Below are 70353 nucleotides of genomic sequence, written 5' to 3'. Positions count from 1 at the left end.
TCTTTTTTTTTTTTTTTTTTTTTTTTTTTTAAATTTTTTTTTATTCATTATAGAGAGGAGAGAGAAGGGGAGAGAGAGAGACAGAGAGGGAGAGAGAGAGGAGAGAGAGAAGGGGGGAGGAGCTGGAAGCATCAACTCCCATATGTGCCTTGACCAGGCAAGCCCAGGGTTTCGAACCGGTGACCTCAGCATTTCCAGGTCGATGCTTTATCCACTGCGCCACCACAGGTCAGGCGAAACTTGAGTTCTGATCTCTGATCTGAACCGTTTTTGGGGCGAGAGCACAGAAGGTGTGGAGGGTAGTTTATGAATTCTGAGTAGAGCCAGACCTTCCTTTCTCTTTCCTCCCATTTTTCTCTCTCTCCCTTCCTCTCCCTCCACATTCCTCCTTCTCCAGGCACAGAGGCTCCAGCTCTGAATGAGACAGACACAGTTCCTGCCCTTGGGGAGCTCACCATCTACCCGGAAAGCCGAGGAACCAGTAAATGTACAAATCTAAGAATCGCCGACTCGTGTGAGAAGTGTATCATCGATTTGTGATGATACAGAGTAGGTGGTTAGGTTTATTCTTTCTAGACAGATGACGCAAAAACAGACCTAGAGGACAAGACACTGCTGGCCAAGCAGAGACCTAGGGAAACAGAATAGCAGGTGGACGGAACACCAAATAGAAGAAATAACTGGACGGCCCTGGCCAGTTGGCTCAGTGATAAGAGCATTGGCCTGGCGTGTGAATGTCCTTAGTTTGATTCCCGGTCAGGGCACAAGGAGAAGCGCCCATCTGCTTCTCCCCCCCTCCCCCTCCCCTTCTCTCTCTCTCTTCCTCTCTTGCAGCTCTTTAACAGGAGGGAGGGCTGCTCTTTAAAGTGGCACCTATCAAAAAGTGACATCCGACAGCAGTGTTTTAAAATGGCTCTTGGGATCGTGGCTGGGTGGCTCAGTGGTAGAGCGTCAGCCTGGTGTGTGGAGGTCCCAGGTTCGATTCCCGGCCAGGGCACACAGGAGAAGCGCTTATCTGCTTCTCCACCCTTTCCCCCTCTCCTTCCTCTCTGTCTCTCTCTTCCCCTCCCCCAGCCAAGGCTCCATTGGAGCAAAGTTGGCCCGGGCGCTGAGGACGGCTCCATGGCCTCAGCCTCAGGCGCTAGAATGGTTCTGGTTGCAACAGAGCAACACCCCAGATGGGCAGAGCATCACCCCCTGGTGGGCGTGCCGGGTGGATCCTGGTCGGGCACATGCGGGAGTCTGTCTCTCTGCTTCCCTGCTTCTCACTTCAGAAAAATACAAAACAAATAAAAATAAAAAATAAAATGGCTCTTGGGTGGGACATTTCAACTGGAGGACTTTGGGCTTCTTGACACTTGATCCACACACAATGGTCTCAAAATCCAAAGCAGTGCCTGTGCCCAGAGACTCCGGATGGTAACGAGCACTTTACCTGCTCTGCGCACCGGGTGTGTCGCCTGCATTTCTCATCCGGTCCTCACAGCACCCCAGAGGCAAACCCTTCCGATCTCCACTCCTGAGCCGCGAGAAAGGAAGCTCAGAGCCCACCCTCTTCCCTGGGAGAGCAGGCTGACGCTCAACCCACCCCCTTCCTATTGATTTTCTGTTTTCCAGTCTAATTTGGGGCATATTGTTCCTATTTAAAGTTATTTGCTGACAATAGAACTCAGCACTCAGAGAGTCTCCCTAACGAGGAACAGGGGACACTCTCTTTGGGGGAGAAGGAAGAAATAGCTCCAGGTGGACAGAGCAAGAGGAAGGGGAGGGCTGGGGCCGGGGATGAGGAAGACCCTTTGGGGTGAAGGAGGCTGCCCGTACCCCTCAGGCAGGATGGCCCTACTGCCCCGCCCCTTCTCTGCGGTGTCAGATCCCCTCCTCCCCCAAGTAAGATGAGACAGAAAGTTTGATTCCAACACAGTTCCAAGGATCCTCCCCACCAGCTTACCATACAGACCCCCGGGTCCCAGCACAGAGAAGCTGGGCACTGGGACCCGATGGACTACCACCTGCCTTTATTTTCAGGTACCCCGGGTCAGCCAGGCGTGTGCCGGCAGGTTTAAGCTGACTCCCTGGGGTTCTGAAAAGTTATCAACTTTTCATTGTATCCTCTTTTTTCCTGTTAAAAATAAATTTCATCCTCCTCTTCCCCTGCAGACCACCAACCACTTTGATTGCCGGATCACAGACAGTATTCCCTGGATTCTAAGACACCTTCCCCAGGGACTTGAACTTTTCTGAAATCGGGAGAAGTCTGACAGTTTCACGTGGGAGGATTTCCTGCCCTCCGCGGAGACCGTGCTGTTCAGCTGACAGGGTGTCTCCCAGCACATAAGCATCGCAGAATTAGAAACATGGTATAATATTCTCCCAAGCTGAGAGTTTGGGGGTGGCGAGGGGAGATCACAACGAAGACAACCGACTCGCCCGTAACTTCACCCCCGGCGGGACTATTGCCAGCATCCGGCCGCACTTCTTTACAGTGTCTTGTTTTTGTTGTTCTGTCTTTCCTTGACCACATAGGAGGAACTCTTCAGCACCTATATCCCCCTCACGTAGGGACTTAGACGTATGACAGGCCTTCTAGCCACTCTGTGCGGAGGGAAGGGACTTCCACAACGTGACCGCCGTCTGTCCCACAAGCTGGACCCGGACCAGCGCAGAGGTTGCTTTCTGCAAAACCCCCCTCAGAGACTGGTCATGATGGGTGGTCATTCTGACATCAGTCAGCACCTCTCCCCGGCCTCCTGCCAGGTGCTGCTTCCTGGAACAGGTTGTTGTCCTTTGACCTGGTCAAGCATGTGAAGTCATCTCTGTACCTGGGAGCAGTCAGGTACGAGTCCCCGGGACGGTTCCCCCGCCCTCCTGTACGCGGGAATCCATTCTGTCGTGCAGCCGTTCAAGACACGCCTCCCTCGTATGTCAGTTTTCCCCTTAACAAACTAGGTCAGACCGGACCAGAGAGGCCTGCTCCTTGCTCGGGTCTCTCTCTCTCTCTCTCTCTCTCTTTCTGTGCCCTCCACTTAGGGAGGTAGAATTTCAGCCTCGGACTTTGTCCTGGGTCTGCATGTCCTAACACTCTGGGCTGGCACTTCGATACATGAACCTCTTTTCATGAAACAGCCCCACAAGATGCGGGTTAGTATACTGCTCGTAATAATGAGGGGATATTTCAAAATGAATAGGCAGCCATAAAATATCCCCTCATTTTTGTGAGCAGTGTATTCCTACCGAACACGGGAGGAGGTGAGGGGCGTGTCCGAGGGTCATGCTTAGGGAATGGCCAAGCTGGGGTCTGAGCCCAGGCAGCGGAACGTGATGCTGTGTCTCAGGGAAATGGCCAGCCTGGCCCCAGGAGGGAGTGTCGTGGATGATGGGTCAGGACTGTAGGGGCGGAGGCTGAGTTAGCCACACACATGGTTCTGCCGCTGGGGCTCGGGTTCAAATCTAGCCCTGGCTCCTACAGATCATTGAAACACTCTGAGCCTCCATTTCCTCATCTGTAAAACAGAGATAAATGACACCTCCTTCAAAGGGGTATAGAAAAGATGAGAAATTATGTACGCCAAGTGCCCGGCTCAGAAAGAGTTTTTAATATCGAGAGAAACTAGAACTGCTGAGGTCTGGATCAAGGGCATGGGGGGGGTATTAGAAGTCTTTCTGACATGTCCATGACAGTATAAATATTCTAAGAAGGGGTGCCTATTTTAGGCAAGTTCTATTTGGGATATCATGATTAAATTCTAACCGTCATTATTTAGAATATTTTTAGAAAAATAATTAATCTAGAATTAATTAGAATTTGATTAAATTCTAAGATATATTGGGGACGTCTATTCTTAACTGGCTCTTTTTTTTTTTTTTTTGTAAAAGAACTTCAGTTTGGTTAACAATTAAGGAAGAACAAGAATAGTCTCCAAGTTTGAGGTCTAGGGGAAAAAAATAGTTTATCTCCTCTGGCATGAGACTCCAAATGTTCAGTTCAAGTCTACCTGAGGACTTCTGTCTTTCCAACGCCTGGGGTGGAGCACCAGAGTCTTTCCAGGCGTTTCCCACGAGCCAGCCAGGGTGGAGTTGGGCCCACGGGAGTCGCCCGTGCACGGACCACTGGTTCCAACATTCCCTGATGCCCACAGCCTAGTTGTGGGAATGGGTGGGTGGGGACACAGCGGAGGTGCCAATCCCTGGGGCCCAGGTTCAAGGTCACAAGAGAGGAAAAGTCCAGGTGAAGCTGTGTGTGTGTGTGGGGAGGGGGGGTGAGCACGGCTGGACCACCCGTGGTGGGCCAGCACCAGGATGCAGGATGCCTCCGGAGGGTGTCGGTGCTGGGGTTCGGGATGCCCGAGTCAGCACCCCGCTTCTCCTCCGGAGGGTGTCGGTGCTGGGGTTGGGATGCCCGAGTCAGCACCCCGCTTCTCCTCCGGAGGATGTCGGTGCTGGGGTCGGGATGCCCGAGTCAGCACCCCGCTTCTCCCCCGGAGGGTGTCGGTGCTGGGGTCGGGATGCCCGAGTCAGCACCCCGCTTCTCCCCCGGAGGGTGTTGGTGCTGGGGTCGGGATGCCCGAGTCAACACCCCGCTTCTCCCCTGGAGGGTGTCGGTGCTGGGGTCGGGATGCCCGAGTCAGCACCTCGCTTCTCCCTGGAGGGTGTCGGTGCTGGGGTCGGGATGCCCGAGTCAGCACCCCGCTTCTCCTCCGGAGGATGTCGGTGCTGGGGTCGGGATGCCCGAGTCAGCACCCCGCTTCTCCTCCGGAGGATGTCGGTGCTGGGGTCGGGATGCCCGAGTCAACACCCCGCTTCTCCCCTGGAGGATGTCGGTGCTGGGGTCGGGATGCCCGAGTCAGCACCCCGCTTCTCCTCTGGAGGATGTCGGTGCTGGGGTCGGGATGCCCGAGTCAGCACCCCGCACCCCGCTTCTCCTCTGGAGGATGTCGGTGCTGGGGTCGGGATGCCCGAGTCAGCACCCCGCTTCTCCTCCGGAGGATGTCAGTGCTGGGGTCGGGATGCCCGAGTCAGCACCCCGCTTCTCCCCCGGAGGATGTCGGTGCTGGGGTCGGGATGCCCGAGTCAGCACCCCGCTTCTCCTCCGGAGGATGTCGGTGCTGGGGTCGGGATGCCCGAGTCAGCACCCCGCTTCTCCCCCGGAGGATGTCGGTGCTGGGGTCGGGATGCCCGAGTCAGCACCCCGCTTCTCCCCCGGAGGATGTCGGTGCTGGGGTCGGGATGCCCGAGTCAGCACCCCGCTTCTCCCCCGGAGGGTGTCGGTGCTGGGGTCGGGATGCCCGAGTCAGCACCCCGCTTCTCCTCCGGAGGGTGTCGGTGCTGGGGTCGGGATGCCCGAGTCAGCACCCCGCTTCTCCTCCGGAGGATGTCGGTGCTGGGGTCGGGATGCTCGAGTCAGCACCCTGCTTCTCCGCCTCCCGGCTGCTTGCCCTCAGCGGGGGCTCCCAGGCTCTCGGCCCCTCCATTCCCCGTCTGCTCAGCAGGGTGTGGGGCAGGTTAAGTGAGGGGATGCAGGTCGGGGCCTGGCTCAGGGCCTGGCGCACGGGAAGGCTCACCGATGTCCGCTGTCGGTTAACAGCACGGTCTTCTGGACTCCTCACCACAACGCCGGCAGTTCAGGGCTATTGTTTCTGCCGGTTTACAGCCGAGAAACTGAGGCTCAGGCAGGGCACGTGGCTTGCCCAGGGTGACGCCACTGGCAAATGGCGGAGCTGGAGTTTGAACTCGGGTGGGTCTGCTCTGACATCGGTGCCCTTTCCTTTCCTGGGCTTCCAGTTCGTGAGCGATACCGCTGGACACTGCGCCGCCTGGCCCCGATGTCTGTGCCCACTGGGAGTACCAGAGAACCTCCATCCTTCCCTTAGGACCCGGGCCACACCAGCCAGCCGGGACCCCACGGGCTGTGGCGGCTCCAAGGCCGGGGGTCTGGGACAACGGGGGCTCGTGTGGAGTTAGTTACTGTTGGAAAAGGGAAGGAGGGGGCGCAGAGGAGAAACGGTCTCACTCCCCGGCATATGGGAGCCGGCTGTCAGCTAATATGGAAAATGATTAAGACAGCTTAATTTTCTTAGTTTTTATATACACTAATAATGAAGCAGGAAGAATTTGGAGGAGGAGGTCTGCGAGGAGAGGGAAAGTATTACAGATGTTGGAATCACGCACGGGGAGGGCTCTGGTCTGGAGGTGGGGGTGGGGGGCACTGCAGCCCTTGTCGCCGGGCGGGGGCGGGGGCCCGGGGCGAGGAGGAGCTGGTGGGATCTGACTGTGTGGCCCTCGGCAGCGTGGGAAATCGCCACGCTCAGTCCAGAGGCGAGTGCGCCTGGCCTGGGGCTGGGCGTGGTGGGCAGGGAAGCAGGGGTTCCCCTCTGGGCTGGTTCCGATCCCCAAGTCCTGGCACGACAGGCAGGCCCGGCAGGAGGGCTGGGGGGACAGGTGAGCGTTTTCTCAACAGGAAGGGTGGAGTGCATGAGAGGGGGACTGAGGAGGTCAGCGGAGAACTTGGCCTTGGGCGGCTGAGACCCTCAGGCCGCAGGGCCCCGTCCCTGCGCCTGGTGAGGCCCAGCAGGGCTTCCCCCAGCAGGTGGAAGTCTCCTCTGGCATGGGACAGGATGAAGAGGCCGGTAGGGGAGAGGGGGGTCAGCCTGGCCCGGGCCCTGGCTGTGTGCCGGCCCCTGGCTGTGTGCCAAGCCTGGAACTAAACATTAGAATAGAAACGCATTCATTCTAACTAATATGACTTGAGCACCTACTATGTGCGAGGCACGGTTCCAGGGTCTGGGGGTAGAGCCTGGGATAAGACGGTCATCGTCCCTGCCCTCACGGTGCTCACGTTCTGCCTGGAGGACAGGGACAAGAATCACACAGGCAGACACACGCCACGCCGGGTGAGCAGAAGCGCCTGCCTTCTCCTGAGCGCCTGCGGCAGCCCAGGGCCTGCGCTGGGCGGGGCTCTGCGGCTGCCGCTCCTGCCGCTGGGCGGGGCTCTGCGGCTGCCGCTCCTGCCGCTGGGCGGGGCTCTGCGGCTGCCGCTCCTGCCGCTGGGCGGGGCTCTGCGGCTGCCGCTCCTGCCGCTGGGCGGGGCTCTGCGGCTGCCGCTCCTGCCGTAAGCCTAGCTCAGGTTCCCGGGTCACTTCCGAGCCTGGCCCTGCTCTCAGCGTCTGAGTGGATGAAGCCATGTGATCCCGACAAAACAGTGTTAGTACTGTCAACCTCATTGTATAGATTAAAGAAAAAACAACAACAGGGTGAAAGAACTCTCCGAGGCTCGTGGGTTTGAACCCAGGCAGGCTCGAAGACCTTAACCTTGGTGAGGCTGTTGGCCAGAACGTCTACATCCGGCTTCTCCATGGGGCCTGGGCTTCCTCGCAAGATGGACCCTGGGTCCCCCCACTGTGTCCCAAGACAAAGAGCCAGGGAGAAGCTGACTTAGCTTTTTAACCCAGCCTTGGAAGCCACACAGGGCCACCTCTGCTGCACTCTACTCAGTCACACGTCCCGAGAGGTTCCAGGGGAGGTGAATAGACAACCCCGCCCCCCGCCCCGCTTGGTGGAGGCGAGTGGCAATGTCCTTGAGAAGCACGCAGGACTGGGAATACGGCCGAGGCCATTTTGGGAAGTAGTCTGCCACACTCAGCCACTTGACAGATGGGGGACATGGAGCGCCCCACCCCCTTCCCAGGAGAATGGCTTGTCTACGCTTACACATGGACGGAACCTAGTGGTCAGGCTTCCCAGCCTGGGGCCCGGACGGACGTCTCGCCCGCCTCTCCCCTCCTTCTTCCTGGGAGGCCCACGTCTGCCCTGCCAGGCCAGGGCTCTGCAAAAGGAAGCCCCTCCGGTGCCCAGCGGGTGGGGGTGTCAGCTGGTGGAGGAGGGCTGACCGCATCTGCAGCTACAAGCTTCTCCCACTTTGGGATGGGTGGGTGGGTGGCCCTCGGAGAGCTCATTCTTTCTCAGCTTCTAGGCTCATCCCCTGGGGTCTCGACGGAGAGTCCCGGGGCCTGGCCTCATGCCCACCGCAGCCACACCTCTGACAGCCAGGGGGATTTGATTGGCTGAGCCCCAATCAGGGGCCCACCTCTGGTTCAGTCACAGGGGAGGGGCCAGGTTATGACCTAAGCCTTGTCACAAGGGTGGGAGAGTCTCAGGGAAGGAAGGTTGGGACCTGAAGACACCCCCCACCCCTCCCAACGTATCTACTAGTATTAATTGGCTCTTGGCGTTAGATTTTGTTTAACGGTCTGTGGATTCTCTAGTTTCCTTGCCCTCCACAACCAACCCACCAGCAAGCCCTTTGACATGCACCCTGAATGAATTCACTTCCCTGTCTTTCTGCTGCTCCCAGCCTTGCCCAGGCCGCCACAGTCCCCCCGGCCGGGACAACGACTCCACTCTCTCTGGCCCCATGTCCACGCTCGCCTCCCTCCAGCTCATCTCTACGCCGCAGCCCGAGGGGTCATTTCAAAACGGGAGCCGAGCCTGACCTGTGGTGGCGCAGTGGATAAAGCATCAACCTGGAAACACTGAGGCTGCCGGTTCAAAACCCTGGCTTGCCTGGTCAAGGCACATATGGGAGTTGATGCTTCCTGCTCCTCCCCCTTCTCTCTCTCTCTCTCTCCCCCCCTTCTCTCTAAAATGAATAAATAAAAAATAAATATATTCTCAAAACGGGAGCCGAATGGCGTTCCTCCCTGCTCACGGCTCCCCCTAAAACCCGGGCCCCTGACTGAGCCCACTGCCTGTGTGTCTCACCTCCGGTGCCATTCATTCTGGCCACACCGGTATCTCCTTTCCGCTCCTCCCGGAGGCCAAGCTCAGCCCACCCGCACAGACTTCTGCGCTTGCCCGTTTCATCGGCCCGCCACGCCTCAGCCCAGCCTGCCCTGTGTCTCCCCGGTCTCAGTGCCGACATCATGGTGTGCCTGAGGTTAGGCCGATGTGCCGCGTAACAAAGAGGCCCTAGAACGCACGAGCACCCTCGTTTATTTCTCACCTACGTCACGGATGTGCCGGTGTAAGGGGTGTCCGTCCTCCACGCAGTGACGCGGGGACCCAGGCTCCTCCATCCTGGGGCCTTGCTGCCACCTACATTCAGCCGGGGGCGGGGGTGGTGGGGGGAGAACGTGGAGGAGGCTCACCCACTTCTGAAAGCCTAGGCTCGGAAGTGAGACCCGTCACTTCTGTTCCCATCCCCTTGACAAAAGCTGGTCACGGGGCCGCACCCGGGTGCAGAGAGGCCTGGGAAATGCTGGGTTCTGCTCGGGCAGCCCCCTTGTCAGCTCCAAACACACGCAGGTGAGGGCAGCACGGATGTGGTGGACAAGGAGACACCGTGGCCACGATCACCTTCCCAGGGAGGCCACCTTCCATCACTTCATCCAGAGGCGACTGTCCCTGCCCTCCCCGTTCATCTGGTACCCCCGGGAGATTTCCTCCATAGGACGTTGCATGTATCCACTGGCTTATTGCCTCTCTCCTCCTCTAGAAGGTAAACTCTCAGTGGTTGGGGGCTGGTACAAACCCTGGTCCTACCACCTAGATCAGTGTTTGGCCCTACTATAACAATACCTAATAAAGACATGTGAAAATCAATGAAAGGACGAATAATTCCCATTGTCACCGCGGGGACCCCGAAGAGCAGTGGTTTCACGGACAGAACACGGTTGGCTAACGGACTGGGCGCGTAGTAGGCACCCCACTCGTGCGAACTTCCTTCCTGCTCGGGTCGATCTGGAGGTTGTGGATTTCAGGGAAAGGCTAGGCCGGGAGGTCCGTGAGCCGGGAGGCCTGGGTCGGAGTCTGGCTCTGTCCTGACTCCCGTGTGACCTCTCTTCTCTCCTAAAGGGGCCTCGGTTTCCCAGGTTGCGAGATGCGGGTGGGGGGAGGAGGAGGCAGGTTAGGCCAGACAACCTTCCACTTTCCCTGTGGCCCCAGGACAGGCGACCACCCCGAGTCTCCATCTGCACCGTCTTTTTCCAACTGCTGACCTTTGGGAGAAAGTCTCCCTTCCTTTCTTTCTCCCCCTCTGTGGGCTTAATAAGGCTTAATGAGGGGCCTGCTGGGCCCAGCTCCTCAGTGGCCACCGGCTCAGACCCCCACCCAAGGGCAAGGTGGGGGAGCACAGCTAATAACAGGGTCCCGGTGGGGGCTGAGCGGACAGTCTCAGCCGGCCTCTCTGGGCCGCTATTAACAGACCACACAGGGGCTGGTCTTCCTGGGGCCGTGATTTTCAACTTTCCACTGGGAAGGGCAGCGGGGAGGGGGTGGCCGGAGGCCAGAGACCCTTGCCTGTGCTCTGTCACTCGTATTCTGCCCTTCTGTCTGTCCTCCCGTCTGCTCTCCGTCTTGCCCGTTCACTTACCCACCCAATCATTTAAGCCTCTGCCTACCCATCCCTACACCCATTCTTCTGTCTCAGTGTCTAGCCATGTACCTCTCCTGGCCAGTGATCTGACATCCACCCAACAACCTGCCGCCTGTCCATCTTTTCACCTACCCACACCTCCTCACCCTCCATCCACTGCCTTGCCCATCCACCCCTTCATCCATCCTTACACCGACCCCCCATCCATCCTTACACCGACCCCCCATCCATCCTTACACCGACCCCCCATCCATCCTTACATCCACCCCCATCCATCCTTACATCCACCCCCCATCCATCTTTACATCCACCCCCATCCATCCTTACATCCACCCCCATCCATCCTTACATCCACCCACCCCACCCGCCGCCCCAACCAGACCCTCGTCTCTCTGTCTTTCCCATACAGTGTTATTCAGGATCTAGCCGGTACCGGTTTGGTGCCTCTTAGACTAACACAGAGATGAATAAATCTCTCATTTCATGCCCTTCAGCCTTTGTTACATTACATAATGAAAAGCATTACTTGGCGGGATAGGAGACTCGGGTTTGTATTCCAGCTCTGTCTTTCTTCACTCTGCGTCCTCAGACAATTTCATGCCAATATCATAATGATCTTTGTTTTTGAGCACCCAGCTACGGGCAGGCCTTGTGCAAAATAAACACTGTTGGCTCTTCAGTGACTCTCCCGGAGGGCGGCCCTCGGGGGTGACCCTTGCGCTTCTCGGTGCGCAGACGCGGACAGCCGGCCGCGGGGCGCTCGTGGAAGCCGCGCACGGAGCAGTGCTCGGAGGCCCCCTTCACCGCGTGAGCCGGCGCCGTGCTCGGAGGCCCCCTTCGCCGCGTGAGCCGGCGCGGCAGTGACAGAATTGGAACGCAGGTCCAGCTGGCTCCAGAGTCGGCCGTATTTCTGGAACACAGCTGTCCCTTTCTGCCTTCGTTGGACTTTCCTCTTGATAACTGGAGTGTGAGCTCATGAGTTCAAGTACAGGCTGCCCCTTTCCCAAACGCTGGCCTCTGTGCCTTTGCATGGAGTAAGGGGAGAGGAGAAGAACGTGCTGGGTTCACGATGGGCTAGAAACGGAGAACTGGGGATGGGGTGACTGAGTCCTGGACAGATCTGAGGGGGGGGGAGAGGAGGGGGAGGAGGGGGAGAAAGGGGAGGAGGGGGAGGAGGAGGAGGAGGAAGAGGGAGGAGGAGGAGGAGGAGGGAGGAGGAGGAGGAGGAGGAGGGGGAGGAGGAGGAGGAGGGAGGAGGAGGAGGAGGAGGGAGAGGAAGGGGAGGAGGGGGAGGAGGAGGAGGAGGAGGAGGGAGGAGGAGGAGGAGGAGGAGGAGGAGGAAAAGGAGGAGGGTGAGCAGCAGGAGACACTCAGCCTTCCCCTGAGCTCAGGCCACGTGGTGCCCCCGACTCCACAACCCAACAACAGGGATTAACACCAGCTCCACCCCCGCCGCGCTGCTGCAAAGATGGAAGAAGTTAGGACACGCGAAGGACCTAGGACCGTGCCGCCGTGAAGAAAGCGCTCAGTGAAGGTCACTTACCAACCGTTATTCCGAATAACGCCAGGAGGCCCTGTGAGATCCCGTGGTGGCCGCCTCCCGGCTCTTCTGTCTCTCCGATAGTCCCCGAGGAGTTTGCTGGGAGTGGGGTTTTGCCTCAAGCCGGTGCTGCCAAGTGTCCGCTGCCAGGCGGTCTGAGCCGGTGTCCAGAGAGGCCCCCTGGGGACGCCGTCCTCGTCCTGATGGGGCGGCGCAGAGCCCCAGTTCTAGCAGCCGTCGGCTGGAACGCAGGACGCTGGAGCTGCCCGTCGGAGAGGGGCGCGGAGCCTGCCTTTGTCCCCGCAACGCTGCCAGCGTGACTTTGCCTTTCCGAGACTGTCTCCTCGTCCGTAAATTAGCAAAGTGAGTAACAGCTACCTAACGTGAAGTAGGCTCTTACGGGAAACGTTGGTGGCTTGCCTCCCTCCGAATCCATCGGATCCATTCCCTCTTCTTGTTTCCCTCGGTTTCGGTTTCCGTCCTCTTTGGTCGGTGCCATCAGGCCTCGGCCAATCAGGGTGCTGCCCTCCTCGGCCACAGTGATTGGTCCAGACAGGGGCTTCTGATGCGCCATCTTGCTTCCACCGAGATCACAGACGTGCAGCCGACTGTGGAGGGTGCTGCGCAGGAAAATGGAGAGAACCCCATTTCGGTGACTACACCGGAGCGCCCTTAGACCCTCATGCACCTGAAGCTCCACCCTGGGTTTTTCGGTCCAATAAATCTCCTTTCCTCACAAGCAGTTTTCCCGAAACCAAGACTCAACTGATACAAATGCAGTGCATGCTGGCGGTGAGGATGGCGCACCCCTCACCCATGGGCCGCGTGCTGAGGACAGGGCCTTTCCTTCCTCAAGTCTCACTTGTTTCAGTGCGGCACACTTGGGCAGGCCTGGTTCCCTGGGTTCAGGGCTCTGATGTGGTCTAGACTCTTCAGACTCTTTTTTTTTTTTTTGTATTTTTCCGAAGTGAGAAGTGGGGGCAGGCAAGCAGACAGACTCCTGCATGTGCCCTACCAGGATCCACCCGGCATGCCCACCAGGGGACGATGCTCTGCCTATCTGGGCATTGCTCTGTTGCAACCAGAGCCATTCTAGCGCCTGAGGTGGAGGTCATGGAGCCATCCTCAGTGTCTGGGCCAACTTTGCTCCGATGGAGCCTTGGCTACAAGAGGGGAAGAAAGAGATAGAGAGAACGGAGAGGGGGAAGGGTGGAGAAACAGATGGGCGCTTTTCCTGTGTGCCCTGGCCAGGAATCGAACCTGGGACTTCCACACACCAGGCCAACGCTCTACCACTGAGCCAACCGACCAGGGCTGGGATCCAGACTCTTTTGCTTCGGAAAGGTTTTTTGTTGTGATGGCACCTGTCATTATTGTCTTTGCAAGCCCCTCTGTGAAGACTCATGCCTTCTGTTCCATGAGAATTTAGGGACCATCCCCAGAGATGACATTCCTGTTTCCAATTATCTGACTCTAAGCCCTGATTTCCACCAGATGCTGCATTCGGAGGGCTAATGAGCGGGCGGTGTGGGGGGCGGAGCCTCCCACCTGTGCTGGGTGTGGGCTCCACGCTCATGCCGTCCTACCTCTGCCCAGGGGCCTTCAACTGGCCTGGCGCTGGAGAGCTGCAGAGCTGAGATGAGCTCTCCAAATAAGACACAAGGCAGACTGGATGGGATTAGAATCCACCCTGGCCCGACCGCTTACCTGCTGTGGCTCTTGGATAAGTTAGTCTTTGCTGAGCCTGCTTCTTGTCCGTAAAGTAGAGACGGCGACAACCCCTACCTCACTGACCACCGAGATTAAATACGAGAGAAGGCCTGGTGCGTAGCTGGGACTCAAACGCAAGGGCACGCCCCCCAGTCAACACAGCAGTCTGTTCTTTATTCACCCACACACCTTACACTGAGCACCTACTATGCGTGGGGCACTGCTCTAGGTGCAGGGGGAGCAGCAGTGAGTCACCAGGGCAGTGCCTGACCCCCATGGCTCACTCCATGCTAGAATGACACTTAACCGAATCTTAGCTGATAGCATTTGCTTGAATTTTTTTTTTATTTTTTATTTTTTGGTGTATTTTTCTGAAGCTGGAAACGGGGAGAGACAGTCAGACAGACTCCCGCATGCGCCTGATCGGGATCCACCCGGCACGCCCACCAGGGGCAACGCTCTGCCCACCAGGGGGCGATGCTCTGCCCCTCCGGGGGGGGGGGGGTCGCTCTGCCGCGACCAGAGCCACTCTAGCGCCTGGGGCAGAGGCCAAGGAGCCATCCCCAGCGCCCGGGCCATCTTTGCTCCAATGGAGCCTCGGCTGCGGGAGGGGAAGAGAGAGACAGAGAGGAAGGAGGGGGGGGTGGAGAAGCAAATGGGCGCTTCTCCTATGTGCCCTGGCCAGGAATCGAACCCGGGTTCCCCGCACGCCAGGCCGACACTCTACCGCTGAGCCAACCGGCCAGGGCCGCATTAGCTTGAATTTTAACTCACGCCTGTTCGATTCCTCGGAGTGGCCTCTCCTCTCCCTTCCCCTGCAGTATTGATTGACGTAGCTCTCTCACCTCCGACCTAACACGGCTGTTCACTTCACCTACCACGAGCTTCTTTGACTCAGGAATAGAAGCTCTCCTCAGGCCTTTCTTTTTATCTCTAAAATGGCAGAATGACCTCTAGGCTTTGAGCACATTCCTATATAAGCCAATGTCTCCAAATGAGGGGGTTGACCAGGGTTGCTACCCTGATAGAAGAACACGAAGCATGGGGCGATTTGCTCTGACTGAAGGCGAGTCCAGGCAGGGCTCTCGGAGGCAGGGCTCCTGGAGCTGAGCCCTGACAGTGAATAACACAGGACTTTCCAAAGAGGGGAAGGCACTCCAGGCAGGGGCCACTACCTTAGCCAAGGCCTCGAGGTTTGCGGTCAAGCCCCCAACTAACCCGAGTTCCAGCTGATTTCTCCGGCCGGGCCCAGCTCACTGTCCTTCCACTTGATGAATGCTGATGGGTAGGTGGCGGGAGAAGCGCTTCACACTGACTGATACATCACCACACATCATCCAGCAAATTGTGTTGTTGCCTTGGGCTTCCTGAGGAGTTCCTGAGCATCCGTGCACAGCTGGTCCAATCATTTATTCGTTTACTTATTCATTCATTCATTCATTCATAATGAATATGTTTGTGCAGCACACACTATCCAAGGGCCTCGTCCAGGCCAGGTGCCATGTCAGGTGCTGAGACCCAACATCAAGACAGGAGGCTCCCTGCCCGGGAGGAGCTCAGGGTCTCATGGGGAGAATGACCAATGAAGATGAAAGAGAAGAATCATGCGGGTTGTGAAGGGAGCCAACCAGCGGCTGGGAGCTGCTGCTGTCTGTGTCTGTGAGAGAACCCCTGCTTGCAGGGGACCAAAATCTCCTCCAGGAGCTCCCACCCGTCGGGCTTAGGTCTGCCCGCTGGGCCTCCAGCTGTCCTGCCTCTGCCTTTGAGGGGCTCAGCGCCCGAGAGGCTGAGCTCCGGAATCCACGCTTCCTTCCCCACTGCGCCGGGCTAAAGACCTCACAGCGCCCAGAGTCCCCACCCCCTCTCCCCTCTCTCTCCTCTGGACGAGCCCCACTTGATCGATGTCTCCGAAAGGTGGAGAGCCCCCAGGCAGGACCTGTATTCCCAGGTGTCCTGAGCCGCCTGGAGCCCCTGTGGGCAGAGGCGGACTTCACAGTGGGCGCACAGGGCACACAGGGCCCCTAACTTCTGAGAAGCCCCTCAAAACCCCATCTTAACACATTTTTCTAATGACACCAAGTTCGGTTTCATATGTGCAATTTTAATATGAACATTTTTATTTATTTAAAATACGGTTAACATGTATTTTTAGTTTCCCTGTCTCTCTCTTTTTTTCAAGTGGCCCGATATTTTCTTCTGCGCCCGGGGCCTCAACCGACCTTAATCAGCCTCAGCCTATGGCTTATTACCCCCAGGGGCATTCCCTCTCTGTTCCTGCCCCTGGGTCCGTCCATGGCCCCTGCCCCCGGCCACATGCCCCGCGGTCCCTGTCCTCCTCCTGCTCAGGCGGGCGATCTGAGTGTTCAGAGCCTCTGGGGCTTCCTCTGGGACCCCGTAGGGCCGGCATGCCACCAGGAAACAGCCTGCGGGCACAGAGAGGCTCTGCTGCAGTACGCTGGCTCACAGGGGTCCGAATCCTGACAATTCCTTTCGTCAGAGATATAAGCAGGACACGGAGCCCAGGGGGGGGGGGGCACGGAGGCAGCCACCTGCGGGGTCACAGCCCTGTGGCCACGGTCCCAGGCAGCATCAACACTCCCCGCTCATCACAGACAGAACCCCTGCGCGGCCAGGGCCGTGCTGTGTTCCCTAGACTCTCCCCCTCCAACACCAACGCCCAGGTCTGCCAGGCTTGGCCACCTCTCTTCCTCTCTGTGGGCCTCAGTTTCCCTGCCTGCCCCAGGGGAGGCCTGAACCTGGGTCTGCAACCCCAGGACCTTTCTGCGGGTCTCAGATCTGAGAAGCTTAAACATCTCCGGTTGGAAACCCCCAAGGGACCCGAGCCCCAGGACTGTAAAAATGCCCGGATTTGATGACCGCAGACTTTGACAAGTCAGTTTCAGTGGGTTCTAAAAGAGCCTGGTTTTCAGACGCGGTGGTTCTCAGTGGAGTCTGTCTGCCCGTGAAACTTTCTACTATCCTGAAATTCTGAGTCTCGATGATTTTCAAGTGTCTGAGGCAGCGCGGTGTGCCCTAAAGCCCGGATGGCCTGGGTTCGTCGCTGGCCCGTCCCACCCCCACTAACTGGGGGACCTTGGGCAAATGACATGACCGTCTGGGGCCTCGATTTCCACTTCTGTAAGGGAAGGAGCGTCTCAGCGACCACCTCACGGAACGGTGGTGAGGGCTATGTGGGTTCATGTTTGTAAACGGGCGCCGGGAGCAGAGTGAGCACTCCGTCCACGCTGGGTTGTTTTTTTGGGTTTTTTTTTTTTTTTTTTTTTGCTCCTGCCTGCCTTTGTTTTTGGTTGGAAAGTTTCTACAGCCTCCATGTCTGGGATGGTTGTGTCGAGGCCTCCAAGACTCTAGGGTGATAAGTTTCAAAGAACCTGTTGTACAAAGAGTCGATGGTGCACTGATGCTGGAAGCTGGCTGGGGACACTTGTGGTTTGACGTCCCTGCCCCAGGGTCAGGAGAGTTTGCTAGGGCAAGCTGAGGGGTCTGGCCTTCTCAGCCACCAGCCCGAAGAGCATGACAAGCTCGGGACTCGCCAGCTCTGAGGAGCGCCCTTCTCTGTCCTCCACACCCACAGGCACCTGAAGGTAACCCGACCTTCCGGCCAGGGGTTCACTGATGTTGACTGACTCCTGGAACCCATGGAGACACAGGAAAGACAAGTTACCCCCAAAGCCTGGAACTCCCTTTCTCAAGAACCTCCTGTGACTCCCCACTGTCCTTAAAAATGAAGTCCTCTTTCTTTCTCAGCCTGGCTTTTGGGCCCCCTGTAGGCCTTTGTCCACTTCAAGGTAAGTCGAGGTGATCCGGAATGGGGGAGGGAGAATTGGGCTGGGTCCTTTGGAAGTTACTTCTAGACCCTTAGACCTTTGTTCATTCCTGTCTTGACTCCACAGATATTTATTAAACATCTACTGTGGGTTTGGCTTGGTCCTAAGCTCTAGGGGCACAAAAAGCAAATCAGGCAGACAACGTCTCTGCTCTTGGGAGCCAGGTCCCACTCAGTCTAGAGTGGTACGCTCAAAGGACAAGAGCCCAGGCCACTTCCTGGCTGCAGGAAGTGGAGCCAGCACTCTGTGCCCCGTTGGTAAGACAGGCCAGTAGTACCACCTGCCATCCAGGGTCACTGTGAAGATTCAAAGAGAGAGTGACGGTGAGCGGCTGGCGCACTGCAAGTCTGCAATCCCTGGGAGCTGCTGCTGCTGCTGTTGTAACTTGATTTCTACCCTCCCTCCTCCCCGGCTGCCTCCAGAGCACTTAATGTGTGGGTTAAAGGCCAGACAGTCCTGGGATGTAAAATAGATATAATCACAGTGCCTGCTTCCCAGGGCTAGCTGCCTGGCATGTTGGGCATCCCCAGCTGGGGCTCAGATGGAAACGACATATTCTCACTTTCCACCGGCTGCCTCTGAGAACTCAGCCCAGCCTCACTGCCTACATCAGTTCTCAAACAGCACACAGCCCGACAACCTCCTTTCCCCTCTGGGTCCCAGTGCCCACCACATAAGGCCCAAAGAAAGCTCTAAGACATAAACTGAGACCTTCAGGCATGATACGAAAGACAATAGGGAGGTCCTGGCCAGTTGGCTCAGTGGTAGAATGTCGGCCCAGTGTGTGGAAGTCACGGGTTTGATTCCCGGTCAGGGCACATAGGAGAAGCGACCATCAGCTTCTCCACCCTTCTCCCTCCCCTCTCTCTCTCTCCCCCTCTCCTGCAGCCATGGCTCGAATGGTTCAAGCAAGTTGGCCCTGGGTGCTGAGGATGGATCCATGGCCTCACCTCAGGTGCTAAAAATAGCTCAGCTGCTGAGCAACAGAGTAGTGGCCCTAGAGGGGCAAAATATCAGCCCCAGACAGGGGTTGCTGGGTGGATCCCAGCAGGAGTCTGTCTCTCTGCTTCCCTGCCTTTCACTTAAAAAAGAAAATTAAATAAATAAAAAAAAACCAAAAAGGCAATAGGGAGCCAAGGCTGGCTCTGGAGAGAGGGACTCTCTCCGGATAAAGCACATCCTCTGTCTTCCCGTGGACCCTCTGTCCCCCTTACATCTTGTCCTCATAGCTCCTAGGGCCTCCCGCCAACTGCTGTCCACGAGTCCCTGCTGTGACTTGGGGTTAGGTTACTTTTTCATTAAGTTTGCAATTATTAAAAAAAAAAAAAAAAAAGCAAGTCACATTGTGACATGCTGAGCTGAGACGGCTGGAGGTTAAAGCTTTTTCCCTGCCTGCAGCCCGCTGGGTCCCCACCCTATTCTGAGGAAAGGGGAACGTTTTCGGGAAAGTAAACAAAGAGGTCTTGATCGTTTGGGGACTTTATGAACTTGCCCCCTCTGCGTACCCCACCCCGTTAACAGGCTTGGTAGCGCTCCCTGTTAATTAGAGGGGAGACTGGTTTCCAGGGCCTTTTCAGCTCCAGCCAGGCTGTGCCCACATCCTTCAGAGGGAGGCCATAGTGATCGGGTGGCGGGTGGCCTCAGAGGTAACAATTTGTCCCCAGATGGAATCCACTCCCCCAAATAAAGGGACTTTGTGTTCTCTTTCTTTCTCATAGCCCCCTGGCCTCCAAGGAGGTAGTTATTAGAGGAGAAACAGCTGTGGGTCCCCCAAGAGAAGGGGCTGCCGTAGTGGGTGTCCGAGACCCTCTCTGTGTCTCTTTCTGACCCTTAGCCTCTGCCCGTCTCCTCAGACTCCTATGCATTTGTGCAATCATTCATTCCTTCGCCTGTTCACGCGACACCTCTTTACTGAGCATCTGATATGCCAGGCACCGGGCTGGGCACTAGGCACTCAGAAATGAACGAGAGGCCCTCTCTCCCATCACATTCTAACGAGCAGACACTACAGACGAGTGAGTCTGTATGTGATCCGTGGCCAGGCGGTCAGGTGAGGACCCGGGAAGCAGAGGTGGCGGGTAGGGTGTGGTGGGAGGGCAGGAGGCCTCTCTGATGAGGTGGCCTCCGAGCCGAGACCTGCAGGAGAGGAGGAGTGAGCCACGGGGACAGTGGCACTGGCGCCACAGCCGGGACGGGCTGGCCTCACACCTCCTCCCCTCTTTCTGGCCTCCAGGCTTCCACCGAGGCTCCTGGGCTGCGCTCCTCTCTGCTCCGCCTGGCCAGCGAGGACTTCTCTGAATTTTCCCTAATATAGAATTTGCTCTGTTATTGACTGTGTCGAATGCATTTGTAAAAGCAGAACACAAAGCCGTCTGGGTTATAGTACCCGCTGCCCAGCGAGGCTCGGGAAGCCTACATTGCGGACACACTTCTGCTCCATATAACGGGGCTTTTACCATTTAAGACGCTAATGAAATGGTATTTTGAAGATGGCAGGGTGCACAGACATTTCTACTGCTCTTATTTAAAAAAAAAGTCTCCGTAAAACAAGAAACAGAGGCCCTGGCCAGTTGGCTCAGTGGTAGAGTGTTGGCCTGGTGTGCAAGAGTCCCAGGTTCGATTCCCAGCCAGGGCACACAGGAGAAGCGCCAATCTGCCTTTCCACCCCTCCCTCTCTCCTTCCTCTCTGTCTCTCTCTTCCCCTCCCGCAGCCAAGGCTCCATTGGAGCAAAGATGGCCCGGGCGCTGAGGATGGCTCTGTGGCCTCTGCCTCAGGCGCTAGAATGGCTCTGATTGCGGCAGAGCAACGCCCCAGATAGGCAGAGCATCATCCCCTGGTGGGCATGCTGGGTGGATCCCAGTAGGGTGCATGCGAGAGTCTGTCTGACTGTCTCCCTGTTTCCAACTTCAGAAAAATACAAAAAACAAAACAAAAACAAACAAATAAAAAAACCCCAAGAAACAGAAACACAAACTCTGACTTTGAGAAGACTTGGTAGACAGCTTGACCCTGAACCACAACCTACAAGAAAGAGAACTGGGCAAGCAGGGGCCAGCGGCTCCGCAGAGAGGGAGGAAGTCCCACTCAAGTGCCTGGAGAGGGTGGCCGCCCCGTGGGGGTGTGGCCCTCGAGAGAAACGAGCTGATCGCCCCAAAGGCTCACGGATTGGAGATGCCCAGGTAGCACAGGAGGGGCTTGGGAGGCGGGGATTGAACGTGAAGGGGTGGTCTGTAAGTCTGTACAAGGGGCACAGGGCCCCCCGGTCCCTGCCCACAGCGTTCTCAGCCAACCAACAGCCCCTCTCCCATCCAGGCCAACAAAGGCTGGTGATCACCTGCAGAAAGGGAACCAAAGATCCCTAAAAGCAGGGCCACCTGGTCCCAAGAAGACGAAGTCCTCAGTTCTATTCATCTGTCCAGTTCCAGAACGTCATTGGGTAGGCTGATGTCTTCCCCTCCCCCCTGGGCAAAAAATTATCTGGAGAACCACTTCCAAGACAAAGACCTACAGAAATGACAATTCTGGGGAGAGGGAGGATGTCCCACAGAATAAAGCTAACTAGCAGCCACTCTGATCACCCAACCTCCATGAAAGCCCACCACCAGTCCACCACCCCCAACCACGGCTGCCAATCAGACCGTTAATATGAATGGACAGCCAAGGATCGCTATAAATTTAAAGGAATTTCCCAACATGGAAGAGAGACCAAAGCAAACCATGAGGGTGGAGGAAAAAGACTGAGAAAAGGACAGATTGCAGAGAACAGGGAAAAAAAAAAACAACTAAAAATAAATCCTATAATTAATACCCTTTGAGAGATGAAGATATTGCACCCATACAGTATGAACTAGAAGCTACTAATATATACATATATATATATATAGAGAGAGAGAGAGAGAGAGAGAGAAGGAGAGAGAGAGAGAGAGAAAGTAGAATTAGAAATATATGTAGTAGATTGCACAAATGGCTCAAGTTCCTTCTATCCTCGAGTGCTTATATTTTTTTCTACAAAAGATTCATTAGGCCCAAGGGGATGTATTGTTATCACACATAATAAGAAATCTGTGGTTCCAGGGTTGGCGCAGACGGTCAATATTACCACTGAAATCTCCAGCTCCTTTGACCCTCCCCTTTATCACCCCCAGTGTGTGGTGAGGACGATCCCTCATGGTCACTATACGGCTGCCATAGCTCCAAGCATCACACCCTCACATGATACTATCTCAGAGAAGTAAGAAAGGGCGTGCGGGACATCAGGGAAGATAGATTGTTCCCAGCTTGCTTCCTCCTTTAGTCTCGCTGGCCCATGAGACTGGTGCCATGACCACCCCGTGCCCCGGGCAGGCTGGGAAAGCCTCCGCCTCTCCCGTGAAAGATGAGCTCTACTATCCCAGGGGAAGGGGAGGGAAGAGGAGGAGGATGCTCGGTTGGTGAGCAGTTATACTATCTGCCACGGAGAATCAGCAGCAGACGGGAGTCCAGGTTTCCCACTCAAAGTAGGGTGACCAGTGGCCCCGGTGCGCCCTGGAAATGGGACGTTTCTAGAGCTAACGTCAAACAAGTCCTGGGCAGACAGGGACACGTCGATCACCCGACCTCACGGGGCTTCTGCTCTGGCCTGAAGTCGGGGGTCGACAGGTCTGAAATCGGGGTCGACAGGCCCTCGTCTCAAACCTGGATGGGAGGGTCATCCAGATACGGAGCTACGAAGCGGGCGGAGCTTGTCCACTTCACATGTCCCCCGACCTTAGTCCCTAGCCCCCAGCATCCCACCGTCGTCCGCACTCGGGCCGGTCACTCTGGCTAAGAGCGTTTAGGAGTGCCTATGTTACGCCAGGCTCTGTGCTACGTGCTGTCAATTCTGAGACGGATCTGACCCGGTTCCCGCCCACAGTAACTGCTGGGCCACTGGGAGAGACGATCACCCCGAGTCATAAATTAGGGCTCTGTTGGAGGAGGCACAGGGGGAGGGCAGCGAAGTCTGGCGGACTTTCTGGGGGAGGCGCAGGAGCCCGCCAGGTGAGGGAGGCCAGGAGAGGTCAGCCCCAGCCTGAGCGCAGTCCAACCTCTGGTCCTCTCCTCATGACGCTGGGCAGTTCCTTCTTGCGAATTTTATTTTTCCCTTAATAAACATTTATTTCCCCTTAAAAAGAACGGCCGCGCCGTGTGCGCAGGGCTGCCTGCAAAGCCCTCTCACACCCACTCGTGTCTGACTTCCACACCAGCACTATGTGGGCGCAGGGCTGCACGGGTGACTGTGCTTGTTTTATGGAGGAGGAAACTGGGGCCCACCCGGAGAGGAGCAGTCACCTGCTCACGGTCCTGTGGCTACTGGGTCCCAGTGGAGCAGTCCAGCTCAGCTCCGCCTCCACCCGGAGAGGCGCAGTCACCTGCTCACGGTCCTGTGGCTACTGGGTACCGGTGGAGCAGTCCAGCTCAGCTCCGCCTCCACCCGGAGAGGCACGGTCACCTGCTCACGGTCCTGTGGCTACTGGGTACCGGTGGATCAGTCCAGCTCAGCTCCGCCTCCACCCGGAGAGGAGCGGTCACCTGCTCACGGTCCTGTGGCTACTGGGTACCGGTGGAGCAGTCCAGCTCAGCTCCGCCTCCCCCCAGGAGAGGAACGGTCACCTGCTCACGGTCCTGTGGCTACTGGGTACCAGTGGAGCAGTCCAGCTCAGCTCCGCCTCCCCCCAGGAGAGGAGCGGTCACCTGCTCACGGTCCTGTGGCTACTGGGTACCGGTGGAGCAGTCCAGCTCAGCTCCGCCTCCACCCGGAGAGGCGCAGTCACCTGCTCATGGTCCTGTGGCTACTGGGTACCTGTGGAGCAGTCCAGCTCAGCTCCGCCTCCACCCGGGAGAGGAACGGTCACCTGCTCACGGTCCTGTGGCTACTGGGTTCCGGTGGAGCAGTCCAGCTCAGCTCCACCTCCCCCCGGGAGAGGAACGGTCACCTGCTCACGGTCCTGTGGCTACTGGGTACCGGTGGAGCAGTCCAGCTCAGCTCCGCCTCCACCCGGAGAGGCGCAGTCACCTGCTCACGGTCCTGTGGCTACTGGGTACCTGTGGAGCAGTCCAGCTCAGCTCCGCCTCCACCCGGAGAGGAGCGGTCACCTGCTCACGGTCCTGTGGCTACTGGGTACCAGTGGAGCAGTCCAGCTCAGCTCCGCCCCCCCCCCCCCCCCCGCAGCTGCTCGCCTCCAGTCAGGGCCATGGTTGCCCTCGTGCCTGGGGGGAGACCGACCAGTCTCCCCAGCAGAGTGGCTAAAGCGACCCGTCACTTTGCCAGACAGCATCAACACGAACACATCCTACTCCTGTCCCCCAGGGAGAGGTGAGGTGGCTCCCACAGTCTCGTGGGAGTGACTCCCACAACTAGCAGGATCCGTGAAGTAGGGACAGAGGTCAGCCCCTTCCCCCCCATAATCCAAACCAGGCGTCTCCAAACTATGGCCCCGCTGGCTGCATGCAGCCCCCGGAGGCCATTTATTCGGCCACCCGCCGCACTTCCGGAAGGGGCACCTCTTTCACTGGTGGTCAGTGAGAGGAGCACTGTGTGTGGTGGCCCTCCTACGGTCTGAGGGACAGTGAACTGGCCCCCTGTGTAAAAAGTTTGGGGACCCCTGATCCAAAACCTAAGAGCCCTCTGCAATTACCATGCTGAGGGGTGTCATCACCCTCCAATATCACAAGGAACTCAGGCATCGATTCACCCTTTCATTCAATCATTCATTCCCTCATCCAGCCGACAGCTATTGTGGGAGCACTGCCCCTCAAAGCTGGTGAGCTTTTGCTCAAACCAGATGAGCCTGCGCTCAAGCTGGCGACCTCGGGGTCTCGAACCTGGGTCCTCTGCATCCCAGTCCCACGCTCTATCCACTGTGCCACTGCCTGGTCAGGCAAAACTTCAAATTTGTTTAAGAAGAGAAAGTCATCAAAATTGGATGACTAGGGGACAGGTGTGGTGGGGGTGTGTGTGTGGGAATTACTTTCCCCAGTACACACGATGGCACTGTGTGCGTTTGTACAATGTATGTCTATGACCTATTCCCAAAAAGACAAAAGAAAGGAGGAAAAAGAAGGAAGAGGAGAAGAAGAAAGAGGGAGGGAACGAAGGCAGGAAAGAAAGAGAAAAAGAGGGCGGTGGGTGGAAAAGAAGGAAGAAAAAAAAAATTCTTCAAAAATAAGAAAAAGAAAATTGTCAGCTTAGACCTGCCGTCCTGGCTCATAAAAAGAATCGTAGACTGACAGGTGAGAGGGGCCATTCAATCTGTCTTCCACTGAACCCCGTCGCCCCCAGAGGAGGATGCAAAGAGGCCTGAAAGGTTTGAGAGGAGCCCCCAGGCCTCCTGAGCACACCCCCCCTCCCGAGCCACACCCCCGCCACTGCCCTACTCCCCACCTCACCCCACCCCCACCCCGCCCTGTCCCGCCCACGCTGCCTGGGTGTGGATTTCTGTGCAGCCGCATGTGTCTTCGTCAACACATTTCCATCCTTTTCTTGGCTCCCCATTTTACCATCAAACTGCAAAAGACGGTTTCAGAGTCTGAAGCCGGGCAGACCTGAGTGCAGCAACCCCCACTTCACCCCCCCACCCCACCCCTGCGCCAGATCGAGTCTGCTCTCTGGGATTGCAAGAGCCTGGGCCCATGCCTGCAGACGACGCTTGGCAAGGGGGGACTCCCCCAACGGAGGCCGCGTTATCATGGAAAATGCGCACCAGCTGCCAAATCCCCAACTCCTATAAAAGACGCGGCCAAAGAGCAGAGAGAAACCCCATAAAGCAGGTGGCAGGACTCCTGCCGCCCGCGCAGGGATGCGGGGTGTGGACCCCAGCCTGCGACCTGCTGAGCAGTCCTCACTCTCGCCTCTTACCCTGTGACACCCCCTCCCCCCGGGTGTACCTGGGGAAGGCAGATGGTCGGTCCCCGCACACTGCCCGTGCTCATTTATTTTCATAAATGGTCATGGTCCGAGTCGCAGAGGTAGAATACAAGTGCTCCATCCTCTTTGAAAATAGTTGAACTGGACAGAAACGTATCTACTAAAAAATTCAAGATGACACAGAAACAGGACCTTGCACAAAAATAGCCAAACGCGCAAAATTTGTATCCATCTTGTAACCCCATCTTATATAAAGTTTGAAAACTGCCAGAACGAGCCTTAGGTTTTGAAGGTGATGGAAGGACAGGGGATAACGACCCTTGAGAGGCTCGCGAGCAGGGCCACCCGCCTGCGGACGAGCTCCTTCTTCATCTGAGGACCACCCACACCGGCCTGCGGACGAGCTCCTTCTTCATCTGAGGACCGCCCACTCGCTCGCAGGGGTGGATACACTTTGTGAACAGGTAGCAATGTTGACGCCCTCTGTGTGTGTTTTAAGTGTATACTGTTGCTTCGTGACTGGCCATTTTCTTTTATAATACCTTTTAGAGCTCGAACCACATCCCTATCTGGTCTTGTTCTTTCCAAGAGGGACACATAGTATTCCACAGCCAGTGAAAAGAAACCATGACTTCATCCGTGCAGTGCCCAGGCTCTCAGGTTATTCCGACCTTCGACCTTTGCCATTTAAACAATGCAGCAAGGAACACGCTTACCCCCGTTTCTCTGAGAATTCGTTTCTATCGAGCAGATGGCTAAAGGAGGAACTTCTGAATCAGTGGATGTGCCTTCAAAACGCTAATGGATGTTGCCAAACCGCCCACCAAAAAAAAAAGTTACACCGGTTTCCATGTTGTCCACTCACTCGTTGGTTCACTCACGCAGTTGATAAATATTTATCGAGCGCCTGCTCTGTGCTGAGGATTCCACAGTGAGCAGGAGGTAGTCCTTACTCTTGTGGAACTCACAGTCTGGCCATGAAAACAGCCCCAAACAAACAAACACCGAACATACCTTACGTCAGGTGCTAAAAGAGAATTAAGGTGTCTGAGCATGCATAGTTTCTCTGTACCTTCACCAACGCTGCTATTACCCATTCTTCTGGATGGGTTTTTTTTTGTGTGTTTTTTTTTTTTTTAATTTGATAGCTATTTCTTCTGTTGAGAATTCTAACGTGAAGTGTGTCTTTATTCCCCACTGCCCATTTTCTCACTTTGGCTTGTATGGGCTCTTGATTCATTACGGATTTTAATCCTCTGACTTTTATATGCTGCGACGAATTTCTCCTGCCCCTTAACTTGGCTGTTATCTTTGCGCACGGTGTTTCATAAAGACCTGTGATGGAGAAGTTATTTCTATCCAGGAAATTTATCTCAGACTTTTATTCCAGGAGAGGTTGGGCTTCTTCTCAAACACCGGTCTGGGGTTTTTCCACTTAGGAATCCATGTAACTGATTCTAGCGTCTTGCCAAGCCCCCAAGACGACATCCTGACAGCCTGAACGGGGAGACCCCCCTCTACAGCCCCGACAGAAAGCAAACAGGGGCCCTCTCTGGAAACCCTTCCTCTTGTGGCCAGAGTGACAGGCATCTCGATTGACAGCTCCACCCAGGCTCCTGGAATCAGGGTGAAAGTTCCCCAGAGAGAGAGGAAAGGGGATAAAGAAAGTGTGGTGGGCAAATGAACTCAGTGCTGGCCAAGGTCAGTCGCCCCAGGGAAGCAGAGATCTCCCCGATGCGGGAGGAAAGAGATGCTCAGCCCCAAGACCAGATCAGTCAGTGAGTGACTCTGGTCTTCCTTGGATGGAAACTCCAGTCTTCCCTGCCTGCTCTGGAGCTCCCAGGGCTCTGGGGGCTGATCGACCGTCATCACCTCCGATCACGGCTTCATTCAGGTCGGTCCTGACCGGAGACACGGCCGCTGTTTCCACCTCCAGAGCGTCCTCTTCTTACCCAGCACTTCTCTCTAGGGGTCCCTCCTTGAGGACTCCACCCTGGGCGACGTCTCCCTGGTCTGAACCTCCCACCCCATCCAAAGGCATTTTTACAGCAATGCCTGTGTCGTCCTCATCAGCTCCATGGAGACAGACGAAGGCATGCCAGGGTAGGAAGGTGCCTCAGGTTCAATCTGAAATTTGGCCATTTTTTTTATTTATTTATTAATGTATATGATCTAGTGTAGGATTTCCCCAGATATCTGGCAGGTTACATGTGAATTTACAGACGAGGAAACCGGTGCTCAGAGCTCAAGTACCTCACTCACCCGTGACCACGCAGCTGGTGACTGACTTGCTTAGAACTGCCCGACTGTCCTGCCCCATTCCCTAGTCGATGACCACCCCCCCGTTATTAAGTGATGACTCACACCACACACACACACACCAAAAAAAAAATTGTCCTAATTAAATCTGAAAATAAGAAAAGCATTTGGAATGGACTCTGAAGAGGCTAGCCTTAGAAGAATCACTTCCATACCAAGAATTTGCTCCCCAGCTATGAGGCAGCTGGGTCGTTTTTTCTTCGTCCCTTGATGTTCCCACTGAGTGGAACGTAAGATGCACAGATGACCCATTCCCACCCCCCACTTCCTTCCTGAGCTGCCTCAAACCCCCCTTCGTGCATTACGGACATAGCAATCAGTGGATCAATCGAGTCAGAAACCTACTGACAAATTCCTAAGTCCCCACTTTCACCAGATATGCTTGTTTGGGGCTATTTTTTGACCCAAAGTGGACATACGGCAAAGTCTTGGGTTCCATCCTCCCCAAACACAAATGGCAGTCAGTGGTGAAAGTTGGTTTGTTCGACAGCCAACGGGTTGAGCATGCACATCTGTTGTCAAGCTCCAAGTCAAGCCACTGAAACTGTGAAGGAAAAACAGGGGACTCTTTCTCTTTCTCCTGCCACGTAGAGCTGGGATAAAAATAAGCCGAGTCTGACTATCCCAGCTCGATGGCCTCTCAGCGGGACGGCTGGGAAGGGACAGAGGGAATGAGGGCTCTCGCAGAGGGTGTGGGGTCCCGGAGATGGGGGTGAGGCTGACTCAAGACCGTGAGTAGTCATCCCTGCACGTTAAGCAAAGAAGGACCGAAAATGGACGTGTGGGAAACTGGGAAGTGAGGCCAGCGGTTTCCCTTGGATGCCCCGACATCAGCTCCTACAGGCCCCTCTCCAGCTCCTCCCCCCTGCTCCCACAACCCCTCCCCCGAGCCAGGATTTTAGGACTTATCTGACTTTGTTCTCACCTCCTGCTCTCCTTCTGCCTTATGTCTTAACCCTCACCCCTTCCCGGCATGCAGCTGGTGATCGGTAACGAATAAATCAATGAATTAATCAGTTCATCAACGGCTAGTGGCTGGAACTGAGACGGGGACATAGGGCAGGAAAATTTGGGGGCCTAGGGTTCCTCACTGCACCTCATGTGAAGTACTTTTTTAAAAAAAGATTTTTATTTATTGATTTTATTAAAAGGGGGGGATGGGGACAAAAAGTATCAACTCATAGTTGCTTCACTTTAGTTGTTCGTTGCTTACTGTTGCTTGTCGTATGTGCCTTGACCGGGCAAGCCCAGGGTTTTGAGCCAGCGACCTTGGCATTCCAGGTCGACGCTCTCTCTCTCTCGCCACTACAGGCCAGATTAAAGTATTATAATTTTCTCATCCTGCAGCCTGCACATAGTAGGGATGCATGAAACATTTATTGCTCAAATGATAATAGCTAACACTTTATCAGGCGCTTACTATGTGCCGGACACAGTTCTAAGTGGTTGGCCTGTATTAAAACCCATTCCCTCCTCACAATAACTTGCTTAACACCCCCACGTTACAAATGAGGAAACTGAGGCTCAGAGGGGTTCAGCACCTTGCCTGAGGGCGCACAGGTAGTAAGTGGTAGAACCAGGGCTCGAACCCGGGCCGTCTGACTCTGGCCTCCATGCACCAGCAAGCTCTACCGCCCCTCAGCTACGACAAACATGGCTACAAGTAATAGCAGTGTTAGAAGGCCTTGTGCTGGCTGCTTTGCAAGCCCTTACCACCTGAGCGCCAGAGTCCTCCTTGGGCAGATGTTATGTCTCCATTTGACAGATGAGAAAAGTGAGGCTCAGAGTTAAAGCGACACAGCCAGTAAGAGGCTCTGGGTCTGAGCTGCTTCCTGGGTGGAAACCCTCCAAGGCCTGAACCCTGGCTTCCCCCCTCCACCCTCCTGCCCTCACCTCTGCTGCATGTCCCCACCTCCGTCCCCCACCATGGCTGGCCCCGCACCCCCACCCCCAGCCCACCGGACACCCGCTGTCCCCTCGCTATGGAAACCTCTTCTTACCCTTCTGTCCCGCCCTCAACCAACTACCGCGAGATCCGCGCGATTCTGAACATATTTTGGAAATATTTTTACTGCTGTTTTAAAAAAAAAAAAAAAAATTTTCCTTTGTTTGAAAGAGCGTTACAACTTCAACCACAGAGGGAAGAAAAACTCTACCCCAGCTGACCAGGGCAGCGAATACAGAACCAGGAACGACTCCATTAAATAATCAGAACTGAAAACCATCCAAACAATAGAATTCCTGGGAGTTCTGGCGTCAGGAGGACTTGAATCTCTGGGGCCTCCCCAGGGTGGGGTCGGGTCGGGTCGGGGGCATGCGAGCACGGGAGACGCGGTGGGGTCCTGCTCCCTGGGAGGGGCTGCACATCCTCCGCCGAGGCCTGGGTCCTTTTCAAAGGGCGCCGAGAGACGTTTTCTTCTCCGCTGTTTTCCCGGCGGCGGTAGACGGAGACCCGGGGAAGAGGGGAGACGGGTTCCCACAGCCTCTCGGGTCTGGGGCTGCAGGTGGACTTCCAGGCCAGCGGCCCCACGGCGGGCTCCATCTGCGGCCAGAGCTGAGGCTGAGTGTGGGACCAGGACGGCGAGTCAGGCTGGGCCGGGATTCTGACTCCGTCTATACTGAAAGTCAGGGCCCCGTCTGCCACGGGGTCAGGGCTCCGCCTGAGATGGGGGTCAGGACCTCAGTAGGAAACAACATTCAGGGTTCTGACCGAAACCCCAGGCGGCTAAGTCCGGGGCTCCGCCTCTCTGCTCAGGAACGGGATCAGAGCCTGGCCGGGAACCAGGATGACGACTCGGTCTAGGATCAGGGTCGAGTTTCAGCAAGCGATGAAGGAGGCAGGGCTCCGTCTACGATGGGTTTAGGGTTCAGTCTGTTACCAGTATCGGGATTCACCCCGGATCATCAAATGACCAAAAAGGACCACTTCCAGAGACCACGGGAGAGTCCGTTCACCTACCAGGCCTCAGTTTCCTCTTCCGGAAGCTGGGCATAATCGTCACCCCCCGAGTCCTGAAATCCTTCCACGATGAAATGTCGGGCCAGATGAATGAAGGAACGGATGTCCGCAGGTTCGGCGAACGGAGGGGTGTTAGACAGATGTTTATATAAACACTCCGTGAAATCCCCAAAGCAGGCTCAGTGTGGAAAAGTCCAAGTGTCACTGAGCCTCCTGCTCCATCTCCCACCCTAGTTCCTCTTCCGCTGTAAAACTAATAATAGCTAACAGTTACACGGCGTGGCCTTGGGCCAGGCCCTGTGCTAAGAGCTTCATGAACACTTCATTTAATTTCCCAAACAGCCTTATGAAGTAGGTACTGAGATCATCCCTGTTCTCAGGGGGAGGGAAACTGAGGCACAGGTTGGTTAAGTAATTTGCTTCAAGTCGTACTGGATGTGCAGGAAATCTCTGCTTCAGACCCAGGCAGTTTGGCTCCCAAGCACACGCTGAGTGTAGGAACTGGGGGTGGGGGGGGGCCAGTCTAGGGGATTCTTCATGGAGCAGACAGATGGGGCGAGAGGTGCCAGTCAACCATGGGCCCGGAGATGCCCCCGCGGCTCCCAGCAGTTCTGCATTTGCCCAGGAGGCTGAGCCTCTCTGTGGACCCCACACCCACTCAGGGCCGGACATAAAAGGCGGGGGGGGGGGGCAGGGGAGGGAGGAGTCGGCGGGTGGTATTAAGAAGGCATTTCTTTAAACTTGTTTGTTTATGGAAAGAAATTTCAGGCCAGCTGCTGAAAACCTGTATTTTTATGGGTAATTTTTCAATTTATTTCACACTGGTATTAAAAACAATAACCCGACCCACCATGGAAGCTGTGATTCCACTGCGGTTGGGAGGGGAGGGGCGGCTGGCTTGAAGCGGCTCCTTTGTTTGCCTGAGCACCCCAGGGCCCGGGCGGCTTGCTTCCCTTGGGAAAACAGCAGGCCGAGCAGAGAATAGAGACAGGGTTGCAGAGGTCGCGGCTTCCCGGGAGCTTAAGAGGAAGCCCAGCGGAGAAAGGTGGCTGGGGTTCGACTCCTTTCTTTTACAGGTGATGCAACTGTAGCCCAGATGATAAAAGTTACTCAAGAGAACGTCCTCTGGATTTAGGCATTGTTTTTTTTTTTTTTTCCCCTGCATAAACTCACAGGGGTCATGAGACCTATAAATAACATACTATCTTGGTTTGGGATTGCCAAGACTCAGCAGACCCTGAGACCAAGATTTAAGTTCGAGAAGGCTATTTGAGAATTGATCCTGGGAACATGGGGGCTGAGGTTACATGGGAGGGAACAAGATGCGCAGGCAGGTAGCCCATACAGGGCGGGTCATAGGGACAGTGACCGCTGGGGACAATGGAAGCTCAGCCCCGCTGGGGAGTTCTGGGAGACAAGAGTAGACACGCCTCAGGCTCTCCTCCTGGTTGAAAGAGAGAGTTGGTGAATTTGTCCATCATTACAGATATTTTTCCACTCATTCTCCTACTGAGTCCATCAGCAAGTTGTTTTCTTAGTTATTGTATTATTCAGTTTTATAATTCTATTTGAGGTTTTTTTTATAGCTCGTGTCTCTTTGCTGAGATTTTTCTGTATTTCCATGTGTTTCGATAGAAGTTATAATTTCCTGTCACAGCATGTTTATGATCGCTGCTCTAACAGCCTTGTCAGGTGATTTCAACATCCGAATCACCTTGATATTAGCATTGGGCTGATTGTCTTTCCTCATCAGAATTATGGTTTTCTGGTTCTTGGTATGACAGGTGATTTTCCATGAATCCTCTACGCTGGGGCTATTATATTCGGAAAGTCCAGGTCCTATTTAAATTTTCTATTGTAGCAGTTCGTCTCACTGTCTAGGTGTAGCATGTAGGTCCTCACCCACTCTGGGTGGCGGTAGTTCCAATGACAATTGTGTTTCTAGAGCCCTTGCAATGCTGTGTTTGTCTGCTTTGTTATTGTGGTGCTATTAGGGCTATTATTATCCTGATACAAAACCAGACAAAGACAATACCAAAAATGTAGAGAGACCAACATACTTCATGAAGATAGATGCAAAACCCTTAACAAAATATTAGCAAATAGAATTCACGATGTAGAAAAAGAATTATGTACCATGACCAAATGGGGTTTATTCCAGGGAGGGAATTCTGGATCAATATTTGAAAATCAATCAATGGGATGCATCATAGCAACAAGCTTAAGAAGAAAAATCACCTAATAGTATTATTAATAGATGCAAAAAAAAAAGTACATGACAAAACTTAACACTCATTCATGATAAAAAAAAAATTCAACCCTTAGAAAAATAGCAACAGAGAGAAACTTCTACTACTTGATAAGTGGAAAAACACCTACAGCTAAGATTCTACTTAATAATGAAATACAGAATGCTTTCCTTTCAAGAGCAAGGTAAGGCTACTTGCTCTCATCTCTGTTACCCAGTATAGTGCTAGAAGTTCTAAGCCAATGCAATAAAGCAAGAAAACACACATAAATCAGGAAAATAAATAAATAAAATGATCCCTATTTTCAGAGGTGACATGATTGGCTATGTTAAAAAAAAAAACCCTAGAAATCTAGAAAAATACTTGTTGAACTAAGAAGTGGCAGGATATAAGATCAACAAATAAAACTCAGTTATATTCATACAAACTAGAAATAAACACATAGGCAGCAAAATTTAAAAAGCAATACCATTTACAGTTGTTTAAGAAAAGAAAAAATACTAAAGTGTAAATCTAATAAAACATATATAAAACTTATTTGCTAAAATCGCAAAACACTGACTTAAAAAAATCAAAGAAGATCAAAATAAATGAAGTATACCATGTTCATGGATTGGAAGGCTCAATATAGTTAAGATGTAAAATTTCCCCAAATTGACATACATGTTTAATGTAATTCTGATTAAATGTCCAGCAAGATTTGTTTAGATATAGACAAAATTATTATAAAACATATCAAAAGACAAAGAAACTAGAATAAATAAAATAATTTTGGAAAAAATAAAGTGTGCAGAAATAGTCTACTCAATTTCAAGATTGCTTATAAAGCTACAGTAATCAAAATTGTGTGGTACCGGCAGACAGAACAACCTATAGTCTGGGGAGCAAAATAGATAACCCAGAAATAGACACACACAAATATGCCCAATTAATATTTGACAAAGGAGCAAAGAAATTCCACTGAAACAATTGAACATCCATAGGCAAAAACTGAACCTTGATCTAAACCTGAACCTTTATATAAAAATTAATACAAAAATGGGTTATGGACTTGAATATAAAGTTATATAACTCCTTTGGAAAAAAAAAAGAGATCTTTGAGAGTTGAGTCTAGACAAATGTTCTTAGACTTGACACCAAAAACATGATCCATAAAAGGAAATTTTTTTTTAATTTTTTTAAATTTTTTATTTATTCATTTTAGAGAGGAGAGAGAGAGAGAGAGAGAGAGAGAGGAGAGACAGAAAGAGAGAAGGGAGGGAGGAGCTGGAAGCATCAACTCCCATATGTGCCTTGACCAGGCAAGCCCAGGTTTTGAACCGGCGACCTCAGCATTTCCAGGTCGACGCTTTATCCACTGCGCCACCACAGGTCAGGCAGGAAATATTTATAACATGAACATCATCAAAATTAAAAACCTTTGCTCTATGAAAGATGCTTGTAAGAAGCTGAAAGGACAAGGTACAGACTAGGAGAAAATATGTTAAAGTCACATCTCCAATGAAAGAATTCTGCATAGAATAAAAAACTCTTAAAGTCTTAAAATGAAACAGTAAGACCAAAAAGTTCAATTAAAAATGCACAAAAGATATTTTGTTTTGCACAGACACTTTGCCAAACAGGACACAGAAATTTGAATACAAATGTCCACAGTAGCTTTATTCTTTAAAAAAATATATTTTTTAATTTATTGACTTTTGAGTGAAAGGAAGACAGAGAGAGAAAAACATCAGTTTGTTGTTCTACTTATCTATATATTCATCAGTTGATTCCTGTATGTGCCCTGACTAAGGATGGAACTCACGACCTTGGCGTCCTGGGACAATGCTCCAACCAACTGAGCTATCTGACCAGGGTCAGAGTAGCTTTATTCTTAATAGCCCCAAACTAGAAGCTATCTATCTAAATGTCTTTCGATCAATGAAGGGCTAAACAAACGGTAACACATCCCTCCCATGGAATACTACTCAGCAGCAGAAGCAACTATTAATACACGTAACAATTGGATGAATCTCAAGGGCATTGTGCTGAGTAAAGAAAGCCAATTTCAAAAGGATATATAATATAATGCATGATTCCATTATCTAATATTTGTGTAACAACAAAATTATAGAGATGAGAACAGATTAGTGTTTGGCAGGGGTTAGGGTGGAGGAAAAGGTGTGGGTGAAATCATAAAGGGGTAACATGAGGGAGTCTTGTGATGGTCCAGTTAAGTGTTCCAATGTGACGTTGGTCACACAAAGTTATACATAAATTAAAAACTGCATCCCAGGAAACTCTTCAATCCCTGGCAAACCAGGACTCGCTAGCAGGGGCCATTCTTGCAACTCTTGGACTCGGAGGAGTTTGGGCTTCATCTAGAAAAAAAAATGAGGTCCTCTGGTTGCTTAAGAAAAAAAGCTTGTAGGCATCAGAACCAACCAGGTAGGAGCTTCATGCCCGCGTCGCTCGGGCATGAAGAAGAGTGGCCCAGTGGCGGCAGACTGGCCAGATGTTCACCAAACTCTTTGCTTTTCCTCCAGAGCACATGGCTAGACTACATTCCTCAGCAACCCTTTCAGAGAGGTGTGGCCTGGTGACTGTGTTCTGACCAGTGGGATGTGGGAGAGGAGCATGCCTTGTCCCCTCTCTAGGTGGTCCTCCGTGCCCTGCCCCTTCCACAGCGAGTTTTAACCCACGTGCTGAAGAACGCAGAGGACAGGCTGCAAGGGACCTGAGTCTCCGCTCTCCTGCAGAGGAGAGGGGCTCGCTGATCAGGAGCATGCACAAGAAGTAATGGGTTTCAGCCATCATCCCCATGTTCATCGACTTATAACCGTTTCCAGGGGTTCCTTAACTGACGCCCCAGGTGTGCACACCTCCCGGGGATGGCATTAGCGCCGCTGGCCTCAGTGTCCTCGCTGGGTCCCTGTGTTGGGGGAGGGAGATCGGGAACAAATCGGGATTCCCAGACTGCCCCCTGTAAGCTCCAGAGAACCCAAGACACTGAGCATCTATCTCAAGGTGGCATGGGCCCCTGAGTCCCGGATGTGAGAAACCTAGGAGTCACAGATCCTGGAAGGTCTGGAAGGGCTCTCAGAGACCACAAGCCTCCTGATGCACCACTGAGCAAACGGGGAAACTGAGCCCACGGGAGCAGGAGGCGCTCAAGGTGCCGCCCAGAATCAAGGAATGAGTCATTCATTCGTTCTGCAAATATTTATTAAGCGCTTTCTGTGTCAGGCACAGGGATTAAGAGAAGATTTCTGCACTAGTGCAGCTCACAGATAAGCAAGTTACAGCCATGAAGAAGCTGAGTGATGCTTGGTGCTGGGGAGAGCAAGCAGGACAAGGGCACACAGGGGACGGATGGTACTGTATCTGGAGTGGTCAGAGAAGGCCCTCCGAGAAGGTCACCCTGAGCAGAGATGGGCCCTGAGGGTGGGTGAGGATGCATTTTCCAGGCAGAGGACACATGACAGACAGAGTGTGAAAAACAGGAGGAGAGCTGAGTAGCTTGAGCGGGGGGTGGGGTGGGGGTGGGAAGTGAGAGGGTAAAGGCCTGCGGGGGGGGGGGGCTGTCAAGCAGCCTGGGCCTCGGTGAGACTCCCGACGCACATCGCACATCGCTCCGCCCTGGCCCTGCTTACCCGGGGACTGTTCTCTGTTCTGTTCTGGACTTCGGAGACTTCAGGACTGAGGGGTGCTTGGGTGGAAATGAACTTCCCAACATTCTAAAGCTTGTTCTTCTAGAGTTACCTCATTTCTCCAAGTACCCGAATTTCACGTATAAGCATCTGAAGAAATTCATTCATTCATTCATTCATTCATCATTCATTCATTTGTTCTTCATTCATTCGTTCATTCTACAAACATTCTGAGCACCTGTGTCTGGCAGGTACTGGGCTCCAGGGGCCCAGACATGGCCACCTCTCTGGTCTCATGAGAATTGACAATTCAGAGAAAGGGGCAGACAGACCCTTCCTTTCCACCGAGTGCGATCAGAGCTGTGGTACAGAGGCACTGAGCCTGAACTGAGAATCAGGGAAGGCTTCCTGGATGAGGGCAGATGCAGGCTGAGTCCTGAATGAGTCAGTGGGGAAGGGGGAGGGGGTGCAGACCGGCATTCCATGGAGAGGCCGCACATGAAAGGCTGAGACGTATGAGAAGCCTAGAGATGTCCGTGAAATACCAGAGTTGGGATTGCCGGGATTACAGGGGTGCGGGGTGGGGACGGAGGAGAAGACCAAGATCAGGGAGGTCAGACCAGGAGGGCCGTGCAGGGCAAGGTGGAGGGAACCAGGCTGGACACCGGCTGCACATCCCAACTCCGTCCTAGAATCACTGGGCTGCCTGAGCTGGGCACCCCCAGGCCAGAGGCCTCAGTGGCCCCGTCTGTGAAATGGGAGCCATTTGGGTGGGAGGGCTCCAGCAGTCCACCAAGATCCTTAGGGTGTTGTCGGCTGACGTTTGTGGACTCCCACAGGAGGGTGGCCAGGCCTGACCTGCCTCACCCTCTGTGTGTTGGCCTCCCTGGGACATGTCCTCCAATGTCCCCACTGCCCTGGGGGACTCCCTACGAATGGAGAAAAGGGGCTACAGAAGGAGACGTCAGCGTTTCCCTTCCTTCAAACTACAGGAAGGACAGCAGTCCAGCAAGAGTGTGCGGAGGGCAGGTTCCTCTGTGTCCCGAACACTGGCTGAGGCTGCAGGCGCCACACCCGGGCTGCCCACCAGCCTGCTGTCCGGCTGGAGGCCTCCCTGAACTTCCCTCTACTGCCCTGTGAAGTGGGACTACTCGGAAGACAGCCTCGCCGGGTGGCTTTGAAGCTCACGTTACGTGTACAGCGCTCAGCACGTGGGCCTCAAAAAATGATCATCAGCATCATTATTGCTGTTAGAGTCTTTAGTGGGTAAGACAATGAAGGTCAGGAGTGGGCTGCTTGTGTGTGGCAGAAGGAATCTGGCTCTGAAAGGGTTAAAATCGGGACCAGCTGCTCCCAGGCCCCTAGATAAGGTTGGAGGAAACACAGTCCAGGTCCCCGGCCCCTTCACGGTAGAATTTATGAGGTGCTGGTCACCCTGAGTGAAAGATGAAGGGCTTCCGCCACGCTGTGCAGGAACAACTTCGGGGCGGTGGGCAGAAAAGATTTGGGACTCTTGAAAGAGCCAGAGCAGAGAGACACAGAGCCCGGCAGCGGGGCTGGGGGCATACACTCCCACCCTGCAGATGGAGAAAGGAGCGATGGGAACAGAGAGAGAGAAAAGGGCCGGCCAGGTGGGGACGCAGAGATACTGAGTCCTGGTGAGAACAAGGACATTGGCAAGAGAGAGATTAAGAAGGCGACAGTGGGCGTCGAGGGAAGAGGCAGCAGGGGAGGAGAACACGGGACAGAGAAAAACAAGCGCAGGAGAAAGGAACAGAGAGGAACCAGAGGGGACGAGAGCGGAAGGATGGGGTCGCTGGGCACGTGCGTGTCCGTGTGCGTGTGCGGGTGTGGTGTGGGGGTGTGTACCTGCATCTGGCTGACAGTGCTTAGGTGAGCAGGATATTGAAGGCGGCGGGAACGACGCCAGAACGCGGACTGCGGGACAGTCCGGCCACCGGGCCCCGGGCCGGGCGACCTCCGCCCCCACCCGCCCCACCTCCGACCGCGCGCGCAGCCCAGAGGGGGTTAACGCGCCGCCCCGCCGCCGGCTCCTCCCCGCTGCCGCCGCAGTGTCCCCGCTCCGCCGACGCCCACACTGGACCTGGCGGCCGGCCCCTGGGCGGACGGTGGGTCCCTGGCGGCGGGACGGACCTCGCGCCCAGCGGATGCGCCAGGAGAGCCCGGAGCAGCCCCGCGCTCGCCGCGCCGCCGTCGGGTCTCCGCCGGGCTGTTAGGCTTCCAGCGTCCCCGCGGGGCGCCGCCTGGGTGCCAGGAGCCCCGCGCGCACCCGCCCGGACCAGGCTGCCCAGATGCGGGTGCCACTCTGCCTGTTGCTGCTCGTCGCCCACGCCGCGGACATGATCCCTCTGAACCGAAGGAAAAAGCAAGGTAGGAGGAGAGGCAGCCGGGCAGGGTGGCTGGGCAGGCACAGCAGGGCAGACTGGGGAATGGTCCCTGCGGCATCTGACCGGTGCCCTGGGCTACTGACTCCGCCAGGTACGGGTCAGCCCCACTTTACAGATGGGGAGACTGAGGCCCGTGGCACCCACTCGGCAAGCTGGAGTTTCACGAGCTGGACCAAGGAGACTCTCCAAGGAGGGAAGGGACCTCCCAGGGCTCCCGTGGCCCCCACCCCCTAGGTAGCATCCCTGCTGGGTGGTGCAAAGACAGGAAGCCCCAGGTGCCAGGCTGGAGGGCACTGGGACGAGAGCACGGAGCTGGTGGCTTAGAATCCATCCTTAACATCCACGAGAAGCCAGGAGGTGACATCATGAGCCGTGGGCCGGGACAGGGTAGGGTGCCGCCATCTCATCACCGACTCTGACTCACTGTGTCACTTTCGAGAAGTGATGATCTTCGGTGGACCCCACCCCACCCCGGGCCCCCAGCGCAGGAGCTCAGGGAGACCTGAGGGCCGAGTTTGAGTCTGGAAGAAGTCCACCCCCTCCAAAAGCCCCTGCTGTTGTCTCCATCTTGACCTTCTAGGGCCGCTAGGAAGATGAACCAAGGTCCAGGCTATAACTGTCCCTGGGCCACAACACCGGGGACCCCTTGCGTTCTCACCTCAAGGTTCTATGCCCCTGCCTGTCGCTGCGAGGTCAGAACATTGTCAGGAGGCAAGTTGGGGACTTGCCCTACAGAACTGAGGTTGGCAGAGCCCACGGGCGGAGGGGGCAAACAAGTGTCTGCGTGAGCCAGGCAGCCCTGCAGCCTCTGGGTGCCAGTCTGAGAGCCAGCCAGTCAGATGCCCGCCGCCGTGCCAAGGGTGTTCCACACACTAAGGGAACCCCCCTACAGCCTCGCAACCTAGCAGGCACCCCGTCTTTATAAAGCTGGATGGCAGGGTTCAGACAGGTTAAGCGACTCGGCTGAGTTGTCCCGCGGGTGAGTGGAAGACCCAGCTCTGGGTCAGGTCTGAGCGAGGCTACGTGGGAATGAGCATCTCCCCTCTGGGGTTCCTCGTCCATCTGGGTGAACAGCGCTCTGTACGGACACAGTCGCTCCTGGGGAGGGGCAGGAAACACAGGGGCCGTCGGGGAGCTGGAAGGGGCTGGGCTGGTGTCTGGACAGAAGAACCATAGGAGCAGAGGGGTGGGTGGCCTTCCAGAGAGCAGGGGAGTTAGGGACCTCCTGGGGACACTCCTCTGTGAACGGCCCTGATACAGAGGTTCAGTGCCTGGGCTCTACAGTCAGCCTGTCGGGGTTCAAATCCTGGCTTCCCCAGAGACTAGCTGGGTGACCTTGATGAAGTCATTTTACTTCTCTGGGCCTCAGTTTACCCTTCTGAGGCTCTAAAATCTTTGTCGGTTCTAGAAAAAGACCCCTCCCTCCCCCCAAAAAACAAAAACTTTGTCCTCATGGACTCCTCTATAAAATAGGAATGATAATCTTAGGTGTGCAACTCACAGGGCAGATGTGGCTAAGAGGGAATGAGTTAATGTCAAGTGCACAGGCTCCTTGTGGGCACTTGGAAGGATTAGTCATTCTCATTTCCTGTCCATTGTGTTCTTGGCTTACTCACAACACCCTAGCGGAGGGAGGGGGAGATGCTTGTTCTCTGCACGAGGAAACTGAGTCTCAGAGAGGGGGCCCGAGTGTCCTGGGGCACGCAGCAGGTGGGCAGCAGGACAGGCTGGGATCCCAGCCCTCCTGACAGGACACGGGTGTCTCCAAGCCATGTTACTCCTCTCTTCTCAGACCTTCAGTCTCCCCATCTGAAGAGGAGCTTAGTTTAGAAGATCTTTAAGACATTTCCAAGTTCTAAAAAGACACATACAGAAGAAGAAGAAGAATTCCGGTCCCTCCCCTCATTCCCAGGTGCTTAGTGACAAGGTCAGGCACTGCCCCAGTTTGGTGGGGGACTCTCAGCCCCCCACCCCATGGCACTTGATCTCTTGTGTTGGGGACACAGGCGTACCCAGCCCAGGACCTCCAGAGAGAGGCTGTGGCTCCACTCAGCAGCCAGGTGTAATGGAGGTAGCCTTGGATGTCAGTCCCACGCCCAACCCCTCTGTGCTGGGTGACTCTGGGCAAGTGGATGTCCCCTCCTCCCCACCCACAGCCTCGGCTTCCCCGTTGGCACTGCGGCGGGCGTAGGTGGTAGAAAAACTCTTTCTGTAGCATATTCTGCAAGGTAGTCGGTTGCAGGAACCCCAGCCAGATCGGTTGTGGGCAACGCCGGCTGTAGCAGGTTTCCTGACTGCGCGATTTCCCGGAGCGCTCACGGCACCTCGGTGAGGGCAGAGGGCAGAGCCTTCCCCAAACTCATCACACCGCCAAGACCATTTCTTCATGAGAGAGCTGCTTGGAAAATTCCCTGCGAGATCCCTGAGGGTCTTACTGGCTTTGACATTCTGGACTAACTTTGGCAGAATGTATTCTGCAGGTATTGGCAGTGCCCCATTCATTCATTCATTCATTCATTCAGTGTTCACACAGCAAATGTCACGGGGCGGCCTCTGTGCTCGGCTCTGTGTTTGGAACCTCTGGGGTCTGCCCTCGCGGAGCTGCCAGTGTGGAGGGATGTCCCTGCGTCGCCTTCCCCAGCCAGCCTCCCCTCCATGCCCAGTCCTTGGCCCCAGCCCTCAGCCTCCTCTGCAAGGTCAGAAGAAGGACCCTCTGAGCCCGGCAGCAGCCCAGGCTGAGCCATCACCCTTGGGGGCCAGCTGCCCACGGACCCCACGCTTCCTCGGGCCCCCGAGTCGCTGCTTCTTGATGAAACCCAATGTTTCTGTCTTTAAGACAGGAAAAATGGAAAGAAAGAGGCTTGAGAAAGGTTCTTGGATCTCAAGTGTCTATTACAAAACAACATTTTGATTAATTAAATATAAATATAAGTGAATCAGAACCAGATGGGGACATTTCTCTTAAAAGCATGCTGGGGTGTCCTGGCAGTGGGACACTGGACAGAGTGAGGGGGCTCTGGTCCGCACTCCTACGCCAGCACAGGGACTCACTAAGCAATGCCGGGACTGACTCCTTGACGTCCCTGGCCTGCTGGGGAGGGGGAGAGGTGGAGGCAAGAGTCCGGCGCATCCTCATGGTGCTTTTCTGATCCTTCTAGACCCGAGGCAGTAAGGGGGCAGAGGGTGGAGCTCTGGAATTCAGATAGACCTGGGTTCAAATTCTAAAGTCTTCTCCTGCCTTAATGTGACATCTTGGGCAGGCCACGTGCCTTCTCTGACCCAGGGCTTCGTGTCTGCGAAATGGGAACAATTGTATCTACTTGTTTGTCAGTGGGAAGATTTGCCACCATCCCAGAGGGAGGGTGCCCAAAGGCACACAGTAGGTGCTTCATAAGTATCCATCCACTGCCCCCTCCCACTTTCCAGCAGAGTGGAATGCTCCCGGGACTGGGGAAGGGGGGGAGAAGTCTCACCTCTGCCCCCTCCCCTCTCTGAGCCTCTTTTCCTTTATTTGTCAAAGGAAAATTCCAGCATCCTCTCCATGCTTGTTAGGTGGACTGAGTAATTCTCTGTGTACAGCAGAGCCCTGTGTGGACAGCCAGGCAGGCAGCTCTGTCCTCTGTGCCCAGAGAGCTGAGACCCAGCAAGCTGGTGCCCGAGGCAGTGGTAGCAATGAGGTAGGACCCAGATTTCTGGTCTCCAGGTTGGGGTCATGCTCAGCACAGGGCAAGGTGCGTCCCCCTAAACGCCGGTCTCCAGGTGGGACCAGGTGAAGATGCATGTCAGGGGCAGTGCTGCAGGGGGACACGGCACCACTGAAGGGCGGAGCGAGGGCGGGCAGTGCCGCGGGGGGACACGGTACCACTGAAGGGCGCAGCGAGGGCGGGCAGTGCAGCAGGGGACACGGTACCACTGAAGGGCGGAGCGAGGGCGGGCAGTGCCGCGGGGGGACACGGTACCACTGAAGGGCGGAGCGAGGGCGGGCAGTGCCGCGGGGGGACACGGCACCACTGAAGGGCGGAGCGAGGGCGGGCAGTGCCGCGGGGGGGACACGGTACCACTGAAGGGCGCAGCGAGGGCGGGCAGTGCAGCAGGGGACACGGTACCACTGAAGGGCAGAGCGAGGGCGGGCAGTGCCGCGGGGGGGGGGGGGACACGGTACCACTGAAGGGCGGAGCGAGGGCGGGCAGTGCCGCGGGGGGACACGGTACCACTGAAGGGCGGAGCGAGGGCGGGCAGTGCCGCGGGGGGGACACGGCACCACTGAAGGGCGGAGCGAGGGCGGGCAGTGCCGCGGGGGGGGGGGGGGGGGACACGGTACCACTGAAGGGCGGAGCGAGGGCGGGCAGTGCAGCAGGGGACACGGTACCACTGAAGGGCAGAGCGAGGGCGGGCAGTGCAGCAGGGGACACGGTACCACTGAAGGGCGGAGCGAGGGCGGGCAGTGCCGCGGGGGACACGGTACCACTGAAGGGCGGAGCGAGGGCGGGCAGTGCAGCAGGGGACACGGTACCACTGAAGGGCAGAGCGAGGGCGGGCAGTGCCGCGGGGGGGGGGACACGGTACCACTGAAGGGCGGAGCGAGGGCGGGCAGTGCCGCGGGGGGACACGGTACCACTGAAGGGCAGAGCGAGGGCGGGCAGTGCAGCAGGGGACACGGTACCACTGAAGGGCGGAGCGAGGGCGGGCAGTGCAGCAGGGGACACGGTACCACTGAAGGGCGGAGCGAGGGCGGGCAGTGCAGCAGGGGACACGGTACCACTGAAGGGCAGAGCGAGGGCGGGCAGTGCCGCGGGGGGGGGGGGGGACACGGTACCACTGAAGGGCGGAGCGAGGGCGGGCAGTGCCGCGGGGGGACACGGTACCGCTGAAGGGCGCAGCGAGGGCGGGCAGTGCCGCGGGGGGACACGGCACCACTGAAGGGCGGAGCGAGGGCGGGCAGTGCCGCGGGGGGGACACGGCACCACTGAAGGGCGGAGCGAGGGCGGGCAGTGCAGCAGGGGACACGGTACCACTGAAGGGCGGAGCGAGGGCGGGCAGTGCCGCGGGGGGGGGGGGGGGGGGGACACGGTACCACTGAAGGGCGGAGCGAGGGCGGGCAGTGCCGCGGGGGGGACACGGCACCACTGAAGGGCGGAGCGAGGGCGGGCAGTGCCGCGGGGGGGACACGGTACCACTGAAGGGCGGAGCGAGGGCGGGCAGTGCCGCGGGGGGGACACGGTACCACTGAAGGGCGGAGCGAGGGCGGGCAGTGCCGCGGGGGGGACACGGTACCACTGAAGGGCGGAGCGAGGGCGGGCAGTGCCGCGGGGGGACACGGCACCACTGAAGGGCGGAGCGAGGGCGGGCAGTGCCGCGGGGGGACACGGTACCACTGAAGGGCGGAGCGAGGGCGGGCAGTGCCGCGGGGGGACACGGTACCACTGAAGGGCGGAGCGAGGGTGGGCAGTGCCGCGGGGGGACACGGTACCACTGAAGGGCGGAGCGAGGGTGCCATGTGTCGGTAGGATGTTACCTTGGGCGAGTCCCTCTGCCCCTCTGGGCAGGGTTTTCTTCATAAAATAGGGGCTGGTGGAGAAAAGGGAAGCAGCATCCTTGGCACAAAGCTGCTCAATAAACTAAGCTCCACTCACCTGCCCTCTCCCTCTGCAGCCAGTTCTGAAGCCAAACTTGAGGCTCAAAAGGGAGGCTGTTTTCACCTCACAGGGCTCCCACCCCCGAGGGGAATGCACGTCCCTCTTCCGTGGATGGAAACCATTCAACCCCAACCCAGCCTCCACAGGAGACCCTGATACCACCCAGTGAGAGCTGGCCCTGAGTGTGGACTGAGCACCCTCCCTGTGGCTCTGCCTGTGTCACATCCGTCTCTCGGACAAGGGGACTGAGGCTCAGAAGGGGGCAGGAGCCTATCTAGGAACTTAAAACAGCCGAGCAGGGCTGCAGACCCAGTGGTCTGGAGGCTCCAAGGCCCGTGCCTAGAAACAGAAGAGGGCCCTGGCAGTGCCTTGCTGAGGACTGCATGGCAGAGGCGTCCGAGGAGCCTCAGCAGAGCGGTAAGGGTTTAGGGTTTTGCTGAGCTGAGGGGCAGCAGGGCAAGCGGCTGGGGTCTCCGCCGAGAGGAAGGAAAGGCTCTGTCTAGGAGGAGAGTGTCCAAGGGGCTGTGCGACCAGAGGAAGTGAAGGTCAGACTGCGAGCGGGGCCAGAGTCTGTCACGGAGGGCCTCCGCCGCCACTCGCCTGTCACCATAGTCACAAAGAAATATTTATTGAGCCCGTCGTCCAGGCCAGGCCCTGAACTAGGCGTTGACAAGGACAGCCGAGACGTGCTCTCCTGTCTCTGCCATCAGCGGGGAACAGAGCCCTCGGAGGGAATGACATAGACAGGGGACATAGACAGGCTCCTCCATGAGGAGCCCCGGCCGGCCGAAGAGGCAGGTCTGTGGGGGTCCCCGTCTCAGCCCAGAAATCCGAGACACAAAGGTGCGACCCTGCTTGCCTCCGATGTCACGTGGGTGAGGTGACTGTATTCATTTTGTTCCCCTCATTCTTCTCCTCTGTCAGCTCACTGTGTATCCACCCATCTTTCCATCTAGTGGAAAAACTAAAGCTCACATCCATTCAAAGTCTTTCAAACTGAGGTACAATCAACCCATCAGCAAATCAGGCCCATACATTTAGTAAAGCGCAGACAGAATTTTTCATGAAAGGGAGTGCAGCGGAGCAGACCAGAGCAACAAGGAACAGAACAGGATAAAATAGAGTGGGCGTCGCAAACGTGTCTATAAAGGTCTATCTACGTAATCATGTAGGCGCTGCGATCTGTCACATTCTTTTCTTTGTTTTGGGTTTGATTTTTTTTTACAATGCTTTAAAAATATTAAACCAGGCCTTGGCTGGTTGGCTCAGTGGTAGAGTATCGGCCCAGTATATGAATGTCCTGGGTTCAATTCCCAGTCAGGGCACACAGGAGAAGCGCCCACCTGCTTCTCCACTTCTCCCCCTCTCGCTTCTCTCTTTCCTCTCTTTTCCCCTCCTGCAACCATGGCTCGATTAGAGCAAGTTGGCCCGGACACTGAGGATGGCTGCATGGCCTCTGCCTCAGGCGCTAAGAAGAGCTCGGTTGCTGAGCAATGCCCCAGATGGGTGGAGCATCGTCCCCTAGTGGTCTTACTGGGTGGATCCTGGTTGGGGCACATGCAGGAGTCTGTCTCTGCCTCTCACTGAAAACAAACAAAAAAAAAATTAACCATTTTTAGCTCAAAGGCCATACAAAAACTAGGCTGGTGGCCAGGTTTGGCCCATGGGTTATACTTTGCCAACCTCTTTTTTAGAAACTATCAGAGTGCATTGCAAGTGTTAAGGTGATTATTAATTTGAGAATGTGTTAGAGTTCACATACACACATCAGCGTGTGTGTGAGTGGGTGAGTGTGCATGCACATCTCTGTGCACACGGGTGTGGGTATGTGTGAATGAGTGTGTGTGTGGGGGGCTGCGTACCCGCTGATAGACCAGTGTCACCTTCACTGCTGTCGGGAAGCATGGACGGCTGAGTCAATGCGGTCCTCGTGGACTCTCTAGGAGGCAGGATCTAGGAAGATCATGATATTGCAGATCGCAGACAAAGGCCCAGTTGGTCACACAGCCACAGGCATGTGAACCCAGGGGGTCTGGCTCCGGAGCTCCAAATGTGACACCAAATGGCCTCCAGTGGTGCCTGCCCCCCTCCCACACATTTTGCAGGTCCTTAGTTCATATGCTTATTTCTAAGGACCCTGATTTTGGCAGCACGTCCTTCCCAAGGTGTGGGGACTTTAGCCTTGGAAGGTGGGGTGACCCATCAGAACCCTAAATGCCCTCCTGCATCGGGACTCCCTGAACAGCCAGTGACACCAGCCGCTGGGTGCTCCCTTCACACTGATCCTCACACTGACCCTGCTGGCGGGGGCGGGGGGGTCTGTGGCCCCTCTTCACTTATAAAATGACCCTGCTGGGGGGTGCCCCTTCCCTTACAGAATGACCCTGCTGGGGGGGGTGCCCCTTCCCTTACAGAATGACCCTGCTGGGGGGTGCCCCTTCCCTTACAGAATGACCCTGCTGGGGGGTGCCCCTTCCCTTACAGAATGACCCTGCTGGGGGGGGTGCCCCTTCCCTTACAGAATGACCATGCTGGGGGGGTGCCCCCCTTCCTTACAGAATGACCCTGCTGGGGGGGTGCCCCCTCCCTTACAGAATGACCCTGCTGGGGGGTGCTCCCCTCCCTTACAGAATGACCCTGCTGGGGGGTGCCCCCCTTCCTTACAGAATGACCCTGCTGGGGGGTGCCCCCTCCCTTACAGAATGACCCTGCTGGGGGGTGCTCCCCTCCCTTACAGAATGACCCTGCTGGGGGGTGCCCCTTCCCTTACAGAATGACCCTGCTGGGGGGTGCCCCCTCCCTTACAGAATGACCCTGCTGGGGGGTGCCCCTTCCCTTACAGAATGACACTGCTGGGGGGTGCCCCTTCCCTTACAGAATGACCCTGCTGGGGGGTGCCCCCTCCCTTACAGAATGACCCTGCTGGGGGGTGCCCCTTCCCTTACAGAATGACCCTGCTGGGGGGGGTGCCCCTTCCCTTACAGAATGACCCTGCTGGGGGGTGCCCCTTCCCTTACAGAATGACCCTGCTGGGGGGTGCCCCTTCCCTTACAGAATGACCCTGCTGGGGGGTGCCCCTTCCCTTACAGAATGACCCTGCTGGGGGGTGCTCCCCTCCCTTACAGAATGACCCTGCTGGGGGGGTGCCCCTTCCCTTACAGAATGACCCTGCTGGGGGGTGCCCCTTCCCTTACAGAATGACCCTGCTGGGGGGTGCTCCCCTCCCTTACAGAATGACACTGCTGGGGGGTGCCCCTTCCCTTACAGAATGACCCTGCTGGGGGGTGCCCCCTCCCTTACAGAATGACCCTGCTGGGGGGTGCCCCTTCCCTTACAGAATGACCCTGCTGGGGGGGTGCCCCTTCCCTTACAGAATGACCCTGCTGGGGGGTGCTCCCCTCCCTTACAGAATGACCCTGCTGGGGGGTGCCCCCCTCCCTTACAGAATGACCCTGCTGGGGGGTGCTCCCCTCCCTTACAGAATGACCCTGCTGGGGGGTGCCCCCCTTCCTTACAGAATGACCCTGCTGGGGGGTGCCCCCTCCCTTACAGAATGACCCTGCTGGGGGGTGCTCCCCTCCCTTACAGAATGACCCTGCTGGGGGGTGCCCCTTCCCTTACAGAATGACCCTGCTGGGGGGTGCCCCCTCCCTTACAGAATGACCCTGCTGGGGGGTGCCCCTTCCCTTACAGAATGACCCTGCTGGGGGGTGCCCCTTCCCTTACAGAATGACCCTGCTGGGGGGTGCCCCCTCCCTTACAGAATGACCCTGCTGGGGGGTGCCCCTTCCCTTACAGAATGACACTGCTGGGGGGTGCCCCTTCCCTTACAGAATGACCCTGCTGGGGGGTGCCCCTTCCCTTACAGAATGACCCTGCTGGGGGGGGTGCCCCTTCCCTTACAGAATGACCCTGCTGGGGGGTGCCCCCCTCCCTTACAGAATGACCCTGCTGGGGGGGGTGCCCCTTCCCTTACAGAATGACCCTGCTGGGGGGTGCCCCTTCCCTTACAGAATGACCCTGCTGGGGGGTGCTCCCCTCCCTTACAGAATGACCCTGCTGGGGGGTGCCCCTTCCCTTACAGAATGACCCTGCTGGGGGGTGCTCCCCTCCCTTACAGAATGACCCTGCTGGGGGGTGCCCCCTCCCTTACAGAATGACCCTGCTGGGGGGGTGCTCCCCTCCCTTACAGAATGACCCTGCTGGGGGGTGCCCCTTCCCTTACAGAATGACCCTGCTGGGGGTGCCCCCTCCCTTACAGAATGACCCTGCTGGGGGGTGCCCCTTCCCTTACAGAATGACCCTGCTGGGGGGTGCTCCTTCCCTTACAGAATGACACTGCTGGGGGGTGCCCCTTCCCTTACAGAATGACACTGCTGGGGGGGTGCCCCCTTCCCTTACAGAATGACACTGCTGGGGGGGTGCCCCCTTCCCTTACAGAATGACCCTGCTGGGGGTGCCCCCTTCCCTTACAGAATGACCCTGCTGGGGGGGGTGCCCCCTCCCTTACAGAATGACCCTGCTGGGGGGGTGCCCCCTCCCTTACAGAATGACCCTGCTAGAGGGGTGCCCCCCTCCCTTACAGAATGACCCTCTTGGGGGTTGCCCCCCTCCCTTACAGAATGACTCTGCCGGGGGGGTGCCCCCTCCCTTACAGAATGACCCTGCTGGGGGGGTGCCCCCTCCCTTACAGAATGACCCTGCCGGGGGGGTGCCCCCTCCCTTACAGAATGACCCTGCCGGGGGAGGTGCCCCCCCCCCTTACAGAAGACGAAGCCTGGTTCAGAGAGAGGAGCTGGCCTGTCCAATGTCACCTGGCACGTGTGAGTGGGACCTGGCTCTTCCTGGTTGCACCACCGCAGGGGCAGATCCTGCCTTCTCCAGAAAGTCCATTCAGCGCTGCCGTTCACCCCCTCCCGTGGGCACAGTACTTTACAGTTAGCAGAGCAGTCCAGCTTTCATTTTCCCTGGCGGTCTGGAGAGGGCTGTGAAGAATGGAACGTTGAGGCCGCAAAGGCCCCAAGACCTCTGAGACCAGCACTTGAAAGCCTCAAGCAGGGAAGTTGCTCAAGCAGGGTCCCCCAAGCCAAGGGTGCAGGTGGGGGTCCGGGAGAGAGCAGAGTGAGGGCAGCGTTGATCAGGGAGGGAGGGCGGCCTGTCCTGGAGCTGGAGAGCCCGCTGTATCTGGGCACGCACCGTCTGCTTCGCCTTTCTCCCAGGTCGCAGGCTAAATGTCAGATGGGAGGACGGGACGGAGAGGCCGTGCACAGCCTGGAGGCCGTCTGCAGAGGTTTCTGAATGGCCAAAGGCCAGGGCAGGGACAGGAGCCCCGGGAGGGCCTCGAGAGCTACCTGAGTGCCACGTTGAGTCTGCGGCTTGAAAGGGACCTGGCGGAGGTCTGAGCCAGACACAGAGCAACCATGCCTCGGAGCCTTGGCTCTGGACACTGTCAGGACACAGAATGGCCTTGGGCTCACTGGACACCCAGAAGCACTCTCCTCACCTGTAGATCTACACCCACATATGTTCTTTAAAAAACATAACATATACTTTTTTTTCTTTATACATACTTAACATTCAGTGGCACCGAAGGTTTAGAAGTCTCTTTTGGATTTGGTTTTATGGCTGAGCAATTACTTTATGTCAGACGTCACCTGGATGGTTTTATTTTAAAATGCCGGGCACTTTTCTAAGTATTACTTCATACATGGGAACCGATTAAATTCCCCTATGAAACCTATGGGGTGGGTACTGTTCTACAGATGACAGAACTGAGGCACAGAGAGGTTAAGTAACTGGCCCAAGGTCACACAGTCCAAGGATCAAGTTCTGCCTGGTCCCAGACCCCAAGCTCTAACTGCGGAGCTCAGTGGCCCCCCAGCCTGGTTTCATCCTCACAGCAACTCGTAAGAGGACTGTTACTATCCACATCTTACAGAGGCAGGGACTGCAGGAAGAGAGAGGAGCACGAGATGACATATATGAAGCTGCCATGTTTATTGGCAGAAAACAGCCCCTCATTAGCAATTTCCTATGACCAAGTCCAATAGCTTGGCCAGGAAATTCGGCGAGGCCGGTTTAAACCAAGATAATTGATTCCAAAGCTCGGGTGCATTGCCGCCCTGCCAGCCTTTCTCCCCATTCCTCTGCGGAAAAGCCCATGAGTTTGTTTGATCTGACTCCTCCACAGAGGAGGCCTTCCACGCTCAGAGAGGGCAATCAACTTGCCAGGGGCACACAGCCTGGATGGGGACAGGTTGGGATGTACCCCCCCCCCCCAGGTCTCCACGGCCAGAGCCTCCTTTCTTAGCCCCGTGCAACCGTCAGCACCGGCTAGGACACACACGCCCTCAGCCCCAGCCTTAGGGATCTCCCCAGGGCCTGCAAGCAATGGCCTGATTCCCACACACGCACGGGTGACGCTAACTCCTCTCGGACACGGCTGGCCGGGCCCCCGCTGCCCGCTACAGGATGATTTCTGGTAGTCATGCCGAATGGCTCATAGGGCCTGCTCTGTGGCCCGTGCTGGGGGCGCCACTATCATCGTGGGTGGGGATTTTGTTTCCCCAGCTCAAAGGAAAGGCATTCCCAAGCCTGGGGGACTGAGATCACATGGAGAAACCACCCCCTTTTGCCAGAAGCCTCCACTTTCCCTGAGTCCTGACAGCGGCGCCCACATCCGCAGGGGTGGAGACACACAGAGGAGGAATGTCACCACTGCCCTTCTGGAGCCCGCTCCGGGGTTGGCAGACGGGCACCGCTGTCTCTCACAAGTCCCGGATGAGCAGCGGAGGCCGGCGAGCTGTCCCCGCGGCCATGGGCCCTGCCACTCCCCACCTGAGCGGCCTCGGGCAGGTCCTCTCTCTCCTCTGTGCCTGTGTTGGCGAATTTTCTAACTGGGGCACGGAATGCACTCCTGGCACGTACGGGGCGCTCTGTGAGCGGCGGGGAAGAGCGTCCAGCGCCAGGCGTGGAGAGTGGGATCTGGCCGGACAGGCCTGGGCTCAGCTCCCAGCTCGGCTACCGCTATGCTTGGGTGAAAATATTTTCCTCCTGAGTCTCAGTGTCCCTATGGGGATGATGGAGACAATAATAGCACCGACATCAGACGGTTCTCTCAAAGAGCAAGGAGACGGGCACGCTACCCACTTGGTAGGCAGTCGGTGCTCAATCAGTGGTCGTGACCGGCGTGATTCATGGGAGCGTGGCTCTTTCGGGTGTTCAGAATGTTCCAGCCTGACGTCAGTCATCCTCTATTGGGACGTCCTCCGCGGACCTAACTCGTCGCAGAAAGGTTACTCTGAGGAGCCCAGAATCAGAGGGTAGGGTGGTCCCAAGTGCTGTGTGTCTATGGCCTAGTGACTCACCCTCTCTGAGTTGCTGTTCACTCCTCTGGGAAACTGGGCCTCAGTGGGCAGTAGTGAGGATGGATGCGTGCGTGCATGCGTGGTGCTGACACATTATGAATGTATAAATGATGTGATGGCTATTTGTGGATGGAGCCGTGGTGGGGCCTGTGGGCCCACCCCCTGCCCACAGCGGGCTGGAAAAACCCAGTCAGATGCCGCCTCTCAGACATGGTTTTCTTCCTCCTCTCTCTTCTTGCCCCCACCCCGGCCGGCATTTGGGTCAATCAGACTCCTTAATTCAGAGCACATTATCAGCATCGGTTATGCAAGACCCTGCTCTTGTTTGTATTCCAGTTTTCTCTTCTTTTTTAAATGGTCACAAATGGCTGATTTTACCCTTAAAATTTTTTTCATTTATCTCTACATGGAAACATTTGAATTTCCTTTGTAAAGGTTTTATTTTGAATTGTAATTTTATTTTTACAATTTTTATTTTTGTTCTGACATTTGATGCTTTGAGTTTTTAATTTTACTTCAATTTCATCATTTACATTTTAAAATGCTATTTTATTTAAAAAATAAAATGCTATTTTATTTTAAATAAATTTAAATAATCTTATTTAATTTTATTCTCCTTCCTTTAAATGTTTTATTTTAGTTTTTCATTTTTTAATTATTTTGAATTTTTCTTTCTTCCAATTTTTTATTGGATTTTCTTGTCAGTTTATAGGATTTTCTTACATAATCTGCATTAATATCCCTTGTTGATTTTGATATGGGAGGTATCTTCCTTCAGTCTGACACTTATTTGTTAACTTCCTATGTCCCTGGATAACAGATATCATTTATGACGACACTGTTTATGCCATCAAATCCCTTGAAGAAGGAGGGGGTTCCTTATGCCTTACCCAGTCTGGCCTTTTTTAAAGATTCTTTTAATTTTTTTATTCAGCAAGAGAAAGGGAGGGAGAGACAGATTCCCACACGGACCCCGACTGGGATCCATCCAGCAAGCCCACTAGGGGGCGATGCTCTGCCCATCTGGAGTGTTGCTCCATTGCTCAGCAACAAAGCTCTTTTTAGTGCCTAAGGCAGAGGCCATGGAGCCATCCTCAGCACCTGGGCCAACTTGCTCCAATTGAGCCATGGCTACAGGAGGGGAAGGGAGAGAAAGAGAGAGATAAGTGAGAGGAGGAGGATGGAGAAGCAGTTGGGCACTTCTCCTGTGTGCCCTGACCAGGAATCGAACCCAGGACATCCACACGCTGGGCTGACACTTTACCACTAAGCCAACTGGCCAGGGCCTGGCCTTTTTGATTTTATAAAATGTCTTCTGTGGAGGTCCCATAAGAAGGGAAGCCTTCCCTTCTCTTTCCTGGAGCAGACCACCGTCCGTGAGCAAGTCTTCCCTGACGAGTGTTGACAGTCCTCATGCGGCAGCCCTGGGCCCTTACAGAGGACAGGACTGGAACTCCCAAGTGCAGTGCAGGTGACACTTCTCTGTTCACTTTCGTCCCTGAATGTCCAGAGTGTCCTCTACACAGCGCACATCTGTTGAACACCTGCTATCAGCCAGACGCTGTCCTTGGGGCCCCAGACTGGTGGAGGGGGCAGTCCCCACAGAGCAGGTCCTAATGGATGACTAGCGGAGAGGTCGGCTGGGGTCCCTGCCCCCGGGACAGCTGAGGTTGGCTCGACCTCCTCCCCAGAGCCAAGCATCTCCGCCAACGGTAGACATTCTCCCAGGACCGCTTTGGCTGAACGGCTCCGCTTCGGGGTTTGTCTTCTTTTCCTGCATCAACAACCTCTACCCGACATCCCCACATCCCGTCAAGAGAAAGAAAGAAAAAGAAAGCAGACACTCAGGACACCTGTGCATAGAGCAGGCCTTATGGACGGTCCAGGAAGTGCTGCTGAGGTCTCATCCCACAGCGCAGAGCTCAGATGGAAAATGATTGAGTTGTTCTCAGAGCCTCCTCTCTCCTCCCGTCTGGAGTCACTCCTGCTTCTGTCTGTCCTCACAAACAGCTCCGGGCCCCTCTCTGGCAGGCCCCCTCTCTGGGCCCTGAGAGACATACGGCTTTCAGTGGCATTTGTCTGGCTTTAGAGAGACCCCGGGCAGGAGTCAGCAGGGAGGGCCCCCAGCAGTCAGGGGCTTGGGCTCGGCGGTGCCTCCCACCGCCTCCTCGCTATGAGTGCTTGGGTCAGCCACATCACCTTCCTCAGCCTCAGTTTCCTCACTCGTGAAACGGGGGTAGGTGAGATGATTTCCCCCAAGGACCCGAGTAGCACAAGGTCCTACGTGTGGCAGACGCCCAGCCAACGTCAGCCTGGTTCTGCCCGGTTGCAGCCCCGGTCCCTTCGTGCATCCGCCCGAAGTCAGAGGCCCGCATGCCCGCCTGCAGAGGCCCATCTTGGTTCCGACCCTCCGTCTGGGCTTTAACTGGGCGAGAAGGATACGGTTCCCCTCTTTGCAGATGAAGCCCCTTTATGCTTCTACATTCTACGTCTCGCTGCTGAGCAGGGCTGATTGGGAGTCTCGTCGTGGTGGGGCAGGGGTGACAACAGGAGACGTGTCACCTGGAACAACAAGCCCCCAGGAATTCTCAGCCCCGGAGCGGGTGCAACAGCGGGTACAGTGGGCATGGCCTCCCCAGGCAGGGGCCAGGCTATGCATAAGGCCAGACGGGAAGGACCAGGGTTCCAGCCCAGCTCTCCAGTGACCCACTGTGGGGCCCCTAAACAAGTGCTGGCCCTTCTGTCAGACTAGGCACCATCTGTAAAGCGGTGTCACTACAGCTTTTAAACTTCAGTAGACACTGGCCAAATTCCTTTCTTGAGAGGGAGTTCTGGATGTTCTCAGTCTTTTATAGTTTGCCCATCACAAGTAATAATTCATTCTTGTTTTAATCATCATTTTGACAATAATTAGTGAGGTGAGGACAGCTCTTCATGAGGTTATTGGCCCAGTTGTCTTCTTTGAATTAATATCTTGGCCTATTTCCCATCTTGAATTGTTCCTGTTTTTTTTTTTTTCTTATTGATTTCTAGGAGCTCTTTGCATATTAAGGGTGGTAATCCTTGGCCTACTTTGTGTGTAACTGGCTTAATGATTAGATAGAATACATAACAGAAGATTACAAACATGACATGTGTACATTTTTTCCCGCTCTAAATTTCCATTGTATTTCTAAAACTCAATTCTTAATACGTTGGAGCAGATGGCAGAGCTTTCAGCTACTAAAAAGGCCAGTCAAGTGCTACATTTTCAAAACATGTCTAATTCAAAGCTCTCTCCCTCCCCACCACTGACTTGGCTCCTGACTCCGCTTATCTGTTCTGTGGGGAGATGTGTCACATTCCCCTCTCCCTCCCTGTGTGTTGGGAGCAGAAGAAAGGATGGGACAGGGACAGCTGTCTCTTACTTCTCTGGTAGTACTCTGACCTCCCAACTCCGAGCACAAAGAAAACTCTGAGCAGTGGGGTTGGGTCTGCCTGCTCCCCTGCCTCCCGCCATGCCCCCCAGTGTGGCAGGTGCCCTAACGGAGGCGCAGGTGTGATTTCTGGGGCAGGAACATGAGCTTAACCTCTTCAGATCTTCTTAGGCCCCTCGATATGGTCCCCCACCCCACACAGCCTCTTGCCCCTTTGGGTTGGGGGTCTGCAGTTCAGATCAAGCTCAGCCGCCTCCTTCCATGCCCACTTGACCCAGACAGAGAGTTGGCCAGAGGGTGGCAGTGCCCTCCACAGTTTCCCTGGGACTGCCCCTGCCCCTCTGCCTCTCTCATGGACCCTCCCCTCTCCCCAGGAGGCAGAGTACCTACTATGTGCCTACTGTTGTGAGCCATAATGCATTTTTTTATTTTATTTATTCATTTTTAGGAAGAGAGAGAGAGAGAGAGAAGGGGGGAGGAGCAGAAAGCATCAACTCCCATATGTGCCTTGACCGGGCAAGCCCAGGGTTTTGAACCGGCGACCTCGGCATTCCAGGTTGACACTTTATCCACTGCGCCACTGCATTTGATCTTCGAAACAGCCCTTAGGAACTAGGTACAGGAGAAGAAACTGAGACACAAAGTATTTCAAAAACACACACACATGCAGCAACCTTATCCCTATAATATAAAAAGCAAAGAAACTGTCCAATATTTTGTCAAAAGAAGGGCAACTGCACGCACCCCAGTTTCACGACAGTTGCACATACAGGACAATTGTGAGGCAATTTCTTACACAATTTTACATACTTGACAACCAACCTTGGACAGTTTCACACACAAGACCGTTGGTGACAACTGTATGATAGATGAACTGTTTGACAGTTTCACACTCCGGGCAGCTTCTGTGACAACTCTATGCTCATGGACAACAGAGGGCTGAGCTCTGGGGAGACGGGTCCCAGAGAAGTCCGCTGGAAGGGTGACTGCCTTCCCTGGTGCCAGCCTCCTCCACCTGTTCCTACCCTCAGCGTTAGCCTGCCCAACGATGAAAGACCCAGCAATAATTTGTGGTTTGTTTTTAAATCTATGATTTTCTGAAGGTCACTGGTGGCTGTTCTGGGCTGCTCAGTGTCCCCAGGAGCCTTAGGGGTCGTGCACTGATGCCTCAGCAGGGCTTTGCTATCTGCTCCTTGCCCGAGCTCCCTCCCTGCGAACAACGCACACGCCATCTGGTGTGGACCTCCCTGACACCTTTCCTGCTCCTGCACAAACCAGTCCTGCCCCCGTCGGCACAGCTGGCTCTCCCGAAAAGCACCCCCGCTGCCTGCAGGCTCTGAGCCCAGCCCTGCCTGCCCGGGTCCCTCACTCGGCACCCAGCTCTGTGGGGCAGACACTGTCAGCGTCCTTGGCCGGGTATGATCTCGGTCCTCCCCGAGAACAGTTCGTGAGAACGTTTATTAAACCATCCTTCACTCATCCACTTAAGAAACAGCAGGTAGCTCCGATGCACAAGACCATGGCGCTCTGAGGACAGCCAGCCAGGCTGGGCCCCCGCACGTCTCCCATGAGTCAAGTGACGAAACAGTGCTTATTACACCTGCGCAGGCGTACACTTTGCGTGGACGACTGAGTTCACCTCTTCCTGACACGTGCGTGGGAGGTGATGGCTACTGTTGTCTCCATTTTGCAGAAGAGAAGACTGAGGTTCTGAGTAGGCAGGGAAGGCACTTGCCTTAGGGCACCCAGCCTGGAAGGGGCAGTTTTGTCAGGCCCCGACGTCAAGACCACCTCGACATGCTGCCGAACATGAGACCCGCTAGGTGCCTTCACCAGCAAAGTCCCGGGGGCCGGACACCTGCAGCCCGCAGCCCCCCGGAGTCTTGAGGCCAGAAGGCGTCTCCAGGACCCACCCCTTACATTCATGGAGAAGCACCTGCTGTGTGTCAGACATTGGCTGGTACCTCAGGAAGTGAAGCGCCCGGCTCCTCTGCGCCCCCCCCCCCCCAGGGGCAGTGCCCGCCTTCCACATGTGGTGGCTGGGCAGGCCTGCGGGAGCCCAGATGTTGTTTGTTCCCTCTGGTCACTGGTGACAGCATCCCCCCAACAGCCGGGCAGAGATCAGAGGACACACTGCCCAGTGCTCCCTGCGTGCAGGCCCCCTGCATGGTGCTGGGTCCTTCCCAAGGACAGAGCCGGGCCCAGAGCAGGGCCCGTCCCTCCCCGGGCTGCACGGCCTGGGGCAGGGGGCAGTGGTCTTCCTCTCTTCCCCGTCCTTCTCACCCCAGGGGGTCCCTCAGGACAGCTGTGTTAAATCCTCGGTCCGCTATGACACATGATGTTCTCATGCAAGACACACTTCTCCGGGCACACCCCAATTGTGAAGAAACTCTACCCCCAAAAATGTTGACATCAAAACAGAAAGCTCTCCGCGGACTGCCAAGACCAGTCCAGGACCGCAGACGGCCGGGGAGGCCCGGCAGGTGGTGACAGCCATCTTACTGAGGCCCTCATGTAAGTGTCAGGCTTGCTCCGGTCCCCACCACCCCATCTGTTCGGGCAGCCGGTAGGGTCCCCGTTTTGCCGACGGGGAGAACTGAAGCACGGAGAGGTGAAGTCACCAGTTCCAGGTCGTCACAGGGGCAAGGCTACGCGGCGGAGCCGGGGTCTGAACCCGAGCAGGCTGGCTCCCACTCCACTTTGGGGCGGGGTCCCGGGTCCCGCAGCATCAGTACCACCGGGAAACCTGTTAGTGAGAAACATCCTCGCACTCTGCCCAGACTTCCTGGGGGGCGGCCCAGCCCTCTCTGCGTCAACAAGCCCTCGTGTGAGACCCCCTGCTCCACATGGTCTTCTAATGTGAGGGGGTCCAGTGGGTGTAAGAGAAACAGCAGCTCAAGGAAGATAACTCCTTTGCCCTCAGTGTCAGGGACAATAGGGAGCGGTGGGGACTGTGGCAAACTGGAGTGCATACGCCCCCTCTGTGTAACTCCCAACAATTATTGTCTTGCAGGAATGCAGGCCCAGTGTTGGCAGATAGTCTGACTTTGTACCAGAGAAGCCCAAATCCCAGCTTTTTTAATGGAAAATTTGGTGTTTTTTGAAATGTTGGCAGTCTATCCAAATTGTTGGGTGTGTGGGGAGGGTTGTATTTTGTTTTGCTTCTAAGTGTGGGGCTGAAGTTCTTCAATTGGGTATCGAGGCTTTTTCAGTGACAGACTCGCAGGGGCCGCTGAGGAGGTGAGCCTGGCTGGGAGAACGCACGCTTTGCAGGGTCTTGGATGTTACCCCGTGCCTTCTGACCCACCCAAGGAGCACTCTCAGAGTAAAGGGGGGCGGGAGGCATGATCCTGCAGAGATGACTCTGAATCCACTCCAAATTCCCAAATGGAAAAAGTACAGAGACCGCTCGCAAACGCTGAGCCACCGGCTCCCGTCGCTCCGGATCTGGGTCACCCTGAGGCTGGGCACCCTCGTTCGAAAAGCACTGGTCATTCCCGGGTTCCAGAGGAAAGAGTAAACGTTCACCCAGCTGCTGTCCACCAACGCCTCTGGCCTCTCTCTGCTCATCTGTGAAAGGGGGAGGAGGCCCCAAATGCGGCTTTACCATCCCACCGTGTGTCACGACAGTGTGGGAACAGGAGAGGAACTTACGTTTATGGAGAAGCACCTACTGTGTGTCCGGCATCGGCTGGTACCTCATAACAAGGCCCATGAGGGTAGGAATTGCTGCCACTGTTTTTTTAGATGGGGTAACTGAGGCCCGCAGAGATTAGGGTACCTATCCATGGTCACTCAGTGAGTTGCGGGGCTTGGATCTCAACCTGGGCACCTGCACCATCACACATGCCCTTTGATTTTTGAGGGCAGAAAACACGTCATCTGCTTTGATGTAATAAGAATAGCTTGTTTATCGAGGGCCTGATGTGTGCAGGATTGTAAGCCTGAAGTTTTCCATGCACAATCTCTGCTCATCGCAACAACCCTGCAAGATTAGCATTACTACCCCTTTTAACAGCTAGAATAACTGAAGCTCAGAAAGTTAACGTACTTTGCCCGTAATCACACAGCTGCCCTGCTGGGCCTGACACCGAGTAGGGGGCTCTACTTGTTGGATGGGTGGATGGGTGGATGGGTGGATGATGGATAGATGGATGGGTGGGTGGATGGGTAGATGGATGGATGGATGGACGGATGATGGGTGAGTGGGTGGATGGATAGATGGATGGATGGATAGCTGGATGGGTGGATGGATGGATGAATGAGTCACTCAACCCTGGGCTAATGCATACATTCAGAGTAGCTTTAAGTCTGCGTCCTTTTGTAAACTGCTAAGCCAAACGCGATGAATTCCACTGTCATTGTTCCTAACACAGACATCCAAGTCTCAACTCAAGCCCTGGGTAGGTGGAAAGGCAAAGTGACTCAGATGTTATTTCAAGCACCCACCCACACACAAACCACCACGAGCACCAGCTGCTGAAGTAACACAGGGCCACACTTTTTGGTCCACTGGCCTTCTGACAGGGGAGGGATAGTCTTGATTAGGGGAGACGGTTGTTAAGGGAACTCACAAGTGAGGCCATCCCTTCTGGTGCCCCAAGAAAACTCGGGCAGGTCGCAGTGAGAACTCTGATGCTTTCAGTGAGAAGCAAGCGTCCGAACAGGGACAGGGCGGCACTGGAGCCCAGGGTCCAGAGGAGGTGCAGAAGGTCCAGGGGCTTCCTGAGCACGCTCCCTGAAGCCCGAGAGCCCCAGGGGCTTCCCGAGTGCGCTCCCTGCGAGCGTCCGAGCAGGGACAGGGCGGCACTGGAGCCCAGGGTCCAGAGGAGGTGCAGAAGGTCCAGGGGCTTCCCGAGCGCGCTCCCTGAAGCCCGAGAGCCCCTTGGGATGCCGTGGCGGTGCTGCTCCCGGCGCCGGTCCCTGGGTGGCAGAAGCACAGCTGCTCCGCCATGTCTCTTTCCGATCTCTCAAGCTACACCACTCTGATTGTAAGGGGACAGGAGGAGAGGTAGCCCAGATGGAAAAGTGACCTTTGTTTTGGATCTAAGGGGGTGGGGGAAGCCTTGGGGGGACTGGAACCTGGGCGCAGAAGACCGTCAGGAACGCTCTGTTGGGGCCCACGAGGTTTCTGGCTGCCGCTCTCTCTCTGCATCTGACCGGTTTCTTTCTCTCTCTGCTTCTGTGCCGGTCATGAGTCTTTTGGTTGAAAATGACAGAGAACTTAGCTCCAAGTGGCTTGAGAAAAAGAAAGAATTGATGGAACCCCCACCTCCAGGGGTGGATTGAGGTGCACAGATGACCTCATGGCTCTGTGGCCTCCATGCTTGGTAACTCTCCCCTCATCTGGTCTGCATCTCCCCAAATCCAAAGAGAGTGGAAAAGAACACACGCATGCGTGTGCATACACACACACACACACACACACAATCAACTTTAAAAAAAACAGGCCTAAGACTAGCTTTTGGTGTGACACAGGCCTATGTCTGAACCCACCAAGTAGCCACGGGGAGCTGACGCTCTGATTGGCCAAGCCGAGGTTAAGCGGGGAGCTGACGCTCTGATTGGCCAAGCCGAGGTTAAGCGGGGAGCTGACGCTCTGATTGGCCAAGCCAAGGTCAAGCGCATCTGGGTGGAGACCGCACCACGTGGACCTCAGACTGAGAGAGGGCTCAGGGCTGGGGCCCCTGCAAGCAGAGGGGGCCAGAGACGCCAGTGCCTACCAAAGCTTGTCACACGTATGCTCCAGAACAGGCCCCCCTGCCTCCTTGCAAATGCTCTCAGGTCAAGAGGCCAGCCCAGACCCTTGTCTGTCAACCTCAGAGTCAAAATTCTCAAAGGGATACAGCCTAAGGGGCCCAGCATGCATGAGCGGTTCGCCGCTGGGTCAGTCACGCACCTGGGGAGCAGGGTCACGCGGTACCCACATGGCTGTCACTGCCAGTCCTCAGGGGAAGGAGACTGTGAGCAGGGAGGACACTTCCCTAATGCCTGTTGCATTTGTTTTGGACTTGCTAAAACATACATTCCTGGGTCGGCACCAAACGCTTCACAAGCCTCCCGCGGGGGGGGGGGGGGGGGGGTGTCTTGTGCAGTCCAACAAAAGAACCGTCCCATCTGGGTCTCTCTGACGCTGCCTTATACAGACTCTGGTTGTCATCACTTATTATTCATAAAACTGGCATTCAGCTCTCTACAGCTGTGACCTTGGGGATGGAGGAAAATAGCACGGCTGTTTTTAACTAGTTATAGAGATGTGATGAAAACCCCCAGGGGGAGATCAGAATTCGAAGGGTCGGAGGCGCCGTTACAACACAGAGACGCTAGAGGGCACCCTCGCCAACTGCCAGGACCAAGGCGGAGTCATCTCTCTGAATTCAAAGACCTGGGGTAGAAAGATGCTAGTTAAGATCCATCGTGGGCTCTCATGCACGCGCTCGTGCACACACCCACACACCCCTGACACTGTCCGAGATCGGGGGGCGGGTCCCGGGGGGGGGGTCCCTGTCAGGTTCTTTCTCTTCAGAATGTCGAAGTATCACTCTATATAACAGGGGTCGGGAACCTTTTTGGCTGAGAGAGCCATAAACACCACATATTTTAAAATGTGATTTCCATGAGAGCCATACAACGACCCATGTATGTTATGCATTATCCAATAAAAATTTGGTGGTGTCCTGGAGGACAGCTGTGATTGGCTCCAGCCACCCACAACCATGAACATGAGCGGTAGGAAATGAATGGATTGTAACATGAGAATGTTTTATATTTTCATTATTATTTTTGTTATTAAAGATTTGTCTGCGAGCCAGATGCAGCCATCATAAGAGCTACATCTGGCTCGCGAACCATAGGTTCCCAACCCCTGCTCTATAAATATCAGAGCTGTAGCTCTAGGTGGGGCTTCTTGACTGTCAGAGGCCTGGCTTTAGGGAAGGTGCCACCCCTCTGGCCTCAGGGTCCTCAGTGACACAGCAGGGGTCGGGATGAGTGATTCCAACGCTCTTCTGAGAGGCAGCAGTTATTTAGAGTTCAGCTTTGTCCCGTTCTGCATTACTGTCAGTTCTCCCATGAGGTCCTGTATGAGGTCCTGTAAGGCCAGAGTCATGTGCAGCTCATGTCTGAAGCCCGAGGCCCCGCCTGGCGCAGGGAAGGCCCTGGACCAGTGCTCCAAGAGGGCAGGCAGGGTGGGGCCCGCTGGGATTGGACATAATTTCCAACGGGAGTGCCTTTTCTGCCAAAGGGCAGAGATCACCTCAAGCCAGCTGGGGTCCCTTTGCCCTCTGTTGGTGGGGTGGCATCTCAGGTCCAGGGGGACTCATCCAGTGCCGAGGCACGGAGGAAGGGCCCCCTGGTCTCCACTGACAACACTCTGCGCCCACCTGTGCGGCTGTAGAGCCACCATCCTCAGTAGTTATCAAGTAGTCCTTGGGACCTGTCAGAAAGGCCCAATGGCCCAAAGAGGAGGGACACTTTCCTCCCTCTCCTATAAAAGAATCTGAGGTAGACAGTTCAGGGTTGGGATGCCTGTCTCTCTGTCAGGTCCTTCTGTCACCTGCATCTGCCGCCGTTCCAGCTACCTAGCTCTCAGTCTCCAGGAGGTAGGAAGAAGGGGAGGGGAATAGCCCTGCATTGCCTTTGAAGGGCATTTCCGGGATGAGGCACAGGACACGCCCACCTAAAGTCCATTGGCCAAAACCCAGACACATGACCACACACAGCTGCAAAGAAGCCTGGGAAGGGTAGTCTTTATTCTTGAAAGACATAAATTCAGCTAAAAATCAGGGTTTCATTACCCAGGAGGAGGGGGAGAATGGATGTGGGGACAGTCAGCATAGTGCTCAGAGGTGCGGATCTCCACTGCTCTCAGAAATTCTGTCACCTTCCCCTGTTCAAGATCTCAGCCTGAGGATGAGCTGAGCCAGCACTTGGGGACAGGAGCAAGGAGGAGGGGGGTAGAAAGAATGTAGATCTCTGCCCCTGGCATTCTAGAACATAATAGAGGCTAAACTCCTTTTTAAAAAATATACTTGATGATGAAATATTTTCAACCTAAAGTCAAGAATAAAAAATAATATAATGCCTGACCAGTGGTGGCACAGTGGATAGAGTGTTGTTGACCTGGGATGCTGAGGTCCCAGATTCAAAACCCAGAGGTCGCCGGCTTGAGTGAAGGCTCACCAGCTTGAGCACAGGATCATTGACATGATCCCAAGGTCGCAGGCTTAAGCCCAAAGGTCACTGGCTTGAGCCCAAGGTTGCTGGCTTGAGCAAGGGGTCACTGGCTCAGCTGGAGCCCTCTAGTCAAGGGACATATGAGAAAGCAGTCAATGAACAACTAAGGTGCCGCAACTACAAGTTGTTACGTCTTATCTCCCTCCCTTCCTGCCTCTTTCTCTCTCTCTTTCTCAAAAAATAAAAATAATAATAATGTAATAAAGCCCTGGCCGGTTGGCTCAGTGTTAGAGCATCGGCCTGGCGTGCAGGAGTCCCAGGTTCGATTCCCAGCCAGGGCACACAGGAGAAGCGCCCATCTGCTTCTCCACCCCTCCCCCTCTCCTTCCTCTCTGTTTCTCTCTTCCCCTCCCACAGCCAAGGCTCCATTGGAACAAAGTTGGCCCCGGCACTGAGGATGGTTCCATGGCCTCTGCCTCAGGTGCTAGAATGGCTCTGGTTGCAGCAGAGTGACGCCCCTAGATGGGCAGAGCATCGCCCTCTGGTGGGCATGCCCAGGTGGATCCCGGTCGGGCGCATGCGGGAGTCTGTCTGACTGCCTCCCCATTTCCAACTTCAGAAAAAAACAAAACAAAACAAACAAACAAACAAAAATAATGTAATGAAGATTTGTCTACTGGGCAGCCACTTTTATCAACTCTTGCCATTTTCATATTTGCTTTAGATTTTAAGATATTAATTATCACAGATTCAAGTGAAATCTCCAGTTTCCTCCCCTGATCTCTTTCCCCATGTCTCTTCTCAGGGGTGTTACATCTGAATTCAGTGTTTACCAGTCCCTTATAGCAGTGGTCCCCAACCTTTTTTGGGCCACGGACCAGTTTAATGTCAGAAAATATTTTCATGTACCGGCCTTTAGGGTGGGACGGATAAATGCACAAAATAAAATTATGTGACCAGCGTAAAAACTGTGGCATTTTTAAATATAATTGTCGAACTTACAAGACAAGCGTCAAGAGGGAGACTTAGACGGATGTAACAGAGGGAATCTGGTCATTTTAAAAAAATAAAACATCATTCAGACTTAAATATAAATAAAACGGAAATAATGTAAGTTATTTATTCTTTCTCTGTGGACCGGTACCAAATGGCCCACGGACCGGTACCGGTCCGTGGCCCAGGGGTTGAGGACCACTGCCTTTTTTTTTTTTTCTGAAGCTGGAAACGGGGAGAGACAGCCAGACAGACTCCCGCATGCGCCCAACCGGGATCCACCTAGCACGCCCACCAGGGGCGATGCTCTGCCCACCAGGGGGCGATGCTCTGCCCCTCCAGGGCGTCGCTCTGCCGAGACCAGAGCCACTCTAGCGCCTGGGGCAGAGGCCAAGGAGTCATCCCCAGCGCCCGGGCCATCTTTGCTCCAATGGAGCCTTGGCTGCGGGAGGGGAAGAGAGAGACAGAGAGGAAGGAGGGGGTGGGGGTGGAGAAGCAAATGGGTGCCTCTCCCATGCGCCCTGGCCGGGAATCGAACCCAGGTCCCCCGCACGCAGGGCCGACGCTCTACCGCTGAGCCAACCGGCCAGGGCCTGGGGACCACTGCCTTATAGGGCTTTTACTCTTAATGCAAACTTACGTAAAATAAGAGCTACAAAGTACTGGTCTGCAGGTTTTTGAACTCGATAAACAAGGCTTCTTGCTTAGATTCGCTGTGTGAGCTGCTGTGTTGCTCTCAGCACTGTCATTGAGATGCAGCCCTGAAGACAGTCTGAGCTCTGCCTCCATCACTCCCCCTGCCTGGGCCCCACACGCGGTCTACGGCTGGGGTCTAGGGCTATACCACAATCTGTTTCCATATTTTGATAGATGGTTAGGTGTTTGCAATTGTTTGCTGTGAAATAACGTTGCGCTAAACATCGTTGTACGTTTCTTTGCACACGTGCACGAGAGTGCGTCTAAGGCAGCGGTTCTGAGAGTGCGGTCCCTGGACCGGCACCACTAGCATCACCTGGGTACCCATCGGAAATGCAGATTCTCAGGCCCCCGTGATCTGTGCTGCAACAAGCTCTCTAGGAGTTGCCTAGAACCATGGCTCTAGGTTTTATAACAGAAGCACATCCTCAGATTTACTAGATGCAGCTAGAGTTTTCTCCAGAGTATCCTCTCTTATCAGTACGGAAGTGTCCTCTCATCCTGGTGTCATCAGAACTTAAGGTCTTTGCCAGTTGGGCTGGAGGTCTCGGCTCTATCCACTCCTCAGTGAAATGTTCTCTCTCTCTGGCCCTGGAAATCCGTCTCACAACATCACACTTTCTCTCCTCTGCCCGCGGGTCCCTTCAGGTCTACCGCTTTAGAAACTCACAAAGCTTTACTCTGCTCCCTGTGGCAGTGACTCTTCCCGGGAGCCCTCCCGGTGAGCCCCCTGGATCAGTCAGGGGTCTCAGATGCACGCCACAGCAACGGGAGTTATCGGCAGGATGCATGGGGCTCCCAGAGTCCCAAGAGCTGCTTTTGGTCACATGACCATACCTAGCTACCAGGGAAACTGGGAAATACAGTCATTTGTCTAGTGGCTATGTGCCTAGTTACTCTCCCAGCGAGACAGTCTGATTTACTCACCTCTACGGCTTGACCATCTCTCTCTCTCTCTCCCTTCCCCGCACCCTCCGCCCTGGTCTGACTGGCAGTGGGCACTGGTCTGGGGGGCAACTGCACGGGCTGTGTCATCTGCTCCGAGGAGAATGGCTGCTCCACCTGCCAGCAGAGGCTCTTCCTGTTCATCCGCCGAGAAGGTATCCGCCAGTACGGCAAGTGCGTGCATGACTGTCCCCCCGGCTATTTCGGCGTCCGCGGCCAGGAGGTCAACAGGTGCAAAAGTACGTGGCCCCTCCCTCGTCCTGTGCTAGTCCTGGGCTCCTGGCCCACAACCCATCTCTTACCCCCCCACACACACAACCACAGAGGACGTAGGCGGGAGCCTGAACCCTGACTCGAACACTTGCTTGGGTTCAGGCTGGCTCTCACGCCCTCGGCAAGCCAGTGCCTTCCCTGGTGTGAACAGGGAACCTCACCTCCGCCCTGGTTTGCTGTGTGGCTTTGGTCATGTTATTCACCCTTCTGAGCCTAGCTCAAATGAGAAAAGGAGTCCTAACTCCTAACCTGGGACAAACCATGACCACCTCTGAGCCTTGATGGGCTCAGAGCAGGGACTCCTCCCCCTCAGTCCAGAGTCGCTGTGTGACTTTAGGCAAGTCCCTTGCCCTTTCTGAGCCTCAGCTCCAATGAGAAAGGGAACCTTGAGCTTTAAATATAAGGTCTACCGGAAAGTTCTGTCCGTTTTGGGAATAAAACAAAATACAAATTTTTCTTATTACCGTCAGTAAACTTTATTAAATAATATATTTCCACACCAATCCTATCTTCCGAATGTGGTCCGAAATGGTTTGCTGAGCTGAATTAAGCCTTTCTGCGATCTCCGATGTTGTCAGAAAAGGATCTTGCTCCAACATGATCTTAACAACATCGTCATCGATCAAAGATGGTCGCCCAGAACGTGGCTTATCAGAAAGGTCGAAATCACCTGTTTCGAATTTTTCGAACCATCTTCTGCATGTCCTAACAGGAACTGTACCTTCACCAAACACTTTCAATAAATTTCTACCTTGTTGAAATTTGTATACAATACAGTGGCGTAAATGAACTTTAAGACTAACATGAATCAACTTTGTTTTAGTTAATTTGCTACATCAGCATGTATACATTAAGTGATAAAAATAGGCACACATGCGCCAAATAAACATGTGCTTATGTGTCGAAACTTGTTGTGATAGAAACGGACAGAACTTTCTGGTAGACCTTATACAAGTAACCGAATTACCTCGGACCTGTGTGCCCGCCCCTGCAGAGCCTCAGTTCAAGTGAGAAAGGGAGTTCTCCTCGAATGCAGCCCAGTTCGACCTTGGACAAGTTGGGGTGTCCTAGGAGACACTGGCTCCTGGCCCCAGGGATGCAGGGCCGGGGGCTGCTGGGAGGGCCGGCCACCTCAGGCAGTCCCAGAATGCTCTCTCCCCGGGCAGCTTCCCTCACCAGGGGTGGCCCTCACTCTATTGCAGAATGCGGGGCCACGTGCGAGAACTGCTTCAGCCAGGACTTCTGTATCCAGTGCAAGCGGCGCTTTTACCTGTACAAGGGCAAGTGTCTGCCCTCCTGCCCGCTGGGCACTGCGGCCCAGCAGAGCGCACGGGAGTGCCAGGGTGAGTGGGGGCCTCCTCCCCCTCTGCCCCTGCCCCTCCCTTTCTAGACCAGGGGCCGGTGAGGGTGTCAAGAGACCCGGGAGAAATCCTGGCGGAATGCCACGTGGATGACAGACCCAACACCACCGTGGCCGGGGTACACAGGAACCCTTCGGTATGCTAAACCCATCACTGTGACGACTCTCACTGCCAACATCCACATCGCTGCTGTTACTAAGGGAGGCAACTGAGCAGAGAGGCCCTGATTTTGGAATAAGACAGACCTGGGTTCACGTCTTAGCTCCACAGTTTACCCATTAGCATGGTACTTAAGCTCTCTGGCCCTCAGTTTATCCAAACATTAAAAAAACAAACAAAACATTACCATAGAACACAGGAACTTCTTCACAGGGGAGGGTTGTTATGAGGACTAAGTTAATTAGTGAAATTGGAAGCAGTTAATACAGTGACCGGTACACAGGAAGTGCTCAGTGCGCGTCATTATTACACATGTCCTAGCAGCTGTCATTGTTAGTGCGGCTCTGCTTCCCACTGCTCCTTTTCAGACTCCTGTGTGAGCTCTTCTTCTGGGATCTGTCCTGTGTGAGGCTGCCCCTCCCACCCGTGTTCTCACCTACACCACGTGTCTCTGCCCACACGCGTTCCCTCTGGGTTCACGTTCATAGCAGGCGGCTCCTGACTCACTGTTCCCAGCCACAGCCCTCCCTGAGCATCAGCCCCATCCGCACTGCCCTCTGGGCTGCGCGCCTGCTTGAAATGCTCCCTTCCGTCTCCATTCAGTGAGCTGCTCTCCCTCTCCTTGGCTTCTATGTCACCTCCTCCAGGAAGCCTTCCCCTTTAAAGCCAGCCAGCTGGTCACTCTGCTCCTGGCCCACAGCAGCCTGTGCATGCTTTAGAATGGTCCTCCTCCCAGGCACTCGTGAGGAGCGACTTCAACGTCTCCTCCCTGCTCCTTGCACAGCCCGAGTCTCTTGACTTGTTAGAGACGGGGCCTTCAGGGAACTGAACCCCTCACACCCTGCCCGTGGGTCTGAAGGACCGCGCTCCCTGCCCGTGGGCTCCATCTGTCCGTCTGTCTGTCTCCCCCTCCGCCCCGCAGAGGAGTGTGAGCCGGGGCCCTGGGGCCACTGGAGCCCGTGCACACACAACGGGAAGGCCTGTGGCGCAGCCTGGGGCCTGGAGACCCGCGTGCGAGAGGCCGGCCACGCGGGGCAGGAGGAAGCGGCCGCCTGCCAGGTGCTGTCCGAGTCGAGAAGATGTGCCATCCAGAGGCCCTGCCCAGGAGGTGAGCGAGCACCAGCCCGTGCAGCAGGCAGGGCTGCGGCAGGAAGGGCCCTCGGTAACCTCGGGACACGGGTCTCAGGAAGAGCTCGTGCAGGGCTGCCTGGAAGCCCCCCCCCCCCCCCCCCCCGCTTCCTGCGGGCGCGGCCCTGGCCCCCCGGGGCCCTTCCACTTAATCACAAGGGGTTTGGAACACTGCACGGCTCTGAGACGAAATCCACGTATAAGGTAACCCCCTCGCACAGGTCATTAAAAAAGAAAAAAGTCAGCATGGTGCCCTAACCACGATATAAAAGGAACACAAGACGGTTCGTTATGGCGGTGCTCAGGCCCAACACCCCGGAGAAGGGAGGCTCCCCGTAGGAGTGAGGGCAAGGGTGCCGGCCAAGGTCAGGGTCCAAGCACACGTCTGTGCTGCCGTTCAGACAACGCAGTGTCCCTACCGGTGACTGGCTCTAACCAAAGTCACCAGAACCGTCTGATCTCTTGACTGGCACCACGCCAGCAGCGCTGGACTAGCCAGGGGACAGGGGACAGGGGAGCGTTCCCACACCCTCCGCGTTCACAGGCAAGCCAGGGCTGGGTGCTGGAGGGGGACATCTCTTCTTTGTGAGGGGCTGTCCCACACAGCACCCCGGCCCCTGCCCACTGAATGCCTCTGACAGCCCCTTATTTGTGACAATCAAGCTCACCCCACAGATACCCCAAATAATACTGGGGGGGCCACGTCGGTCTCCGGGCCTGGGTCGGGGCTCAGCGAGGTAGCAGCCCTCAGGGGCTGAGAGGCGTGCAGTTTGGGGTAAGGTACCCTACAGTCCAGACTGCACGAGGGAGTGGCGGTCGGTTGCACCTCCTTGTTACCTCGGGTCCTGGGTAGTGGGGGGGGGCCCGCATCCTTCAGGATCGAGGGGCCGCCCAGGCCCAGCTGGCCACAGAAACCATGCCCTGTGCTCCCGCTGCAGAGAGAAGCTCCAGCCAGAAGAAGGGCCGGAGAGACCGGCGCCCACGCAAGGACCGGAAGATGGACCGGAGGCTGGACGTCAGGCCCCGCCAGCCCCCGCCGGCCTGAGGAGCCGGGCGCCCACCACCACCCTCTGCCAGCCAGCCCCTCGGTCCCCACCCTGCTGCCCGGCTGCTTTCTCTTCACGTCCCTCTTCCCCTCCCCTCTTCTTCTCCCCCCCCCTTTTTTTTTTCTGTATTCCTCTGAAGCTGGAAACGGGGAGAGACAGCCAGACAGACTCCCACATGCGCCCGACCGGGATCCACCCGGCACGCCCACCAGGGGCACCGCTCTGCCGCGACCAGAGCCACTCTAGC

The 70353-nt window shown here is 55.5% G+C and overlaps 1 protein-coding gene across 1 annotated transcript; it reads left to right on the top strand.

Annotated features, from left to right (window-relative positions):
- Nucleotides 1-38815: 38815 nt before the first annotated feature.
- RSPO4 (R-spondin 4) lies at nt 38816-70117 on the top strand. Its single transcript, XM_066235368.1, has 5 exons — nt 38816-38894; nt 66190-66378; nt 67615-67755; nt 68855-69040; nt 69999-70117. The coding sequence occupies exons 1-5, from the start codon at nt 38816-38818 to the stop codon at nt 70103-70105; spliced, it is 702 nt and encodes a 233-aa protein (XP_066091465.1). The 3' UTR covers nt 70106-70117.
- The last annotated feature ends 236 nt before the right edge of the window (nt 70118-70353 follow it).

Source organism: Saccopteryx bilineata, chromosome 6, assembly GCF_036850765.1.
Source record: "Saccopteryx bilineata isolate mSacBil1 chromosome 6, mSacBil1_pri_phased_curated, whole genome shotgun sequence".
Classification (NCBI taxonomy): Eukaryota; Metazoa; Chordata; class Mammalia; order Chiroptera; family Emballonuridae; genus Saccopteryx; species Saccopteryx bilineata.
The sequence above is the reverse complement of the archived record's forward strand: the minus strand, read 5'-3'. Positions and strand labels throughout refer to the sequence as shown.

Excerpts from the sequence above, each read along its gene's own strand:
- RSPO4 (XM_066235368.1), top strand. The coding sequence starts at position 38,816 with ATGCGGGTGCCACTCTGCCTGTTGCTGCTCGTCGCCCACGCCGCGGAC. Across the intron at positions 66,379-67,614 it reads GGAGGTCAACAGGTGCAAAA|AATGCGGGGCCACGTGCGAG; the intron begins GTACGTGGCCCC and ends ACTCTATTGCAG. Across the intron at positions 67,756-68,854 it reads GAGCGCACGGGAGTGCCAGG|AGGAGTGTGAGCCGGGGCCC; the intron begins GTGAGTGGGGGC and ends TCCGCCCCGCAG.